The sequence below is a fragment of the Carex rostrata genome, chromosome 1 (assembly GCF_964058835.1).
Source record: "Carex rostrata chromosome 1, lpCarRost1.2, whole genome shotgun sequence".
NCBI lineage: Eukaryota > Viridiplantae > Streptophyta > Magnoliopsida > Poales > Cyperaceae > Carex > Carex rostrata.
The window spans coordinates 10,580,528-10,652,616 of NC_135918.1; the positions used below are offsets into that span (position 1 = coordinate 10,580,528).

Below are 72,089 nucleotides of genomic sequence, written 5' to 3' on the forward strand. Positions count from 1 at the left end.
TGAGAGACAGACTAAATTAAAATGTAAATAAGTAAATAAGTATAAATAAGAGGAGGATTAAAATGCCTGACAATTTTCATGCTTATCATACTTCACATTCTTTATTTATTTCTGATTTTTCACATTCATAGTCGTTGGATTAATACTTGTGGAAATCAATAAAATCAAATCATTAGTGCGTCTTCTCTGAAAGTGAACTAATTAATAGCTCGATTTCATCTATTTATCGAAGAAAAATAGTAATTAATATATTTTGTTTATTTCTAAAAATAAAAAAAGTTGGTCAATGACGCTGATGATGGATGTCATTTTTCGGTCGACCCAATAGAATTAGTCGAATTTTGTAATGTGTAGGTGAGTGGTAACGCATCTTTTTATTAGGTTGGGTAGAGGGGGGTTTACATGATTTATGAAGTTTCTTTAAATTTTCGAAACAAATGATTTATTCGAAGGTCAACCTCATCCGAGTCGGATGCTCTTATAAAATTTTGAAGGATTAACAAGTGGAAGATTTTCTAGACCATTTCTGTTTGGAATATTCATGCCTTTTTCATGGTCTTTTATGGCCGCTAGTTGGCGCAGGGATGGACTCAGAATTTTTTGTCAAAATAAGGTAAAAATATATTGAATTGGATTTAAATCCATTAACTAATTAGATATTTGATAAAAAAAACAATACTTTAACTTATACTTTCTAATACTTCGACTTATAATTTTTTATTCTCTAACTTATAATTTTAATTATCAGACATAATTCAAATGCTTCAGTGGTAAATTTATATGATATCAAATTATCAATAGCATATATAAAATATAGATCCTATCACTACTACGTACAAAAAACATTAACGATACACAACATATCATGCAGAGATGTAATAAAAATTCAAGGGAAAATTAACAATATATAAAGGAAGAAAGAACATTATAAAAGCACCATTGAATACATAAAATCACGCCGGAAAGGATCTAGACCAAGCATCGTGCATGCATCTGGTTTTGAACCAATGGTTTTCAATGAGAAATTAATTAATTAAGGATTCTCTGCTGATTCTAATACTGTAACCATCTTTACGATCGATAGGAGATACTGAACCAATGATTGAATTATTGTTGTAATCAGTAAACAATTAATTGCATATATTTATAGAATTGCGCCAGTACGTGTGAATTAATCAGACCAAAATCTACAACGTTAATTATTTTAGTGCGGCGTGGAGAACATCGGATGCTTTTTTCAAAACAACCTACTTTTTTAATAAAATGGTTGAAAGTAGAGCTTCTGCATGCTTTACGCAGACACTCCCTTCCTTTTTAACTTTTAATTAATTAATGACTTGATCATGAGGTGCATTTCTTCCTGCGAGCTCACGGGGATCAGGAAAGGCTAGTTCTTTTTCTTCCAATTATAATATATATAGCTATCGTTTGAATGGTGTTATCCTTCTCATGTTTCGGTTATGTAACTTCATATATAGTTTCAGTTTTCAAACCGAATATCTCTGTAGTTTAAGTTATTTGATAGCTTTGTATTCGTGAAATAATGGATTTAGAATGAGATTATATTTGATTAAAAATTTCCAGAAATTTGAAGCTAAAATAGTCATCATAAAATTATGTTGTCGGTCAATGGTCAAAGCAATATTTTATGATCCAATCAGAAAGTTTGAATAGTTTTTTTTTGGCGGAAAGAGGGTAATAATTTTTTTGGTCAAAACATGCTCGGAGTATTTTCCAATTGCAACTTTTGACTTTAAGCTAAAAAAATTAGGAGATGATATTATAAATTGAGTATTTAATTACATTTGAAATACTAAGGCAGATCGTTGTACCAAATATGTTTAAGGACGAGTTTTGATTGATGAGTATTATTACTTATATTTTCTTCTAGATTTGCTTTAACGAATTATATCTATATATATATATATATTATATATATATATATATAGAGGTTGGCTAAGATCAAAGTGGTAGTTCCTGAGCTTTGGTGCTACCAATTCATTTTTCAATTTTCAAAGTTCAAAACGTCGATCCGAACCGTTCAAGTTGCATGTTCTCCATATTAAATTGTGCTTAGAGACAAAATTTTACATTTTTCTGAATTTGTTTACTATTTATTAAGCCACTGGTGTGAATAATTACAATACAAGTAATAAATCCTAATTTACGCTCAATTCGGTTGCAAGTGTACAACCTTGTCGAGTAGTACTTAGGGATCGTCTCCACAGGGACAAGTTGGAATATCAAATCTAACCTAACAATTTAATTTAGTAAAAGAAAGTAAAAAATGTTTTTGTTTGTTCAAATGTTGGTTTGGTTTTGATTAAAATGAATTAAACTAAAGTCTTAAAGCAAAATCTGAATTTTTAACAAGTATGAGAAATTAGGGTTTCTTAGGGTTCCTATCCACTAGTGTTATGACTAATTGGTTTATTAAATTTGTTCTTTTAGTTATGAAGGCACAATTGGGTGTTGTAGGTACAAAGGGATATCTCTATATTAATACCATCTTTAAATTAGAATAAACGTCACCTCTCGGTACTTGGCTACTCTAATCTAAAGTCATTAAGTTCTTACTGTCCCAATTGATCTAGAAAACTATCTTTCACCTCTCGGTACTTGGCACAATTTTCTAAACTATTGGGTGAAGCCCATATAAGACAAGCGTCACCTCTCGGTACTTAGCCTATCAAATACTCTATTTCTTATGGTCTGGACCTTTTTTGAAAAGCATGGTAGTAGCTACCAGCATTATGGTCTGGACCTAATATTCAATTTCTCAATTGCAAATACCAAATCCTAGGGTTTCATGTGATTTCGATTAAGTCTTCACAATCAATTAAAATAAAGAATAGATCATAACAAAGAACAAGAATATATAAAATAAAACCAACTAAATCATAACAAAAGTTTCAAGTACAACCTTAATCAACCCTAGAAAAGCCTTTAGCCAGTCATGGCTAAAGCACAAATCAAAAGAATAAAAGAGTTCCAAATGAAAGAAAACAATAAAACCGGTTGATCAATGGTGTTCTCTTCTTCCTCCTTCTCTCTTCCTTGCTTTTCCTTGTTTTTCCTTGTTTAAAACTACAAATTCTGCCTAAAAAAACGTACTCAATCTGTTCTACAGGTCCTCTTTTTATCCCCCTCCAAAACCTAGAAATAACTAACCAAAAATAGCAAATTCGGGCTCTGAACCGACCTAATTGCGGGCCGCAATACATTCATTGCGGGCCGCAATGCATGGAGGCAGTTAATCAGACTGCGCAGAAGAATTTTGGAGAGGGCATTGCGGGCCGCAATAAAGGTCCTTGCGGGCCGCAATAAAGGTGCAGAAATGCTCTGACTTGCTTGGTTCTGGCTTGCTTGGTTGTAGGCCGCAAAGGATCCATTCCGGGCCGCAATGCATGTTGGCAGAAGCTCCAATCTTCGTGCTAACTCACCCGTTTTGCTTCGTTAAGCTCCAAACACTTGATTACCTGTAGAACAAACATAACTAGGGCAGTAACTTGAACTTTTGGACATTTCTAACCTAATTAAACCTAATTTAATCAAAACTTGGCTTAATTTACATAACAAACCCTAGGTTTCAATAGATACAACTTCAGCTTATCAAATTTCCCGAAGCTTGAACATTGCTTGACCTCAAGCAATATCTAAACTTGGACTACAATTCGATCAAAAAATTTGTATGATCTTGCCAAAATTTAAAAATCTCAACGTAAATTTTGTACAAATTTAAAGTGCAACCCTTGGTTAATCATGCTTCACCCCACAATTCAATTACTCTAACTTTTATTTCCTTAAAGGTTTAGAATTTGTAAATTTCGGATATCTAAATTTGTTACAAAAAATGCATTCTTATTTGCGAAAATTCTTTTAAAAATCCCCCAAGCTTGAATCAAACTTAGGTTAGAAAGTCGCAGACTTCGTGTGTTGATATATGCAAAATTTTATTTTTCTTTTGTTGGTTTTATTTTATGACACTATAAATCTTTATCCTTAGAACAAAACCGGCTAGTTATAGGTAGCTAATCTATACCCAACCGTTTTAATTCAAAAGTGCATTTGCATGCTCTTGGTTCAACCCTTCCATGACACGAACCTACATGGTTAGTGCAAACCCGGTCACTTTATCGGGCAAACTAGCGGAGCAAAGTGTCTATGACTCATTGCTATAAGTACGTCATGTCGCCGTAACATAAGCAAACGAAGTCTTTCTTTTCTAAAAATTTTCAATTTTACACAATTTTTCAACATTTTTACAAAATATCATGAATACACACATCCTTAGGCATTAAATCATACCTATGGATATCCCGATCTTTCTAAATTCGTTTTTCCCAAACAAGTTGCATTTTCAAAAAAATAAATTTAAATCCCTAAATTTCTAATTTCTTAAACTTTTATTTCCACAAAGTTTTTCGCCAAAGTATGTGGTTATTTCAAATTATTCCAATGGTATTACTAAAAACTTGTTAAAATTTCAAGGATTTTATTTTTTGCTAACTTTTAACACAAAAAAAAATTAAACATGATTTTATACTTTATGCATTTTCAAACAATTAAGTCCAATTATGCAAGACTCTATTTTTCATAACATCATAAAACATCTTGACAAATTCGCAATTTCAAGCAATTAAGTTTAAAATCACAAATCCTATTCATGGTCAAGTAAAAATTAAGGTTATAAATCCTAAAATTTTTGAAAAACATGCATGCAAAGATACAATTTTTTCCCATCCCCCAAGCTTAAATTAAGCATTGTCCCCAATACCTAAAAAATAAACAAAAGTAAATAGGAAGAAACATGGACTACTCTATTGGCGGAAGGTGGTGGTGGTGCGCCTTAATGCTTAGGTGGAGGATCAGGAGGGCGGCCTCCCCATTGCTCCATTTTGTGTCGATTTTCTCGAGATTTGTCGGTTTCAGATGTTTCCACCGGCTTCTTTTGCACATCCGACTCAAGTTTGTCATTCTCCGAGATTTCAGTAAAGTTGGGAAGGATCTCAATGGTTGAAACTTGGAGAATCAGGCTCAGAATATGCGTCAGGTCATCTGGGAAGGGTTCATTGCGGGTCGCAATACATTCATTGCGGACCGTAATGGGATCTGTCTGATTCACGCCCTCTGCCTGATGTTGTTGCGGACCGCAAAAGGCTTCATTTCGGGCCGCAATGAGGTCAACAGAGCTCGATTTTTTGGCTTTTTCGCACTCCTGATCCATCCAATACTCAACGGAACCTTTCTCCCAGTTGTTTATGAGCTCTTCATCTATCAACCTGTCAAGAATATCAACACTAAAAACACTTTGATCGTTAGATGGATATCTCATAGATCTTTTGATATCGAATGTCAATTTTTCTTCACCAATGTTCATTGTTATAATTCCATCATGAACATAAATCACAGTTTTTGATGTATTGAGAAATGGTCTACCTAACAAGAGTGGTGTATGAGTGTCCTCATCCATGTCAACCACAACAAAATATATTAGGACAAAGAATTTACCAATTTGAATTGGCAAGTCCTCTACCACTCCTAGAGGTAACTTGACCGATTGGTCTGCCAATTAGAGAGATATTCTGGTTGGCTTAAGTTCCCCAACACCTAACCTATCATAAACCGACTTAGGCATAAGACTTACGCTTGCCCCTAGATCACAGAGTGCACGTTTAAATTGGACATTTCCTATAGAACATGGTATGGAAAATTTACCCGGATCATCCAACTTTTTGGGCAATTCATTCATTACCATGGCACTACCGTTTGAGTCTAAGGATACCTTTTGTACTTCCTCAAGCTTACGCCTATTTGAAAGAATATCCTTGAAAAATTTGGTGTAAACCGGCATTTGGGTCATTACCTCAGTTAATGGTAGGTTCACATGCAGTTGTTTCAACAATTCAAGGAATTTAGCAAATTGTCTGTCAGTTCTCTCATTCTTAAGCCTGCCAGGAAAATGTGCGAATTTATGAGGAGGAATGTAAAGAGGTACCTGTGCACTTACCTTTGGTGGCTCATCTTGAGATAGATTTGCTTGTTTGGCAGGGTCGCTTGGTACAATTGGTGTAGCTTCCTTTGAGGCGGAATCCTCATGTGTGGAGATATGCTCATCACTGCTTCGTGTCTCTTCACCCTGTGGCTGCACATAGTCATCCGTCGGCATAGGGCGGAGCTCACATCAGGCAGGGAAAGGAAATGAAGTGGGAGAGGAAGAAACACAGGATTTAGGCAAATAAACCTCAGAATCGTTGCATAAAACGTTATAACGTTTTGGTAAATCGTTATAACGATTCAGCTGGTGAGAAACGCAGAAAATAGTGTATAAAACACATAATTTAGTGTATAAAACGTTACAACGTTTTCTGAAAACGTTATGACGTTTTAATTGAATCCAGCCTTCATAAAATTGTCATTTTTATCAAGTTTTACAGTGAAAAACGTTACATAACGTTTTACGATATATATATATATTTTTTTTTTGTAGAGATGTAACATGTAGCTAGCATTAACTTGTAGGTGCTTTCAAATTTGCCTTCAATCGGTAGTGTGTGTGTATATATATATATATGCTAGTATTATACCCGTGCGTTGCAACGGAGACATATTATAAGAAACAAATAATAGCTCGATTCGAATCTAATGATATCAAATAATAGCTCGATTCGAAATATATATATATATGATTCAAAAAGATATATATATATATATGATTCGTTTTTGTTTGATAATTAATTAATGTATCGTAACTTGCGCGTCCTATATATATATGCATCCACAATTTAATTACTGCCGTAAAATTAAATAGAAGGATCGAAAAGCTCGATCAATGAATAAAAAAAGAAAGGGACAAAAAGAAGATAATAACATATGATCCAATAATATTATAATTAAGTAAAAGAGAAGCATTAATTAAAGCTCTTTTGCTTGCTTCGTAATATAAAATTTGGAGCGGAGCTAGCGAAACGGAGAGTAGAGAAGAGAAAAGAAAGAGAAATTAACACTATTTTATTTTATACAAAAATACAATCTGGGGCTTGAATTGATTAATTTTAACTATATAAATTAATGCAATCAAACAGCTGAGAAATTGATAAGACTGGATTAAATGTTCCGAAATTCAAAATGAAATTAACTTGTTGAGCACGGGTATACATTTTGACTCTACTGCTCATGCCCTGTATGAATTAAAAACAGCTCTGTCAAAATGTGCCGATTTTTTTATTTATATCCAAAAATTAAATTAAATTTCAAAAAATAACCGAACCGGATGTCAAATTTGAAATCTACCCAAACCGGTTAACCGTTAACCGGACCAAATTTCCGGTTAACGGTTAACCGGACCTTTTCAAAATGGTTCGGTTAACCATTAACAGGACCCAAACCATGGGTCCGGTTAACGGTTAACCGGATTCGTTGGTTCGCTGAACCGTTAACCGAACCCAATTTTTTTTTTTTTTTTTTTTTTTTTTTTAAAACAGAAAATTTTAAATGCATATGTATATGTATTTTTTTATTTTATATGTATATGTATATGTGTATGTATATTTTTCTATAATTTTAAATTTCAGATTTGATTTACAAATTTTTTTTGTGTAAATTTGATAAATCTAAATACGAATTTTATTTTATATGTATATGTAGATTATATAGAATATATAGTGTTTAGGGTTTAGGGTTAGTGTATATAGATTATATAGAATATTAATAAAATAAATATTCCGACAGAATATATATAGTTTCTGCAACATCCAATTATTAAGGTCTAAAATAATAATAATAATAATAATAATAATAAGGTCTAAAATTATTTATATGAAAATATATATAATAAATTTCTGCAACAGAAAATTAATTAGGCCGAAAATTATATATGAATTCATATAAAATCATAGAAAATACCAACATAATACAATTTGTGCAACATATATACACATATAGTTTTTTGTACATGCAATCTCATCTTATCCTATCATATAACATATAGTCAAGATCCAATACAACACATATAACACATAGTTCGGTCCTTCCTCTTTATTAGCCATGCAATCAACTTTTGGCCAAAATTCGGCAAGTTCGGCCCATTTTGCCAAAACGCATGGCTGTCATTGAGGTTGGACCGAATTTTTGTTCATCTTAAGTTGTATTAGATCCAATATAGCAAAAATAGAGATGCGCATGTGAGGCCTCTTGGGAGGTTAAAGGTCTCCAACTTTTGCATCTCCCATAAATTTTAATAATAGAGAATAATTATGAATTGATTCAAGAATAATAATTCTCAAAATTTATACGAACCAAAGAATTAAATAAAATTAATAATTCTCCGATTAAAATTAGTAATTAATCCCAAAAAAAAATTTACTCTCGGATTAATCCAAAATTCGTCCAAAATGAATTTCTCAGTTTAAATTCGTCGTATAAGATCCGTAATCATGAACCATCAAAATGAATTTCTCAGTTTAAATTAGTAACTGTATATTTCAAAAAAAGTAAAAAAAAGTAAAAAAAAAGTAAAAAAAATTGGTAACTGTATATTATTTATGTATATGTATATGTATATGTGTATGTGTATGTGTATGTGTATGTGTATTTTTCTATAATTTTAAATTTCATATTTGATTTACAAAAAATTTTGGTGTAAATTTGATAAATCTAAATACGAATTTTCATGTATATTTTCAATAGAAAAAAAAATTGAAAATTTTCTGTTTTAAAAAAAAGTAAAAAAAAAAAAAAAAAAAAAAAAAAAAAAAAAAAAAAAAAAAATGGGTTCGGTTAACGGTTCAGCGAACCAACGAATCCGGTTAACCGTTAACCGAACACAAACCCTTGGTCCGCTAAACGGTTAACCGAACCAAGGGTTCGCTAAACGGTTAACCGAACCCTTGGTCCGCTAAACTGTTAACCGAACCTAGGGTCCGGTTAACCGTTTAGCGGTTTGGGTACTTTTAAAATTTGAAATGCGGTTCGGTTGATTTTTGAAATTCAATTTAATTTTTGGATAAAAATAAAAAAATCGGCAAAATGTGTATATGTTGAGCACAACAATGGGTTCATAATAAATTGTGAATATGCCCTGTATGAATTCAGATTTGTTGTTCTTTAAAAACAAAAATAAATGTTTTCTTGCTCTTTGAAAGCATGAATTAAGCATAACTTGTAAACATATGCGCTCACAAATTAAGCATGCATAAAATTGTCAATAAATTTATGTCGAAATATCATTGTTAAAGAATTTAAAATATAAATAAGATCTATTTAATTAGCATTGCACTTCTGCTTATATATCTTCTCATTATTTTAAAGCCATTAACGTACTACGTCATTGAGAGCCTGAAAAGTTGTATAAATTTGGTGCATGCATGATACAATAACTAATGGATGCTTTGCTCCAATTGTTACGTTACGAAATTTTTACAATTAAATTAAAATGATTTAAAAGAAAGAATCAAGTTAATTGTGTTAATAAAATGGAAGTTTAAACCTTAATTAAGGTTTCCCTAAATAAGTAAGTTAATTGTGAATTGAAATCGCGTCGAAATTTCGAGATTTCAGAACATTATAGGCTCAGTGCGGATGGGGTCCATCCGCAGTGCGGGTAAGGGTCCATCCGCAGTGCGGGTGGGGTGCATCCGCACTCATTAAAATTCTGTGTTGGTCCAAAAATCGGCTAAGTAGTGAGTGCGGATGGGGTCCATCCGCAGTGCGGGTAAGGGTCCATCCGCAGTGCGGGTGGGGTTCATCCGCACTAGGCTCGGATTTTCTTGATTTTGGTCTGAAAACTTTCTAAGTCCCGAGTGCGGGTCAAGCCACCCGCAGTGCGGATGGGGGCATCCGCACTCAGGGTGATTTTTGCCCTAAAACTCAAATCCAACCTTCTCTCTCTCTCTCACTTCATCATTTCCCCATTTTTAAGTTATTTTCGTCCAAGAGAGAAGGAAAAGAGCCCGTGAGTTTCCGTTTCTTTCAGACTCCCGATTGTTGCGAGAAATCGAGTCTGGAACCGAGAAAGCAGCCGAGGATCTCTCCGAACCCTTCTATTTGGTATTTCTTTCTCTCCTTTTTGCTTTCGAAACCTCGAATTTTCTCGATTTCTCAGATTCTCGTTTTAAACCCGAGATTTGTGTTCGAATTGCTCGAGGACTAGTTCCTCTACACTTCTTACTAGTTTGTTTGTCAATCTTTTTCCCGATTTCTTCCGATTTGTGAAATCTGATTTCTAGGGTTTCGTGCCAAAATTGAAAGTTGGCATAATCGTGATTTGATTTGTTTAACCCGACCAATTAGACTTGTAATCGGTAGGGTTGCCTCCTGATCGTGAATTTTTAGAACATTTAACGGCTGATTTGAGGTTTTGACCAAATTAGGGTTAACCAAACGGTGAATCGAATTGATCCGAGAACCAAAGTAGTGAAACGGTGATTGATGGTTACCAAAGTGAAATAGTATAAGGCTAGAGGGCCTAGATGGAATTGTGTACCGTTATGTGAGATTTTGGTAAGAAAGAAAGAACCGAAAAGAATCGATACCAAAACATAAGAATTGATTTAGGACTGTACAAACCCTAAGTAAACGTATGGACCACTGAATCCAAATTAAACCAAGTATACGTATAATATAGGTGTAGGCTCGGTCGAGCAAGAACTTGCGAGACAATATGAGACGTCCGATCCTTAAATTAAGCGGTACGCTCGTCATACTAAGGTGCGGGATTCTTGGACTTGTTTGATACTTTATTTTCAGGAATTAAACTGTGTATTCGTTTGTCATGTTGAATATCATTGATTGCATCACTGAATTGCGTAGAGCATTTGCATAGCCCAATTAAATTAAACTCCAATTGATCTGAATTGAATGATTTGCATGCTGGTATGGTTATAGGTTATGTTGATCTATTGTGATCTGATTTTGATTGAAAGTCACCACGAAATGTGTATGTGAATGTATGTGAACGGATTTACGAAGTTAAGCACTTGGATCCAATGAATTTGCCAAGTCGGGCTGTATGCTGACTTGGATTCCCAGGATCCTAAATGGCCTTAGGTGAACGGCCCTCGATATTCCCAGTACCGGTTGGGACGAGGGAGGGTGATTATGTTATGAGATGTGTGATTGGAAATCGTGGTTGACTTGTGTAACGTCTATGGCTCGGTAGCATTTTCCTACGTGTTAATGCATTTGAACGGTCGATTGAATATGACGAATATTGGAAACGATTCTAAAGTGGATTTTCTTTACATGATTTGAACCAGACCTTAATAAACTGTTAAGCCAAGCGGTTGCAGATGGGTGTCAGATAAAGGGTCCAGCGGTTGGCCATCTGTAGGTGTCAGTAACCCTACAGATGTGGGTTTGATAAAGGTTCAGCTCGAAAGAACATCTGTAATTGCTACAAGCCCTACTGAACTGAGTTAGGAATCGAGTTAAGCCAAAATATATGTTGTGTTTGAGATTCATCTTGGAAATTCCGTAAACTGTGTTTCAGGTTGATTAACTGTTGTCGAGTAGTGGCATTCTGTTATTTATGATTATATATATATATCTGTTTGAACTGTTATTGTTTGGGTTTCATTATTGAATATAGAGTTTGATTTCAAGTCCAATAATTCAAATGTGGCAAATTCGCACTGAGAATTTATTCTCACCCCCACCTTCCCCGTTATTTTACAGGTATTGGTGCGACTGATTCCGGAGAGGCACGAGAGTAGTAGGCCTTAGTAGCTTACCAGTATATGACCCTAGATATCTTTTGTTGTATAGATTTAGGGTAGGCCTCGTGGTTGGTATCCGGATGAGATACTTTTGTTGTATTATATGCTGACCAGACTGTGTACTCTGATATATATATATTAGAAACTTGTTTGAATTGCTTGTTGTTTGGTTTGAAATGTGAGTAGCCTTGTAAGCATACACGGCGTTGTATGCTTACGGCGGGGGACTGTTACGACCCGTGGCCGCGGGGTGTGACAGCTCTCTTCGGTGGTATCAGAGCATAGGTTTTAAGCCCTAACCAGACTGATAGGATACGTGAGTGGGGTACGTTATACTTGGGATCGTTAAGGCTAACGACTTGTTCATTCTATGAGATAAGTATATGCAAATTCAATAAATATTTCTTCTTATTTAAGAATTATGGAAGGACGTCGAGGTAGGGGACGACCTCGAATCAGGAATCGTGATCCTATTCAGGATCCACAGAACGAGCCAATCGTTCATATGAGTGAGGCCGGTTCTACAGGTATGTTGCGCACGCTTAATTGTAGAAAAGTTAGAGGGTTAATATCGTGCATTTCAGCGGTGGAAGTTAGACATCTGATCGATTCAGGGTGCAATGCGTTTCTGGCGGCAGTAGTGTACACCACTACGGAAGTTAGAGAGATAAATACGATTCCGGTGGTGTCAGAATTCGTGGATGTGTTCCCAGAAAAGATAGTCGGACTACCACCCGAGCGAGAAGTGGAATTTGGTATAGAGTTGATGCCGAGCACAACTCCAATTTCAAAGAGTCCGTATCGTATGGCTCCTGCAGAATTGAAGGAACTCAAGGCCCAATTAGAAGAGATGCTGGAAAGCGGGTTTATTAGACCGAGCACATCTCCATGGGGTGCTCCGGTGTTATTTGTAAAGAAGAAAGATGGTACCCTACGATTGTGCATCGACTACCGTGAACTGAACAAGGTAACTGTGAAGAATAGATACCCATTACCCCGAATTAACGACTTGTTTGATCAGCTGCAAGGATCTTCGATCTACTCCAAGATAGACTTGAGAACGGGGTACCACCAGCTGAGAATACGTCCGACTGATGTGGAAAAGACAGCCTTCCGAACGCGCTATGGACATTACGAATATCTGGTTATGCCGTTTGGGCTCTCGAATGCTCCAGCTGCATTTATGGATATGATGCAGCGCGTGTTTCATGATCTGCTGGATTCAACTGTGGTGGTGTTCATCGATGACATCCTGGTATACTCAAGGTCACGAGAGGAACATGAGGTACATCTGCGGATAGTGTTACAGAGATTGAGAGATCATCAACTATTCGCAAAGTTTTCGAAGTGTGAGTTCTGGCTTGAGAAAGTGGCCTTCCTTGGGCACGTGATATCAGGTGAAGGGTTGGCCGTGGATTCAGAAAAGATTCGGGCAGTGACCGATTGGAAGAGGCCAGAAACAGTTACGGAGATTCACAGTTTTCTGGGGCTAGCCGGATGTTATAGAAGGTTCGTACTTGGATTCTCACAGTTAGCTGCTCCCCTTACGAAGCTTTTGCATAAAGGTGTGAAGTTCGAGTGGGGTGCCACTCAAGATCAAAGCTTTGAGGAGTTGAAGAGTCGGTTGGTAACTGCACCGGTTCTTGCCATGCCCATCACCGACGAGGAGTATACCGTCTACACCGACGCATCCGGATCTGGTTTGGGATGTGTATTGATGCAGAAGGACCATGTTATAGCATATGCTTCTCGGCAGTTACGATCACACGAACAGAATTATCCGACCCATGATCTGGAGCTAGCTGCAGTGATCTTCGCTTTAAAGATTTGGCGGCATTACCTGTATGGAGTGAAGTGCCGTATCTTCACGGATCACCAAAGTTTGAAGTATATCTTCACTCAAAGGGAGTTGAATTTGAGGCAGAGGAGATGGTTGGAGCTGATGAAGGACTACGATCTGGATATCCAGTATCATGCCGGAAAGGCAAACGTGGTAGCAGATGCGCTAAGCAGGAAGAGTTAGATCAATCTGGCATCGATTATCACCAGCGAAACACACCTTCTCGAAGAAATGAGAAGAATGAATCTGCACGTGGGTGCATCCCATGAGTTTGCATTGGAAACCTCATCTCGATTGATTGGAGATAGCAATAGTGCAGGTACAGCTACAGTTGCCTCGATTATCTTGGTCGCGGTCGAGGTTCGACCAGAGTTACACGAACAGATTTGAGCAGCACAACAAGAGGACCCAAAGTGCCAGAAATTCCGACAACATTTCGAGTCAAAGGCAGACTCGCCATTTCAACTCCACGAAGATGGTATTCTGCGGTTCCATGACCGCATATGCGTTCCGAATGTCTCAGAACTGAAGAATCTGATTCTGTCAGAAGCACATGACTCGGGGTATACCATTCACCCTGGTGAAGTCAAGATGTATCAAGATCTAAAGCGATATTTCTGGTGGCCAAAAATGAAAAGGAACGTGCAAAACTATGTGGAGAAATGTCAGGTCTGTCAGCAAGTTAAGGCAGATAGACGGAAGAGGGCGGGCTTACTAAGACCTTTGGAGATACCCATGCGGAAATTCGAGTCTATCACTATGGACTTCGTGACTGGATTTCCGAGAACCGTTGGACGATATGATGCCATATGGGTGATAGTGGATCGGTTGACGAAGATTGCACACTTCATTCCACTCCGGATCGAGACATCCGGAAGAGAGCTAGCCGATTTGTTCCTGCAATACCAGTTTAAATACCACGGATGTTCGCGACACATTGTCTCCGACCGAGACACTCGATTTACATCTCACTTTTGGGGAAGCTTTCAAGAAGCCATGGGCACGAAACTGAGATTCAGTACAGCCCATCATCCGCAAACCGACGGTCAATCCGAACGAACCATACAAACATTGGAGGACATGCTTCGATCCTGTGCTTTGAGTTTCCGAGAATCTTGGATCAACCATTTGTACTTGGTAGAGTTTGCGTACAACAATAGCTACCATTCGAGTATTGGAATGTCACCACAAGAGGCACTTACGGGACAGCAGTGTCGCACACCGCTGTGGTGGGGACCCGCAGGTACGTATTCACCTACCGGGCCTCAAATGTTAGAAGAGATTGCCGAAAAGACAAAAGTCGTTTTGAGTCGGCTTAAGTCGGCCCAAGAGAGACAAAAGAAATATGCGGATGTGCATCGAAGACCGTTGGAGTTTCAAGAAGGGGATCATGTGTGGCTTCGAGTTTCACCCGTCAGGGGTGTACACCGATTTGGCGTATCAGGCAAGTTGAGTCCTAGATACATTGGACCGTTTCAGATTTTGAGGCGAATGGGACCGGTGGCATATGAGCTTGCATTGCCACCAGCATTGGACCGGGTTCATCCGGTGTTTCATGTGTCACAATTGCGCCGATACGTACGAGATCCATCTCATTGCATTAATCACTCGGACCTGCATGTCCAAGTTGACTTGTCCTATCAAGAAGAGCCAATGCAGATATTGGACCGAAAAGAACAGCAACTACGGAGCAAGACGATTAAGCTTGTCCTGGTCAAATGGGGACGCGATTCGACTAAGGAAGCAACATGGGAACATGAGGAAACCATTCGTGAGAAGTACCCGGAACTATTCAACGAATCAGGTACGCAATTTAGTTCCGAGGACTGAACTTTATTCTAAGGGGGGGAGAAATGTTACGTTACGAAATTTTTACAATTAAATTAAAATGATTTAAAAGAAAGAATCAAGTTAATTGTGTTAATAAAATGGAAGTTTAAACCTTAATTAAGGTTTCCCTAAATAAGTAAGTTAATTGTGAATTGAAATCGCGTCGAAATTTCGAGATTTCAGAACATTATAGGCTCAGTGCGGATGGGGTCCATCCGCAGTGCGGGTAAGGGTCCATCCGCAGTGCGAGTAAGGGTCCATCCGCAGTGCGGGTGGGGTGCATCCGCACTCATTAAAATTCTGTGTTGGTCCAAAAATCGGCTAAGTAGTGAGTGCGGATGGGGTCCATCCGCAGTGCGGGTAAGGGTCCATCCGCAGTGCGGGTAAGGGTCCATCCGCAGTGCGGGTAAGGGTCCATCCGCAGTGCGGGTAAGGGTCCATCCGCAGTGCGGGTGGGGTTCATCCGCACTAGGCTCGGATTTTCTTGATTTTGGTCTGAAAACTTTCTAAGTCCCGAGTGCGGGTCAAGCCACCCGCAGTGCGGATGGGGGCATCCGCACTCAGGGTGATTTTTGCCCTAAAACTCAAATCCAACTTTCTCTCTCTCTCTCACTTCATCATTTCCCCATTTTTAAGTTATTTTCATCCAAGAGAGAAGGAAAAGAGCCCGTGAGTTTCCGTTTTTTTCAGACTCCCGATTGTTGCGAGAAATCGAGTCTGGAACCGAGAAAGCAGCCGAGGATCTCTCCTAACCCTTCTATTTGGTATTTCTTTCTCTCCTTTTTGCTTTCGAAACCTCGAATTTTCTCGATTTCTCAGATTCTCGTTTTAAACCCGAGATTTGTGTTCGAATTGCTCGAGGACTAGTTCCTCTACACTTCTTACTAGTTTGTTTGTCAATCTTTTTCCCGATTTCTTCCGATTTGTGAAATCTGATTTCTAGGGTTTCGTGCCAAAATTGAAAGTTGGCATAATCGTGATTTGATTTGTTTAACCCGACCAATTAGACTTGTAATCGGTAGGGTTGCCTCCTGATCGTGAATTTTTAGAACATTTAACGGCTGATTTGAGGTTTTGACCAAATTAGGGTTAACCAAACGGTGAATCGAATTGATCCGAGAACCAAAGTAGTGAAACGGTGATTGATGGTTACCAAAGTGAAATAGTATAAGGCTAGAGGGCCTAGATGGAATTGTGTACCGTTATGTGAGATTTTGGTAAGAAAGAAAGAACCGAAAAGAATCGATACCAAAACATAAGAATTGATTTAGGACTGTACAAACCCTAAGTAAACGTATGGACCACTGAATCCAAATTAAACCAAGTATACGTATAATATAGGTGTAGGCTCGGTCGAGTAAGAACTTGCGAGACAATACGAGACGTCCGATCCTTAAATTAAGTGGTACGCTCGTCATACTAAGGTGCGGGATTCTTGGACTTGTTTGATACTTTATTTTCAGGAATTAAACTGTGTATTCGTTTGTCATGTTGAATATCATTGATTGCATCACTGAATTGCGTAGAGCATTTGCATAGCCCAATTAAATTAAACTCGAATTGATCTGAATTGAATGATTTGCATGCTGGTATGGTTATAGGTTATGTTGATCTATTGTGATCTGATTTTGATTGAAAGTCACCACGAACTGTGTATGTGAATGTATGTGAACGGATTTACGAAGTTAAGCACTTGGATCCAATGAATTTGCCAAGTCGGGCTGTATGCTGACTTGGATTCCCAGGATCCTAAATGGCCTTAGGTGAACGGCCCTCGATATTCCCAGTACCGGTTGGGACGAGGGAGGGTGATTATGTTATGAGATGTGTGATTGGAAATCGTGGTTGACTTGTGTAACGTCTATGGCTCGGTAGCATTTTCCTACGTGTTAATGCATTTGAACGGTCGATTGAATATGACGAATATTGGAAACGATTCTAAAGTGGATTTTCTTTACATGATTTGAACCAGACCTTAATAAACTGTTAAGCCAAGCGGTTGCAGATGGGTGTCAGATAAAGGGTCCAGCGGTTGGCCATCTGTAGGTGTCAGTAACCCTACAGATGTGGGTTTGATAAAGGTTCAGCTCGAAAGAACATCTGTAATTGCTACAAGCCCTACTGAACTGAGTTAGGAATCGAGTTAAGCCAAAATATATGTTGTGTTTGAGATTCATCTTGGAAATTCCGTAAACTGTGTTTCAGGTTGATTAACTGTTGTCGAGTAGTGGCATTCTGTTATTTATGATTATATATATATATCTGTTTGAACTGTTATTGTTTGGGTTTCATTATTGAATATAGAGTTTGATTTCAAGTCCAATAATTCAAATGTGGCAAATTCGCACTGAGAATTTATTCTCACCCCCACCTTCCCCGTTATTTTACAGGTATTGGTGCGACTGATTCCGGAGAGGCACGAGAGTAGTAGGCCTTAGTAGCTTACCAGTATATGACCCTAGATATCTTTTGTTGTATAGATTTAGGGTAGGCCTCGTGGTTGGTATCCGGATGAGATACTTTTGTTGTATTATATGCTGACCAGACTGTGTACTCTGATATATATATATTAGAAACTTGTTTGAATTGCTTGTTGTTTGGTTTGAAATGTGAGTAGCCTTGTAAGCATACACGGCGTTGTATGCTTACGGCGGGGGACTGTTACGACCCGTGGCCGCGGGGTGTGACACCAATTAGAAACAATAGTGGGCTGATATTTACAAACAACTTTAATTATTCTTTTACACAGTATTATTTAATATTTTAATTTAAGAACTACTCTATTCTCTATTCATATTTTTCAATACTTGCTTCGTTCTCATATTATTGTTGTCTTCCTCTAGTTCCTTTAATATTAACTTCAATACTTTAGCATAAATTGTTAATTTTTCATTTTCTAGCTCTTGCTTAGTTTTTGGAATTTGGGGTTATTGTTGCTGGGTTTGAATTCATGTTAACCAACTCATGCAAGCATTAAGATATGTTCGAATTTATGTTATTAAAACAATCAATAAAATACACTAATTTATTTAATTAAACAAAATATAATTTTACTTATTGAATGGAAATATTGTAACCGACGTGTTATTAAATGTGGTCACATTAAATTAAAATGTCCATGTTAAGCATTAAGATTTTTTTAATAAATTATATAATATTTACATGAAATGCATAATACTTCACATGGACGTTTTAATTTAATGTGGCCGCATTTAATAACACACCGGTTATAATATTTCCATTCAATAAATAAAATTTCGTTTAAATAAATTAGTGTATTTACTGATTGTTTTAATAACATAAATTTGAACATATATATCTTAATGCTTGGCTGAGTTGGTTAACATGAATTCGAACATAGTAAGAGGAACCTCATAAAAATTATTACATTCCTCTCTTCATGGAAGAAATTGTTTTGCAAGTATTTTTAGGTTCATAATTTTTACTGTCCAAAATTAGCAATTAACTTTGACGACTATAGAGACCGGTGCAGTATTTTGAAGCAACACAACAATATTGGTAAAGTAAATCCAACTGACCTATACTTATTTATTTCTTTCAAATTTTTTTATTTTAACCCGTACAAAGTAATTCATGAAGTTCCTTTTGTAAAAAAGTTGTTAAAATTTGTAGGATGTAAACCAAATTGTCTTGTTGGACTATAATTCTAATTTAATAACATTTCTTCATTCATTGTCCTTTATGTTTTTTTAGTGTTTCTACCTGTTTTATAATTAAAAAAATAGTTATATGTATATCCAATGATTTGTGTACATATACAGCGGAATACATCATCAGATGTTTGATTAAACTCAATTGTACTGGGCAGATTCATTTTGTTAATAAAATATATATATATATATATATATATATAGAGTACGGCTAACGCGCTTCCTCTAGCATATGGGCCGAAATGCTTCCGGTGGAAATTTGAAATTTCAAAATCCAAAAAGTCGATCTGAACCGTTCATCTTCTTCTCCATATTAATATCTTCTTGGAGACCAAATTTTACATTTTTCTGAAATTTTTTACTATTTATTAAGCCACTTTGAAAATCGCTGATCCAATGGTTTTACTGTTTTGTTAAGCCACCGTTGGATCAGCGATTTTCAAAGTGGCTTAATAAATAGTAAAAAATTTCAGAAAAATGTAAAATTTGGTCTCCAAGCAGATATTAATATGGAGAAGGAGATGAACGGTTCAGATCGACTTTTTAGATTTTGAAATTTCAAATTTCCACCGGAAGCATTTCGGCCCATATGCTAGAGGAAGCGCGTTAGCCGTACTATATATATATATATATATATATATATATATATATATATTTTATGACAGTAACATTCTGTTTGGGTGCATAGTTGCAAATATATTTCATTAAATTCTGAATGTAATTACAAAAATTCAAAAATTTGGATCTGATTTTGAAAAATATATCAGTATATTCAGATTACCAAATATTTTATCATTGAATAATAAATTGTTTTTAATGCTGAATGGCTTGACTTTTGTGGACTGGAGCTGCTGATGTGAATAAAGGTGCGTGAAGGTCTTACTTTTGTGGACTCAACTGAACTGGACTGGACTGGATTGGACTGGAGCTTATCAACTTTTCTTTGTTAAAGCCTGTTATTTCTCAGCATGCTCCCAAGTTCCAACCCATGAGTTTTGTACTCGAGGGCTGTAGATAACTAAGTCGTTTTTGTGACGATTCATCTATCAAACCAATCATTAAAAAAATATATATATCTACCTATCCATAATACACTTAAACTGTATAAAATTGAATGAGTTTGGTACATATTGAATTAGAGTTGGAGGGACAGCACATTTCTCGAAATTTTTATTAATAAAAAAAAATATATATATATATATATATATATCGACAATAGTAAAGGAAATGGAGGAATTTTGACATCTAGAAAAAACGTAATAGTTTATAACGTACAGAGGACCTTATAAACAATCACGGCCTGCTTAGCGAAATCTAATTACTTTCTAACTAAACAGTGAAAAAAAAAAGTCTCGACTTCATAGTCCATTACGGCCAGAGAATACCTGAACATCATAGTCCATCACGAACTGAGGGGTAAAAAAAAAAACCAAGCTCTCTGGCATATGAAATTTGATTTTCAAATTATATATTTCTCCTAAAATTGTGGGATAAAAGATGAAGAGGGAACTCCAACACATGATTATACGCTCTGAAGTTTGCTTTTCATTATAATTTAATTATGTAGGAGGAGAGAGTCTGTATATGTTGCTATAAATGTGTTTGCTTTAACTGTTATATATCATGATCGCCAAATCAAAATTAAATGGCTTCAAATATATATCCGGCTTATAAATATTACCGAAGGGTACTTTAGAGATAAAAATTTTAGCTTCTTTTTTATTGAAGATCAGAATTAAAACTTCAAAACTAAGACAATAAAAAAATATATGTTCATATATAACTCATATAGATTGAAGCTATAATTCACAATGTGAGAACTTGAGAAAGTGATGGGGAGCTTTGCACCGTGAAACAAATAGATTCCTCTTGTTCTAGCACGGTTCGTCATAGACCAAAACAACATGTTTTTTTTCCTGCCCCTCTGGCCATGATAGACTATGAAGTTCAGGTATTCTCTGGCCATGATAGAATATGAAGTTTAGGTATTTTCTGGCCGCGATGGACTATGAAGTCTAGAATTTTTTTTTTTTTTTTTGGCCATTGTATATAATCAGAGAATAATTAGATTTCGTTAAGCAGGCTGTAATTATTTATAACATCCTCTAGATATTAAAAACTATCACATTTTTCTTAAATGTCAAAATTTCATCATTTCTTTCTTCGTTGTCGATATTATAAACTATCACAATTTTTTCGAGCTATTTACAATTTTCGTTGATGTGATGATACGCTAGCTAATTACGGTATGTCATTAATACTTTGTACATCCCAAGCTAGTTACAAATTTGTCATTAAAAGATAACCGGCAGCCGGCCATTCCCAACCATTTCTTTCTTATAAATTATGCAAACTAAATTATGCGCCAATCAAATAAATAAAAGCTTATGATCTTCATGTTTCCAAATTATTCAAAATTGAATAAGTTTTATGAACTTTGTGAATTTAATTAATTTAATTACATATAAAATTAATCTCTCGGTAGTAGCAAGACTCTGCATAGAGACTTGAACAATTTACTCTCTCGGTACAATGGTACATGGCACGACCACATTATCAACTTTTTTTACTTAATTTTTTTTTTCAAAATATGTCTTTTATAATATTTATTTAAAAAAATTATGGTAGTTTTGCATATGATGCACTGTAAAAATATTGTTGTATAACGAACATTCGTACAAAAATCTTTTCACAGTTAAAAAGTTAAGATTGGTTTACATTTTTTTTTATAATAGTCGAAAAATCCGAGTTGATAATTTTTCATGCAACAAGTTATATATATCAGTGCAAGCAAATGTACTTAGAAATAGTTTGAAATATTTTGAGGATCGCTATTAGTGTTTGATGACTCCGTGAATGAAAGCGAGTAGTTCAATATTGAAAAAAATAAACAATAAATGTATCAAACATGTAACATTAGACCCATATATATATATATATGGAGGGAGAGATGTGCAAGGACCTTAAGAGACTCCACCAAAACACCGACGGACCTATTAGAGGAAGTGACACAACTTTGTCAAAAAATGCGACCGACAGCCTTTAGCTTACTTTAACAATTGCCTATTATGACGCCTTTAGCTTACTTTGCAGAATTTTGTTAACTTATTTTTCTTTGGACGAAGCAGTAAAAAGAGACTTGAAGGAGTGGAATATAGATAAGGAGTCGGCTTCGGACAGGAGCGCGTGGAAGCTAGCGATCCACGTACCAAAACCATGACCTAGTGCTGGTTAGGGATTATTTAGAGATAGTATTATAGGCCTTAGGTCATAGGAGTAAAAAGTTGGAGTCAAAGGGATTATTTAGGACTTTGACCTCTATGATTAGGTAGAATATAGTTAATATTAGTATTAGTATTATTAATATCACTTTCACTTTCTCTTTTATTTTTATTACTTTTATTTCATGACTACTTTATTATTACTTATCTTTATTGTTTGATGTGATTGTGTTTCATTTCTAGCCTACCCCAACTCGTTTGGGACTAAAGGCTTGGTTGTTGTTGTTGTTTATTTTTCTTTATTCTTTAATTAGTTTTCACTTTCATGCATTATTTCTCTTTCTAGCTCAATTGTTTTTGAGCAACTTGTTTTTTAATTTCTGCACGGCAGTTGCAATCGTATTGTAACCACGACTATCAATCAAATATGGGTGTGACCATTATTTTTCTTCAAAAAAAAAATTTAAATGTCTTATGTACTATAATCCATCAATTTAATTATAAATAACAGTTTATTGGTTGATGCCAACTGACAAGAGCAACTCTGATGACTTCATAAGTGGAAGGGAAATGCATCCTTCTTCTAGGGTTGCATTAAGTTAAATTTCCTTCTCTTATCCAAATACATTGACAGTGACTGTCAATGGGAATATGTTGTGGAGTTATTTTATGCTAGAAGAATAATAGTTAGTATCATCAAGGTGGATTATCTATTGCTGAAAATGTTCATATTAGCAACTCATGTGACATTTTCTTACTACGTACCTAAACTAAACAGTTTGTAACTATAGTTGTACGGTAAAGCAGCTGCCATTAATGTTGAGACCTTTTTATGAAAAAAAATGTCCAACACAATTAATTTTCAGCTTCATAATTTTGATGCTCAACAACTGTTGAGATCTTAATGTAGCACCCACTCTAATCCCAGTTTATAATCTCTCTCTTTCTCATTTCCTCAATCAAAATTAATTCACTTTTTGTGTACCTCACAATATTTGCTCAATTTGAGGAAGAACCATCCATCAACCCAATAAGAACCATGTCACGCGACCAACCAAAAGTACAATTACATCATAAATGAAATAAGATTTTCAAACTATGAGGATCAAATGCAAATGAAATCAATCATATAAAATTTCCATATGCTGAGAATGATGATCAACTTTATATGCCCTATGAAATATTATTCTAAATTATATAAAAAATCATATATAATTTTTTTTTAATTGAGGTCAATTAATTCCAATTAATTATGCATGCCTCGGCCCGAAAACACACATCCATATTTTAAGATAACCTAATGTTAGCGTTATAATTTTATGAAGCCCCGGGAATGTTATTTTCTATAACAAAAATTGTCATGCTTCAACTAAATCAAATATAAATTAAAATATTACGTGAAAATAAATAAGATTATAATTATTCTCATAACTCAATTAATGTTCATAAATCCTTGACGCGCACAAACATATGACAAATTAGACTGACTATAATATGTAAATTTGTCTTTAATTTAAATATGAGGTGTTGATTAAATTATGCATGTTTTTTTTATTTATTGTTAAACATCCAAAACAACTATTTCACCAGAAAGCAATAACAAATAATTGTAGAGAGCAGCTGCGGCTATTGTTGTGGTATTTTTTATTTATTTTCCTCTGGAGATTGGAGATTAGTCCGCAGTTTGAACCCTTCAAAAAAAATTTGGTCTAGACACCCAAATTTGGTTCAGTTTGAAACTGCGGGGTAAAAATTGAACTTTCAAGAAAATAGAGCCATTTGATTTGTGTTTTTAGAGATGATAAAAAAATAAAATTTGGTACAAGAGGTGGTCTAAATTTTTTTTAGGCTAAATTAGTTTTTCTCATGGATGGTTCATTAAAGTGTTATAAATGTTATTTTGACATTTATTTAAACGAGCTTGATGTTCAAAAACCTTATGTTCTATAAAAGTTACAGAAAACGAAGACTTCTTAATATTTATTCTTTACAATTATCATTTGTTGTTCTATTTGTACAAGATCAAGTTAACACTTTAAGACGAGGTTTTGTGATAATGGTATGAAACCAGTACCATCCTGCATTAGTTTCTACATCAACTCTAGAATTATTACAAAAAACAAAATTAAGCAACATAAGTAATAAAATAAGTCCAACAAAACGTATAATAAAAACTATGCATGAATTAAGGTCCTACTTGTACATCAATCAAGAAAAGCTAATCATTGAATCGAATCGTGAGCTACATATTCAGCAGGTTTTCGTCCGAGATTTTTATTTTTACCCAAAAAATAAATTATTTTATTATAAATAACCAAAATCACGACAAAATTTTATTTCTACCCAAACCGTAAATAATATTTACGGTTTGAATTCTTAATTCGAACCGTAAATAATATTTACGGTTCGAAGTCACAATTCAAATCGTAAATAATATTTACGGTTCGAATTAAGAATTCAAACCGTAAATATTATTTACAGTTCTAATTCAACAGCCGTATCAAAACCAAACGATCGGTCGATGATGCCTATGTCACAATATTTACTATGTGCTGTTAATTGTGTTAGAAAAATATTTAAACTTAGCAAAAATATGAATCAAGCATCTCACTTGATTGTATCCATGTTTCACGATTGCATCAACAATTTTCTGGAGATCAAACCCGCCTCGTGTGGTTGTGAGCATAGTGCCACCCTTCTTGTGCCAATCATGCACCGAACGTGGATCCAGTTTAATTGGATCTGCCGTGTAAAACCCCCTGTATCCCATTGGTATACCATAGATATCCTTCACACCATACAGCTCAGTCAGACCCACTACCAGCTCCCTTATCACCGTATTCAACCCGGGACACAGCCCGCCGCATGTGACAATTGCAGCACAAACCTTAGACGCATCAAAGTTGATGATACGGCGAGGTCCGGCTCGGAGGTAGACAAGAGGGGAAGCGGCTGTGACATCGTGAGTGGCATTGAATTAGAACCATAAATAATATTTACGGTTTGAATTCTTAATTTGAACCGTAAATATTATTTACGGTTTGAATTCTTAATTCGAACCGTAAATATTATTTACGGTTTGAATTGTGACTTCGAACCGTAAATATTATTTACGGTTCGAATTAAGAATTCAAACCGTAAATATTATTTACGGTTTGGGTAGAAATAAAATTTTGTCGTGATTTTGGTTATTTATAATAAAATAATTTATTTTTTGGGTAAAAATAAAAATCTCGGGGTTTTCGTCATCAGATTGACCCTATGCCATACATTAATTGCTAGTCTTCTACACCTAACGCTTAACATTTTTTTTGCATTTTCTTCATTTAACGGACTATACTAAATAATAAATAATAAAAATAAGTTGCAGTGCTTTATTGCATTACAAAAATACAAAAAACCAATGTAGAAAATTAAAAATTTATCTCATTCACATGGTACATCAACTTTAATCCTATCATCATGATTTTTTTAAATTATATTCAATTTTTCAAGGATATGATATTCTCTAATTAGCAACTATATATGTAGGTTAAGTCGTTTGGTTATTTTCTTTATTTAAAAAAAAAAAAAAACAGAGTACTAAATAATTATATTGTGCATTGATAAAGAGATTATAAATTTTTAAGTTCTTCTAGTTATTAATTGCTTTACTTTGAAAGAAATGTCTTAAACTTGCTCATTTAATTTTTATTATTATTATTATTTTATAATTAAGTAATTAAATAAAAATTAGGCTGTTTTGTTAGGATTTCAGCCTTGTATTATATATTATATTATTCTCTTGGTATAAAAAAAAAATATAATAACGAAACATGAGTATTGATTGGATTTGTGTTTTTATTTACTATTTTATTTTAAAGATAATTTTCACCGAGGCCTCACCATATATACTCTTTAAATATGTTACTATTATATAAGTGTCCAGATTACTGATAATTAGCAAATCTGATTTTTGTTATGTACTATTTTTTTTTTCAAGTAGAACAAAAAATAGTTTGGGTTTTCTTCTAAAAAAATTCTAAATCTAATAATTTGTATAGAGAAAAGTTATACTAACTCTAGTCTCCATAAAATGTATATTACAGTACAAAATTGTAATGATGAATTACGAGGTTTTCTTCGCGCATAATAAAATGCCTCAAATTAAAAGCTCTAGTCTAAATTAACTATATTTATAGATATTGTGTTTTTTTTTAATAATGAATTGAAATCAGAAATTTGCTTTATTAATAAGTATGTATTGGAAAGTGTTTGCTAGAGATTTTAATCATAGTTTGAAAAGTGCTTTGTAGACGCTATCTATTAGAATATATTTACAACTATATTTGATGACAATCATTAACAATAATTTTTTTTTACAACTTTGTTATTCGTGTAAAATAAATAATTTAGTAGATTTATTTAATCTATTAGTATTTTTAGTGCCTGTCATTAATAGTAAAATTTTATCCGATTTAATACATTATTTGTGAAAATTCTTATTGAAATTAAAAAATTTGAAAACATAATTGCAACGAAATTTATAAAAATTATAGAATTAGTATAATAAAAATGAACTAAAATAGATAGTTTGCTCTACACGCAAAGACCTGCTGCCGAATCAAATCAAATCAATATCATTTATAACAGATATTATTTTTTGAGATATCGCCACAAAGATTAATATTTTTTAGATCTTTTGAGGCCTTTTTCTTGAAATGGGAAGGTCTACACGCAAATGGCTTGCTCTACACGCAAAATTATGTCTGGCACTATACCAGTCCCGCCTCAGACCAATAAGGGGTCCGGATTTTCTACAGCAATATAATATTTGAGTTTTCATCCTCACCGTCGGATTTCCTTAATATTTGTGCCAAACACAGAGGTAACGGTCCAGATCCAAATAAAAGATTGGGTTATACTCCTGAATTTTCAAAGGGCCTCGGGTACCTACTTATAGGTCAGCTCCCGACTTTCTTCATTAATGAGATATTTACAGCTTCAAAAATCTCACCGAGTTCTACCTCTGAGGCTCTGAGTGACTAGCTAGCTGAGAGCTCTCCCTGGCTGGCTAGTTGTGGGCCGAAGTTTTTTTCTGAAACCACAAACCTTGCGAGAGAGCAGGCGTGCGAGAGAGCAGGCGTGCGAGAGAGAGAGAGAGAGACAAGCGAGAGCGATCGCGGGAGAGAGCAGGCGTGTGAGAGAGAGACAAGCGAGAGCGATCGCGGGAGAGAGCAGGCGTGCGAGAGAGAGAGAGAGACAAGCGATTGAGAGCGATCGCGGGAGAGGAGGCGAAGGAGAGGGAGTGTGAGGAGGAGAGAACGCATCTGATGTCGGGGAGGAGAGAACGCCAGAAGCGGCCGTCAGGAGGAGGAGCCGGCCTTTCAAACCCTCTCACACGACAGAATTGGTCGAAGTTCGAAAATCTCGAGTTTGAGGGGTGAGATAGCATCTCTTTCTCCCCTTGATTCTTTATTTTCGATTTAGGCTTCAATTTCATAATTTAGTAATCGTTATCTCAGGGTTTAGGGTTTAAGACGCAGAAATAAGGATTTCTGGGGAGAGAAGCTTCAGATCTCTAGTATCTGGTGCTGTTAGAGGATGGTGGAGCTGCTGAGGTAACAGGTTCACCCACTGAGAAAGCAATCCTTTCATGGGGCATCAAGGTATCTGGTTTTTCATCCTCTATCAAGATTTTTCCCCTCTTTTTGGTTTTTCTTGCATTTGACCAACTTCAGTTTTACTTTTTGGTTCCATTTTAGTTGGGAATGAAATTCAGTGAAGTAAGAAATAGATCTTCGGTTATTCATGTTTTTCCATTAAGCTTGGTGGTGTTGCTGTACAACTGGTAGGTGACTATATGAATAATTATCTTCCATGTAATATTAAATTTTGACTAGTTTCATGTGCTTATTATTTTATTTATTTATTAAGTGCAGCCTTATTTTGACTAGTTTCACTTGCAAGGTCTTGCTGTTTTCTGATTTTTACCTTTAGTTGGTAAATTTACATGAAGTAAAATCCTAATTAATTATATGTGCCAAAATGAGCTGAAGCTATGAGATGTAAATGGCATCTGATAATAGTCCATGTGTTGGATTCTTAACTCCCTCCCTCTTCCTGTATTTGTATGAACTTAATTGATTCCTTGATATTAGATGACAGTTGTGGAGGCCTATGTTAGAGGAACCAGGTTGGATGATGTCAGCAATTGTATCAAGCCTTATGATGGAGGGCATCTCACAAAACACTACTGGCAGTGTGTTCTTTTTTTTTTCAATATACCCTGTTATTGTTGTTCTGGTATAAAACAGATATAGTTTTTTGTCGATTTGCTTTTTTTTTATTACTTATTTTTGGAATTGTGACATGCTTATTCTTTCTCAATTGTGCAGTCAGCTGAGAGAACGTTGGATGCACCAGATATAGTAGATGACTACTACCTTAATCTGCTCGTCTGGAGTACCTGGCGATGGATCGACCACATTCTCAGTTTTTGCGGTACACTCTCTTCCTCTCTGTTGAAATTCTTGATTCATGGATCTTTTTTGTGTTCAATTATGTTTCTCTGAGATCGAATTTGTAATGATCAGCTGACATGATGGTACAGTTCAGTAGGTGAACCTGTTGCATCTCTCTTGATGGTACAGTTTATCCGATAAACCCAGTTCAATTTGTTTCACCTACTGAACTGAACCTGTTGCCTCTCATCTTGGTTCCTAAAAACCTATTGAATTGGCTCACCAAACTACATTCTCAGTTTTTTATTTTTAAATTAAATGAAAAATAGGGAGACAGGTTCATCCTAAATCTTGCTCATTGTCAACAACATTTCAACTTCAAATTTGGAGGCTAAGGCAAAGGACTTTAATGAAGTCTTGCATGGACAGTACTTCCCTTGGTTTGCACAATATATGGTCATGCAAACCATCATTACTATCTACTCTTCCTTGGGAGAAGGTGCTCTCTGTCACTCGTTAAATGAGGTTCTTGTTCTAAAACTTCTGGCTCTATTTATTTGGCATTTTTAGTTTCAATTTTGCTTATCCTCGCAACTATTGTGATGACTTTAAACCCTTTTTGAAACAAACATGCACTAACATAGATGCATTGCCTGTCTGATTAAAATATATTTTCAAGAAAAGACCCCAGAATTCTTAATACACTAGGTGAAAGAGGATAAACAACAAATATATATTCCCGCTTAATACATTAGGTGAAAGAGGATAAACAACAAATATAGATTCCCGCAAACACAGTTTGTGTTCATATTATAATTATTATATCCTTATTTCTGTATTTCAGACTGAGGCCACAACTGTGGTATGTGGGCCAAAGGAATTGAAAAAGCTGATAGACACAAGTGGCCAGCTTGACACGGTAAAACGCGTGATTTACATCAGTGAATCAGGTGGCTCAGCTGAGGTTTCATTGGCCAAGAACAACTCCTCGTGACAACTCTCTTCCTTCGAGGAAGTTCAGAAGTTAGGTCAAGAGAACCCTGTTGAACCTGTCATGCCCCTTGCTTCAGATGTTGTCGTAGAATAAGCTAAATAAACTTCTTTCTTCATTCATTAGGTGCACTTGATTGACGGACGAGCAAGTGCTAGCTCCAGCCTTGATTCAGCCAGGCAAAATCCAACTGCCACCTTTGTCAATGCATTTGTGAATGCTGGATTTGGCCAGGTCATATTTAATAAAAATATTTTCAAGTAAGGTATTGCTTTTAACTATAAATTGTTTTTGTTTAAATATTCCTTTTTTGGCACTCTTTGTACAGGATAGGTTGATGACTGCCCCAGCTAAGACTGCCAGTGGTGGGTCCACCGGAAGTTGGTTGTTCAAAAACAAGGAGCATGGCAAAGCCAGTGCAGCCGCAAGCTTGGTATGAACTTTGTGTCTTCTTCTAGGCATGATCAAAACATTCATTGATATCCAGTATGTCATTACTAGTATATTTATTGAATCTGCATACTCTTTGTTCATTTTTTGGGATGATCCATTTGTGGGATGTGGACTCGGGTCTTTCACAAATTGACAAGTTCCTACACAGCAATGATAATCATGTGGTGGCTGGAGCTCTCTTGGGTGTTAGAATAGTTTACTGTGGCATCAAGAATGATTGTGATCCTGTACTCGCTCTCTCTCTCTCTCTCTCTCTATCTATTTGAGAATGATTTAATATCGTTGCTTCTCAAATTGTCCCGGCATTGGCACTGCTTATTGGTTTTCTTGATAGAGAGGATACCACCATCAGAATTGTTGGGGCAATCCTAGGTCTTGGCATTACATATGCTGGTACTCACAAGGATGAGGTTAGTACTGAAGATATTTCTTATATTGAATTACACGGCAGTGACTACTATCCACCTTACATTTTAAGTTTTATATACAGCTTAAAGTTTGCCTGCCAAATATTTTGGGGGACCCAAAAACAACCCTCGAAGTGCTAGTTTTTGCAGCTGTGGGATTCTACCTCCAATAAGATGGTTAGTATGATTAATTTTATTACACTTAAACCATTATTTTATGTCAATAATACCAAAACAATTTCTAGCATCTTTTGCTCCTTTCAATGTGCTTCATACTAATTATTCGAACACATTCTCATCTGCAGGTCAGGACTTCAAGAAGGATCCATCAGTCCCGGGTCGGGTGCCTTGCTGGGAAAATAAACATTCTCACAACTGGTGGCATGGATGGTGCAATTTTGAACAATGACGTCAGCACTCGGGTTACACCGTCTGCTCTTTCCGTGCCCATTGCAAGTGGTATAAATGATAATCTTCTCCACATATGGCACCTCACTACATCCAACCCTAGTGACCAGTTTAGCAATCATACTGCTGAGTTGAAGGTGTTTGCTTGGTGTCCCTTCCAGAGCAACCTACTAGCATGAGGAAGAGGTAGTAAGTGAACTATTCTTCTAATTAATCTTGTGTTACGATAATCTATTTTCTGTTTGATTTGCTGCTAGTTTGGGTTGTGATCTGGTTCCTGGGGTACACCTAAGCTGTTTGTATTTTCAATTCTGTAGGTGCAGTAAGTTGGCACATGCACTAGCTATCCTGGGTGACATGCTGATTTTCCTTGACTTGTGCTCCAGTAGACAACTAAGCAGGAACTGGATGTAATTGAAACTCAATTAGGTAACCCTGCCCCATTTTTTAAACCTTATTTTGGTCAAAACTGACCTTAACCTATTTCATTTAACTATTTTGGTCACATTTTTGAAACCTTAAACTACTTCATTTAAATATGTTTCTACTTTGTTTCAATTGATTTTATTGGCAAGTACATTTAATCTCCAATTTTAATAATAAAGCGTTTAACCATATTATCATGAATTCTACTTTATTTCAGCAACTGGAACCTATGCATCCAAGGGGCATCATCAACATGGCAATTCATTTTACAGAGCTGATGATATTCATTGCAACAGTATGGCAAGGGCATTGTATGCTAACTATTGGTGCTGCAATTTTCGAAGGTTCTCTTCTCCCTCATTTTATTCTCCTTTTCCCTTGTGTATCTTTTTCTTGATATTCTAATATCACCACTAATTGTGACTTCATCTCTTGCTTGATATAGTAATTTAGGAAGTGATTCTATGCTGGAAATTTTGACCAAACTCGGACCGGTACACATTTTAATTTTTTTTTTTACAATTTTATGATGTATTGGAACAGTTGTGCAGTCTTTTTTGTTGGTACCTGAGGGGTACCATCTGTAACCATCGATTTGGTAGCCAATGTTTTCCTTGGTGTTTTCCTTGAAAACCAGGGACTAAAGTGTTTTGAGAAATTAGAGGGGCTTCTTGATTGAAAGTCACACACACTTGAACTTATCATTCTGTGTGTATAATTTAAGCTAAATGAATTTAAGAGACACATCGAAGTCATGGCCGAATCTAGTCTTAGATGTGTTGCTTTTGCGTATTGACCACTCAATGCGGAAGCGGTACCAAAGGAGGAAAATAGGGACAATTGGGTATTGTCAGAGGAAGAACTCATTCTCCATGGAATAGTGGGTGGGAATCAAGGTATTCTTGCAACTTCTAATGCTCCTTTCATTGTAATTTTATATATATCCTTGACCTTCGATTAATTTCCATTTTCCTTTTTTATTTTTTTTTAAAGGATCCGTGCCGTCCAGGGGTCAAGGATGCTGTGGAACTTTGTAGCAGTGCTGGTGTCAAGCTATTATTTAATGCCTAAATTCACTCTAATGATAAATATGAAAGGGATGAGTATTTAAATTCTTTTTTTTTCTCTGAAGCATTTAGGTACGTATGGTGACACGAGATATACAAATAGCGAAGGCACATCCCTCAGGTATATCATCTTGTTCCTTGTTCGTTAGTTGGGTTTAGTTTCTTGGATGTTTTTTTATTTTTCTTTTTTTTGCTAGGGCTATGATTAGACTGATATCCTTTTAGGGCCCTTTGTTACATAAAAGCCGGGTCTGTAATTTTGTTACCTACTGGGTGTCTGATTCAACAAATAATAGTACAATGTTTAGCTCGGTTAGGAGTTGTTGAGATTGCGTGTTGTACCCCACAATTCAGGTCTGTGTATGTTGTGAATTTTTTTTATATACCTTGTCCGTTCTTGTTCTGGTATATAGAAAACAGACTATTTTTTGTCAATTTGTTTCTTTTATTACTTAGTTCTGGAATTATCACATGCTTATTATAAATTTTTTTGAGATTTATTTGTTGCTGTGCCCCACAATTTATGTCCGTGTATGGTGTACATGAATTTTTTTTTTTGTTTAATATACCTTGTTATAATTGTTTCTGGTACAAGGCAGAAACAGTTTTTTGTCAATTTGTTTTTTTTTAATTACTTTTTTTGGAATTGTGACATGCTTATTCTTTCTCAATTGTTGGTCAGCTGAGAGAACATTGGATGCACCCGATATAGTAGATAACTACTACCTTAATTTGCTCGACTAGAGAAGTGTTAACGTGCTTTTAATTGCACTTAACAACACTGGGGAATGCTGTAAATGTGTCTACCTCTGAATTGGTGACAATTGATGACGACACTGGCCTTGTTACTAGTGTCAGCTGGGCTCCAAATGGGCAACACATTGCTATTGGTCTCAACTAATCTGATGTACAGCTGTGGGATTCTACCTCTAATAAGATGGTTAGTATGATTAATTTCATTACACTTAAATCATTATTTTATGTCAATAATACGAAAACAACATCTTTTGCTCCTTTCAATGTGCTTCATACTAATTATTCGAACACATTCTCATCTGCAGGTCAGGACTTCAAGAGGGATCCATCAGTCCCGGGTCGGGTGCCTTGCTGGGAAAATAAACATTCTCACAACTGGTGGCATGGATGGTGCAATTTTGAACAATGACGCCAGCACTCGGGTTATAGTTTTCCCCAAATTGGTCCCATCCCAGTGTAATTAATTCGGCAGGAAAAAAACACATCAGAGTACATTATTTATATCCATCCCATCTTGATTGATTACTCTCTCTCATCTCTTTATTGGTCATGAAATGAAATGGACCAAGTGCATTATCTTATATCATATAATACTAACAAATACGCTTCAACAGCAACTTAGCTACCAAGATCATATATAAAGGTATCTAGCATCTTAATTCTTTTTACCCTTTGTGGGACTAGTTATTTGTAGTCTGATCCGGAACTACAACTCTACAAATTTGTTTGAAAAACTTACGCATATATATTAATTTCTTTTATTGAAAGGGACTGACTAACTAACTTTAGTTCTGAAGTCAATGCACGGTTTTTTATTATAAAATCAATTTTATAAATATTGTTTAATTTTTTATTTATTTAAATTACATCGAATTTAGTTCCTTTTATATATTAGTACATCAAAATTATAAACATCACTTTAAGTATTTTCTTATTATAAAATATTACTTTTTACAAATTACATAGAAATTTAAATACTTTGAGATTCCACATTTTTTTTATTTCGGAACTCAATTTGATATCTCATGTCAGATTATATATATATTTTTTCTTATTTTAAATAGGTGAGAAATTTAAATAAAAATACATAATTTGAAATAAATAAAGATTTCCTACAACTAATTAATTCCACGATACAACCAAACACTCCTTTCAATATATTTCATAATCAATCCTATGCATATCCATGCTCATGGCTTCCCACCTTTTCAAAGTGGATTACCATCACCATTAAATCTCATCCCGTGTAATCATGTAACAAATGAATATGCCCTTAAAAGTGATCTATGGAGAGAATAGGATCTTGTCACCGTTCAAACTTATACACCATAATTTTTTAACCTGTTTGAGTTGATAGGATCTTGCCACCGTTCAAACTTATACACCGTTCAAACTTATGGTTGTAGCATGCGTGCCGTTCAAACTTGCACGTCTTATTTATTCTACTTTTGTTTATTTCGTATACATAACCGGTAGAATTTAACCAAAGCTGACTTGACCGTTACTTGTTTAAGCTGATAGGTCTATGTTATAGTTTTTTTAGGTGGTCAGATCTTACAACCTTCACCATTGGTTAGTACCGAAAATTGAGGTGTACTTTTGTTTATGTAGATGGAGCTTCTCTTGAATTGGGCTGCTTTTTTGGAACGGCACGCATGCTACAACCATGGCTTCCTTCCGGTTTCGCTTGTAAGATAAATTTCTTTCACTATATATCCCTTTTTTTGTTGCACGTCTTATTTCTTCTCCTTTTAGTTGTTTCATGTACATAACCGGTAGAAGTCAGCCAAAGCTGACTTGACCGTTACTTTTTTAGCTGATAGGTATATGTTATAGTTTTCTTTAGGTTGTCAGATCTCACAACATTCGCCATTGGTTAGTACCGATAATGGCGGTGTACTTTTTCTTATGTAGATGGAGCTTCTCTTGAAGTGGGCTGCATTCTTTGAACGGCACGCATGCTACAACCAAGGCTTTCCTGCGGTTTCGCTTGTAAGATAAGTTTCATTCACTATATATCCCTAGTTTTTTTGTTGCACGTCTTATTTCTTCTCCTTTTGGTTGTTTCGTGTACATAACCGGTAGAAGTCAGCAAAAGCTGACTTAACCGTTACTTTTTTAGCTGATAGGTCTATGTTATAGTTTTTTTTAAGTTGTCAGATCTCACAACCTTCGCCATTGGTTAGTACTGATAATTGAGGTGTACTTTTGTTTATGTAGATTGAGCTTCTCTTGAAGTGGGCTGCTTTTTTAGAACGGCACGCATGCTACAACAATGGCTTCCTTACCGTTTCGCTTGTAATATAAGTTTCCTTCACTATATATCCCTTTTTTTTGTTGCAAGTCTTATTTCTTCTCCTTTTGATTGTTTCGTCTACATAACCGGTAGAAGTCAGCCAAAGCTGAATTGACCGATACTTTTTTAGCTGATAGGTCTATGTTATAGTTTTTTTTAGGTTGTCAGATCTCACAACCTTCGCCATTGGTTAGTACCGATAATTGAGGTGTACTTTTGCTTACGTAGATGGAGCTTCTCTTGAAGTGGGCTGCTTTTTTGGAACGGCACGCATGCTACAATCATGACTTCCTTGCCGTTTCGCTTCCAAGATAAGTTTTCTTCACTATATATCCCTTTTTTTGTTGCACGTCTTATTTCTTCTCCTTTTGGTTGTTTCGTGTACATAACCGGTAGAAGTCAGCCAAAGCTGACTTGACCGTTACTTTTTTAGCTGATAGGTATATGTTATAGTTTTCTTTAGGTTGTCAGATCTCACAACATTCGCCATTGGTTAGTACCGATAATGGCGGTGTACTTTTGTTTATGTAGATGGAGCTTCTCTTGAAGTGGGCTGCATTCTTTGAACGGCACGCATGCTACAACCAAGGCTTCCCTGCGGTTTCGCTTGTAAGATAAGTTTCATTCACTATATATCCCTAGTTTTTTTGTTGCACGTCTTATTTCTTTTCCTTTTGGTTGTTTCGTGTATATAACCGGTAGAAGTCAGCCAAAGCTGACTTAACCGTTACTTTTTTAGCTGATAGGTCTATGTTATAGTTTTTTTTAAGTTGTCAGATCTCACAACCTTCGCCATTGGTTAGTACCGATAATTGAGGTGTACTTTTGTTTATGTAGATGGAGCTTCTCTTGAAGTGGGCTGCTTTTTTGAAACGGCACGCATGCTACAACCAAGGCTTTCATGCGGCGTCGCTTGTAAGATAAGTTTCCTTCACTATATATCCCTAGTTTTTTTGTTGCATGTCTTCTTTCTTCTCCTTTTGGTTGTTTCGTGTACATAACCGGTAGAAGTCAGCCAAAGCTGACTTGACCGTTAATTTTTTTAGCTGATAGGTCTATGTTATAGTTTTTTTTAGGTTGTCAGATCTCACAACCTTCGCCATTGGTTTGTACCGATAATTGAGGTGTACTTTTGTTTATGTAGATGGAGCTTCTCTTGAAGCGGGCTGCTTTTTCGGAACGGCACGCATTCTACAACCATGAATTCCTTCCGGTGTCGCTTGTAAGATAAGTTTCCTTCACTATATATCCCTTTTTTTGTTGCACGTGTTATTTCATCTCTTTTTGGTTGTTTCGTGTACATAACCGGTAGAAGTCAGCCAAAGCTGACTTGATCGTTAGTTTTTTAGCTGATAGGACTATGTTATAGTTTTTTTTAGGTTGTCGTATCTCACAACCTTCTCCATTGGTTAGTTCCGATAATTAAGGTGTACTTTTGTTTATGTAGATGGAGCTTCTCTTGAAGTGAGCTGCTTTCTGGAAACGGCACGCATTCTACAACTATGGATTCCTTGCGGTGTCGCTTGTAAGATAAGTTTCCTTCACTATATATCCTTTTTTTTGTTGTACGTCTTATTTCTTCTCCTTTTGGTTGTTACGTGTAAATAACCGGTAGAAGTTAGCCAAAGCTGACTTGGCCATTACTTTTTTAGCTGATTGGTCTATGTTATAGTTTTTTTTCAGGTTGTCAAATTTCACAACCTTCGCCATTGGTTAGTACCGATAATTGAGGTATACTTATGTTTATGTAGATTGAGTTTTTCTTGAAGTGGGCTGCTTTCTCGGAATGACACACATGCTACAACCATGGCTTACTTGCCGTTTCGCTTGTAAGATAAGTTTCCTTCACTATATATCCCTTTTTTTGTTGCACGTCTTATTTCTTCTCCTTTTAGTTGTTTCGTGTAAATAACCGGTAGAAGTCAGCCAAAGTTGACTTGACCGTTAGTTGTTTGAGCTGATAGGTCTCTGTTATAGTTTTTTTTAGGTTGTCAGATCTCACAACCTGCACCATTGGTTAGTACCAATAATTGAGGTGTAGTTTTGTTTATGTAGATGGAGCTTCTCCTGAAGTGATCTGCTTTCTTGGAACGGCACGAAGGCTACAACCAAGGCTTCCCTGCGGTTTCGCTTGTAAGATAAGTTTCCTTCATTATATATCCCTAGTTTTTTTGTTGCATGTCTTATTTCTTCTCCTTTTGGTTGTTTCGTGTACATAACCGGTATAAGTCAGCCAAAGCTGACTTGACTGTTACTTTTTTAGCTGATAGGTATATGTTATAGTTTTCTTTAGGTTGTCAGATCTCACAACATTCGCCATTGGTTAGTACCGATAATTGAGGTATACTTTTGTTTATGTAGATGGAGCTTCTCTTAAAGTGGGCTGCTTTTTTGGAACGGCACGAAAGCTACAACTAAGGCTTCCCTGCGGTTTCGCTTGTAAGATAAGTTTTCTTCACTATATATCCCTAGTTTTTTTGTTGCACGTCTTATTTCTTCTCCTTTTGGTTGTTTCGTGTACATAACCGGTATAAGTCAGCCAAAGCTGACTTGACCGTTACTTTTTTAGCTGATAGGTCTATGTTATAGTTTTTTTTAGGTTGTCAGATCTCACAACCTTCGCCATTGGTTAGTTCCGATATTTGAGGTGTACTGTTGTTTATGTAGATGAAGCTTCTCTTGATGTGGGTTGCTTTCTGCGAACGGCACGCATTTTATAACCATGGATTCCTTGCGGTGTCGCTTGTAAAATAAGTTTCCTTCACTATATATCCCTTTTTTTGTTGCACGTCTTATTTCTTCTCCTTTTGGTTGTTTCGTGTACATAACCGGTAGAAGTCAACCAAAGCTGACTTGACCGTTACTTTTTTAGCTGATAGATCTATGTTATAGTTTTTTTTAGGTTGTTAGATCTCACAACCTTCGCCATTGGTTAGTACCGATAATTGAGGTGTACTTTTGTTTATGTAGATGGATTTTCTCTTGAAGTGGGCTTCTATTTTGGAACGTCACGCATGCTACAACCATGGCTTCCTTGCCGTTTTGCTTGTAAGATAATTTTCCTTCACTATATATCCCTTTTTTTGTTGCATGTCTTATTTCTTCTCCTTTTGGTTGTTTCGTGTACATAACCGGTCGAAGTCAGCCAAAGCTGACTTCACCGTTACTTTTTTAGCTGATAGGTCTATGTTATAATTTTTTTAAGGTTGTCAGATCTCACAACCTTCGCCATTGGTTAGTACCGATAATTGAGCTGTACTTTTGTTTATGTAGATGAAGCTTCTCCTGAAGTGGGCTGCTTTTTTGGAACGTCACGCATGCTACAACCATGGCTTCCTTGCCGTTTCGCTTGTAAGATAAGTTTCCTTCACTATATATCCTTTTTTTTGTTGCACGTCTTATTTCTTCTCCTTTTGGTTGTTTCGTGTACATAACCGGTAGAAGTCAGCCAAAGCTGACTTGACCGTTACTTTTTTAGCTGATAGGTCTATATTATAGTTTTTTTTAGGTTGTCAAATCTCACAACCTTCGCCATTAGTTAGTTCTGATAATTGAGGTGTACTTTTGTTTATGTAGATGGAGCTTCTCTTGAAGTGGGCTGCTTTTTTGGAACGGCACGCATGCTACAACCATGGCTTCCTTGCGGTTTCGCTTGTAAGATAAGTTTCCTTCACTATATATCCCTTTTTTGGTTGCACGTCTTATTTCTTCTCCTTTTGGTTGTTTCGTGTACATAATCGGTAGAAGTTAGCCAAAGCTGACTTGACCGTTACTTTTTTAGCTGATAGGTCTATGTTATAGTTTTTTTTAAGTTGTCAGATCTCACAACCTTGCCATTGGATAGTACCGATAATTGAGGTGTATTTTTGTTTATGTAGATGGAGCTTCTCTTGAAGTGGGCTGCTTTCTTGGAACGGCACGCATGCTACAACCAAGGCTTCCTTGCGGTTTCGCTTATAAGATAAGTTTCCTTCACTATATATCCCTTGTTTTTTTGTTGCACGTCTTATTTCTTCTCCTTTTGGTTGTTTCGTGTACATAACCGGTAGAAGTCAGCCAAAGCTGACTTGACCGTTACTTTTTTAGCTGATAGGTCTATGCTATAGTTTTTTTTAGGTTGTCAGACCTCACAACCTGCACCATTGGTTAGTACCAATAATTGAGGTGTACTTTTGTTTATATCGATTGATCTTTTCTTGGAGTGGGCTGATTTCTTGGAACAGCACGCATGCTACAACGAAGGCTTCCTTGCGGTTTCGCTTGTGAGATAAGTTTCCTTCACTATATATCCTTAGTTTTTTTGTTGCATGTCTTCTTTCTTCTCCTTTTGGTTGTTTCGTGTACATAACCGGTAGAAGTCAGCCAAAGCTGACTTGACCGTTACTTGTTTGAGCTGATAGGTCTATGTTATAGTTTTTTTTAGGTTGTCAGATCTCACAACCTTCGCCATTGGTTAGTACCAATAATTGAGGTGTACTTTTGTTTATTTAGATGGAGCTTCTATTGAAGTGGGCTATTTTTTGGAACGGCACGCATGCTACAAGCTTGGCTTCCTTGCGGTTTCGCTTGTAAGATAAGTTTCCTTCACTATATATCTCTTTTTTTTGTTGCACGTCTTATGTCTTCTCCTTTTTGTTGTTTCGTGTACATAACCGGTAGAAGTCAGCCAAAGCTGACTGGACCGTTACTTTTTTAGCAGATTGGTCTATGTTATAGTTTTTTTTAGGTTGTCAGATCTCACAACCTTGCCATTGGTTAGTACCGATAATTGAGGTGTATTTTTGTTTATGTAGATGGAGCTTCTCCTGAAGTGGGCTGCTTTCTTGGAACGTCACGCATGCTACAACGAAGGCTTCCTTGCGGTTTCGCTTGTAAGATAAGTTTCCTTCACTATATTTCCCTAGTTTTTTCGTTGCACGTCTTATTTCTTCTCCTTTTGGTTGTTTCGTGTACATAACCGGTCGAAGTCAGCCAAAGCTGACTTCACCGTTACTTTTTTAGCTGATAGGTCTATGTTATAATTTTTTTAAGGTTGTCAGATCTCACAACCTTCGCCATTGGTTAGTACCGATAATTGAGGTGTACTTTTGTTTATGTAGATGAAGCTTCTCCTGAAGTGGGCTGCTTTTTTGGAACGTCACGCATGCTACAACCATGGCTTCCTTGCCGTTTCGCTTGTAAGATAAGTTTCCTTCACTATATATCCTTTTTTTTGTTGCACGTCTTATTTCTTCTCCTTTTGGTTGTTTCGTGTACATAACCGGTAGAAGTCAGCCAAAGCTGACTTGACCGTTACTTTTTTAGCTGATAGGTCTATATTATAGTTTTTTTTAGGTTGTCAAATCTCACAACCTTCGCCATTAGTTAGTTCTGATAATTGAGGTGTACTTTTGTTTATGTAGATGGAGCTTCTCTTGAAGTGGGCTGCTTTTTTGGAACGGCACGCATGCTACAACCATGGTTTCCTTGCGGTTTCGCTTGTAAGATAAGTTTCCTTCACTATATATCCCTTTTTTGGTTGCACGTCTTATTTCTTCTCCTTTTGGTTGTTTCGTGTACATAATCGGTAGAAGTTAGCCAAACCTGACTTGACCGTTACTTTTTTAGCTGATAGGTCTATGTTATAGTTTTTTTTAAGTTGTCAGATCTCACAACCTTGCCATTGGATAGTACCGATAATTGAGGTGTATTTTTGTTTATGTAGATGGAGCTTCTCTTGAAGTGGGCTGCTTTCTTGGAACGGCACGCATGCTACAACCAAGGCTTCCTTGCGGTTTCGCTTATAAGATAAGTTTCCTTCACTATATATCCCTTGTTTTTTTGTTGCACGTCTTATTTCTTCTCCTTTTGGTTGTTTCGTGTACATAACCGGTAGAAGTCAGCCAAAGCTGACTTGACCGTTACTTTTTTAGCTGATAGGTCTATGCTATAGTTTTTTTTAGGTTGTCAGACCTCACAACCTGCACCATTGGTTAGTACCAATAATTGAGGTGTACTTTTGTTTATATCGATTGATCTTTTCTTGGAGTGGGCTGATTTCTTGGAACAGCACGCATGCTACAACGAGGGCTTCCTTGCGGTTTCGCTTGTAAGATAAGTTTCATTCACTACATATCCCTTCTTCTTTTGTTGCACGGCTTATTTCTTCTCCTTTTGGTTGTTACGTGTAAATAACCGGTAGAAGTCAGCCAAAGCTGACTTGACCGTTACTTGTTTGAGATGATAGGTCTATGTTATAGTTTTGTTTATGTACCGATAATTGAGGTGTACTTTTGTCAGATCTCACAACCTTCGCCATTGGTTAGTACCGATAATTGAGGTGTACTTTTGTTTATGTAGATGGAGCTTCTCTTGAAGTGGGCTGCTTTCTCGGAACGACACGCATGCTGGAGCCATGGCTTCCTTGCGGTTTCACTTGTAAGATAAGTTTCCTTCCCTATATATCCCTTTTTTTTGTTGGACGTCTTATTTCTTCTCCTTTTGGTTGTTTTGTGTACAGAACCGGTAGAAGTCAGCCAAAGCTGACTTCACCGTTACTTGCTTGAGCTGATAGGTCTATCTTATAGTTTTTTTTAGGTTGTCAGATCTCATAACGTTCACCATTGGTTAGTACCGATAATTGAGGTGTACTTTTGTTTATGTAGATGGAGCTTCTCTTGAAGTGGGCTGCTTTTCTTGGAACGGCACGCATGCAACAACCATCGCTTTCTTGCGGTTTCGCTTGTAAGATAAGTTTCCTTCCCAATATATCTCTTCTTTTTTTGTTGCTCGGCTTTTTTCTTCTCCTTTTGGTTGTTTCGTGTACATAACCGGTAGAAGTCAGCCAAAGTTGATTTGGCCGTTACTTTTTTGAGCTCATAGGTCTATGTTATTGTTTTTTTTAGGTGGTCAGATATCACAACCTTCACCATTGGTTAGTACCGATAATTGAGGTGTACTTTTGTTTATGTAGATGGAGCTTTTCTTGAAGTGGGCTGCTTTCTTGGAACGGCACGCATGCAACAACCATGGCTTGCTTGCGGTTTCGCTTGTAAGATAAGTTTCCTTACCAATATATCTCTTTTTTTTGTTGGCTTTCTTGCAGTTTTGCTTGTAAGATGAGTTTCCTTCATAATATATCTTTTCTTTTTTTGTTGCATGGCTTATTTCTTCACCTTGTGGCTGTTTCGTGTACATAATCAGTACAAGTCAGTCAAAGCTGACTTGACCGTTACTTGTTTGAGCTGATTGGTCTTTGTTATAGTTTGGTTTTGGGTGTTCAGATCTTAGAACCTTCACTCTTGGTTAGTACTGATAATTGAGTTGTACTTTTGTTTATGTAGATGAAGCTTTACTTCAAGTGGGTTGCTTTCTTGGAACGGCACACATGCAACAACCATGGTTTTCTTGCGGTTTCGCTTGTAAGATAAGTTTCCTTCACAATATATTTTTTTTTGTTGCACGGCTTATTTGTTCTCCTTGTGGCTGTTTCGTGTACATAATCGGAAGAAGTCAGCCAAAGCTGACTTGTCCGTTACTTGTTTGAGCGGATAAGTCTATGTTATAGTTTGTTTTTAGTTGGTCAGATCTCACAACCTTTACTCTTGGTTAGTACCGATGATTGACTTGGCCGTTAATTATTGTAGCTGATAGGTCTATGGTATAGTTTTTTTTAAGTGGTCGGATCTCACAACCTTCACTCTTGGTTAGTACCGATAATTGAGTTGTACTTTTGTTTATGTAGATGAAGCTTTTCTTCAAGTGAGCTGCTTTCTTGGAACGACACGCATGCAACAACCATGGCTTCCTTCCGGTTTTGCTTGTAAGATAAGTTTCCTTCACAATATATATATATATATTTTTTTGTTGCACTGCTTATTTTATTCCCCTTGTGGCCGTTAATTATCGGTAGAAGTCAGCCAAAACTGACTTGGCCGTTAATTATTGTAGCTGATAGGTCTATGGTATAGTTTTTTTTTAAGTGGTCGGATCTCACAACCTTCACTCTTGGTTAGTACCGATAATTGAGTTGTACTTTTGTTTATGTAGATGAAGCTTTTCTTCAAGTGAGCTGCTTTCTTGGAACGAAACGCATGCAAGAACCATGTCTTCCTTGTGGTTTCGCTTGTAAGATAAGTTTCATTCACAATATATCCTCTTTTTTTGTTGCACGGCTTATTTCTTCTCCTTTTGGCTGTTTCGTGTACATAATCAGTAGAAGTCAGCTAAAGCTGACTTGGCTATTACTTGTTTGAGCTGATAGGTCTATTTTATAATTTTTTTAGGTGGTTAGATCTCACAACCTTCACTCTTGGTTAGTTCCGATAATTGAGTTATACTTTTGTTTATGTAGATGAAGCTTTTCTTGAAGTGGGCTGCTTTCTTGGAACGACACGCATGCAACAACCATGGTTTCCTTGCGGTTTCGCTTGTAAGATAAGTTTCCTTCACAATATATCATGTCTTTTTTTGTTGCACGGCTTATTTTTCCCCTTGTGTCTATTTCGTGTACCTGACCGGTAGAAGTCAGCCAAAGCTGACTTGCCGATTACTTGTTTGAGCTGACATTGATGATCAGAATGTCCACGACGACAAGTATGGTCTCGGTGCATTCTTTGAAATTTTAAATTTATTTTTAGTTTTGTCAAATAATACTAATTATCTTACTTTTAATGTTCCATGCAAGACGAGATGCATGTTTTGCTCTAGTGGGTCTAGCGGTTCTCAGTCGCATTCTTCACAGTCATATTCTTCTATGCTGCCAGCTCCGCATCTCACAGAAGAAGATATCGACAGGATATCTTCTCGGGTACTTGATCAGATGGAGGCTCGGGTGAAGGCCCGGGTGGAGGCTCGGTTGGAATCTCGGTTGGAGGGTCGGTTGAGAGCTTCTCGGGTACGAAATTTGATATTCAAGTATGTTTTAAGAGGAGGGATCAAATGCACCAAATTTTTATGCTCCAAATTTATTCCAAATCCTCAACCGCTTGTTTCATTTGAGATGAACGCCTCAGATTTTCTCCGCCTCAAATTCTTTGTTTCCGTAAACACGCGCTCAATCTTCTCCAGTGAACGAAAATACTGACCACCTCCCTCTCTCTCCATTTCATTCTTTATCCCCACTCCTCTCGACCAGACGACCACGACAGACGACACCGACCTTTCCCCTCATTTTCCTCGAGCTTCTTCTCTCTCCTCCGTCATTCCAACGCTTCAACTTCCCTTCCACTTTCTCTTCGTTATTTACAATTCCCTAATTTCATGCCCGTCACTTGACCTTCAAGAGCCTCCGCCTTGACCTCCGTGCCCTCTCTTCTCTCCATCTCTCCAATGACCCGGTGATACCATCGACTTTGAGGTGAGATTAGGATTAATCAATTTGGAGCCTTCTTATTTTCTTTATGGAATCTGGAAAAAAAAAGTTGAATTGTCAGACGGGAGGAGTACAATTGTATTAATTTAAAATAAAGTTATTTACATTCTTAGATCGTACCACTCAATTGAGATTCTTTAACGTGTACTTATGTTTTTTTGGTGAGAGTCATGTAAGCTTGAAAGAATCTCAATTGAGAAATTATTTGACTTCCTATTTAACTTCCATATCAATTGGTGTCGAAATGGATTTGGAGTTTATTTGTGATGCATGCCAATTTTTTTTTTTGTTTTATAACCTGACAGTAGCTGCTATGTGCATTTCAGTGACTATTCCTCTTCTTCTCAAAACCTCTCTAGTAAGGATCCTGTCCTGGAGCATCAGGTATGCAAAGAGTTTAGCTGATGGTGGCACCTTGGTACTCCAGATGTACATAAAAGGCCATCTCACTTTTCCCCCAATACATAATGCCATGCATATCGAACTAGCTGAGTATAGGCCTTCCTTGCTCCATATTTATAATATCTGAATTTACTACATATTTGTAATATTTGAACCCCTAAGAATAATTTGACTTCTTTGCATCCATGTTTTCATGTTTTGTTCTCTCTATTTCTCCAAATACATTGAATTACTCTTATCATGCTGACAGGGTTTTGTCAGGCTAACTGGACCGGAGCGTGGCATACGAGCAAATGAATTATTCAATTGGACTGATCTATATTAAACATAAATTCAGAAAGTGCCAACTTTTAGATTGGATGCAAGGTTGAGACTCACATTGAAGGCTTAGGATTTCTATATATATATATATTTTTTTTGGAGTTGAATAGAGGGCATCAAAACACTGACAAGTATAGGTCATACAAGCAGTGTTGTGGGTGAAAACTAGTAAATTAGGGACTTATATTTTTTATTGTAAATTACTTTTTAGTTATGTTTAGATTCAGATAATTATCTTTTGTAAGCATGATGATTGAATAAAGATTTTGAAATTGAAATTATCTCTTTTTGTTATTGCATTCTTTGTAATCTACGTTCACTGAGTCAGCTTTCGGTGCATCGATTGTGTCTGCTATAAGCCTATAACTAAAGGATAATATGGCATTAAAAAAACCAGCAGGGGTAAAATTGGAAAATAGTTACAGAAAAAGATTGAAACTAGTATAGGCCATCCGAAACTAAGAAAATAACTGTCAAATTCAGCAAAAATAAATAAATAAAGGTTTGAATTCAATTAACAAAGATTATGCTGGTACATATCAGCTTTGAATTCATTTAATAAATAATATATTCTTTATTTTCAGCCAAAAACTAAAAGCTGAGAACATTACTGACAAATTTGAATAAAACTGAAAGTATACCACAACTCATACATGTTTAGAAATGTCAAATAATAGCAAAAATATCTAATAAAAGTTTCAAAATAACCGCAAGTTATACATATTCCAAAATAACCACAAGTCATACATATTCAAAAATGATTACACATTCTCTAGTCTTCTGTATGTGCATCCTCCATAACACCTGCTTGTTTTCTTCGCTTGCAAGTTGAAGAGTAGTGGTCATATTGACCACAATTTTTGCATTGTCGCTTCGACTTTTTTGAGTTTTTCATACGGACTTCCAAACCACTTCTGAAGCGCCCATTCTTCGACACACTAACATCTTCCTTTTTACGACCCTTTGTTTTTGCAATGCAAGGATTAGCAATCGAGGGATGTTCAACCATATTTTCAACACGATCAATGGTAATTGTTGCACTTTCCTTCCCTTCTTTGTTTTCCTCTAACTCTAAGTTGGAAACCCTTTTAAGTGCCCCCTCTAACGCCTCCATTATAATGTCATGAGCATCGGTGCTCACGTGCAAATGTGTTCTCAACCGACTCATCAAATCATTAAATTTTAAATCACTAACCATTGAAGACTTGTCTCCATCCTTTTTAAAAAGAGGAATGGATATGCCCTCCCTCACCTTCTTTGTCCATCGTGGTAAGATATATTTCGAAGGAATATTTTCAACATCCTTTTCACTGAAATTTTTTAATACATGACAGCACAATATACCTTTGAATTCAAACAAGTGACACTCACAAGAGACCTCCCACATCTCAACATCCAAAGTAACAATAAATGCATCCTTAGTATTATGAAAACTTGATACCTTATACTTGCTTGAGGATCCACTTTTCTCCAACTTCTTTTTCTTCAACTTTGGACATTCCATGAGCTAATCTTGAAAATAATTGAAGATCTTTCGTGTGTACACATCAGCAGCTTGTTCTTCAAGTGGAGATTTCAACTTCAAAATTGGAGTTTTGTATATTGAAGTAAACCGCTCTGCATGCTCCGCCCTATATTGATGCTCAAGAGCATGCTCATACTTGACCACAAATTCTCTCAAAGTGGTGCCTTTGTTAAGAAATGAATCAAAAAAAGAGTGTATGCTCTCACATCTTTGTGTGGTATTCATACCGGCGTAAAATATGGTACGGTTGTAAATGGGAATCCATGATTGTCGAATATCAAATAAATTATTCAACCACTCATCATCCATAAGCTTATAATCTTTCATAATCCTCTTCCATTCATTATCAAATTGCTCAGTAGTGATTGAATAGTACAAACAGTTCTTCATTTCTCGAGAAAATGGTGAGTTATCATTGTAAAGGAAACCATATTTTTCTGGAAATTTATTCATGATGTGCCAAAGGCAAAATCTGTGAGAAACGGTCGGAGAAACCTTTCTTATTGCATTTTCAATAGCACGGTCTTGATCCGTGAGGATTGATATCGGTAACTTACCACCCACCGCATTAAGCCAAGTCTCAAATAACCACACAAATGTTTCTTCTTGCTCATTTTGCAACAAGGCGAAACCAAACATGATGGATTGGGAATGGTTATTGACTCCAACAAAGTTTCCCAAAGGCAAGCTATACTTATTAGTTTTATAAGTTGTATCAAAGACCAACACATAGCCAAACCGCTCATAGTATTGACGAGCGGTCGAATCTATCCAAAAGAAATTTATCATCCTATCCTCTTCATCAATTTGGATTTCATAAAAGAAATTTGGATCTTGTAATTTCTTCTCAACACAATATTGCACCACAGCATGTGCATCTCCGTTGTCCAAATTCTTCCTCCTAAGGTCTCTTCTATGATTCCAACAATCTCTTTGTGAAACATTTATGCTTGCATCACAATTAACAATATCCGGCACTTTGCCAATAGGAAGATCTGTTTCGCTAAACTTCTCCACTAGACTTTTTGCCACAGACGGCATCCCTCCCGGTTGTTTTAAGTATATTCGACTATTGGGACTCATCAAAAGATGGTTGTGTTCCTTTCTACTCTTTCATACCTTCCATATTTCATTCTTATTTGATACACTTATATATACTGGGCAACCACTTCTACGAGTTAATGTTTTTCTACTCTTCTTTTCTTGATCCAAAACAACAACATCATTTGATTTCTCTTCACAAAATCCAGCACAAGAGCACACATACTGTCGGTAACAAATTTTATCCGAATGTGCAAATTTGGTGGTCCTCCTTACCCGTACTATATATCCCTCCGAAATAGCATAATTGTAATAAAAATTCTCAAACTCTTCAAGTGACGCAAACGCCATGCCTTTCCATGGGGCACGATCATTAGCACTCTTCTTATTTGTATCATCTTCGCGAATAAAATCTGTCTCCATTTCCATCTCATCACCCATAGAAGCATCATCCTATTATAAAACAATGTTCAATGAGAATTTGTATAAATACATTTCTGAATTCAAATTTTATTATAATAAGTATGCAAATTCTTGAACATTATTTTGCATAGTTATATTAATTATTTTGTATAAATACAATGCTTCCAATCTGCATACATAATGAGTACGTAATTTGGTTTTTGGTTGAACCCCAAATTGACTTGACTAGATTTTGATTAGCAAAAAAATAAATTGAAATTTTATTTATTGGTGGTGTCTAGGTTCTCAAAGACAATTCTATTTCAAAATTTTCATGTGCACGTTGCACACAGAAAGTAAGTTGAAAGAAATTTTTCAAGTGCTCTCATAGGGAATTTCATTTGTTGATAAAATTAAGCATCTTGGCATTTAAAAAAAGATAAAATTAAGCATCTTGATTGATATTTAAATTTTGTTATCTTGCAATTTGAAGAAATTTAATTGAATTTTTTTTAAAAAAAAAGTAGATTATGTCAGAGAATGAAGATGGTGGCGATGAAGGCTCGACGGAGATCGGAAGCATGACTGGTTCGGTGGTGGGCATGGCCGAGGGAGCAACTGCAGTGGAAATTTCATTCACTGGAGAAAGAGGACAAGGAGAAACCATGGCAACTTTAGTCCACGGGAAGAAATCAGAAGGATCTCTTTGAAATGGAGAAAACAATAGATTATGATTTCTTGCCTGTTTTGTTCACTGGAGAGAAATGGAAAAACTTTACCGCGCATTTATGGAAACAAAGAATTTGAGGCGGAGAAAATCTGAGGCGTTCAGCTCAAATGAAACAAGCGGTTGACGATTTGGAATAAATTTGGAGCATAAAAATTTGGTGCATTTGATCCCTCCTCATGTTTTAATTGTGAACTATAAATTCTAATTATCTAAACTACTTTCTTACAACCTCACAGGACGGAGGTTCGAGCTTACACCAGGCCTCGCCGCCTGCTCCTCAGGATGACGAAGATGATGACGAGGGGCAGTTCTCAGATGTCGGCGGAGATGGTACTGCTTAGGTGGCTAGGTATTTATATATGGTTCGGATGTTTGTTTTGACATTCCTGGTTTAGATGTTACTTGACATTTAGATTATCTGTTACTTGATGTTATTCTACATTTATGTTTATGTTTGATGATATAGTATACAGTTTTCTGATATTTATGTTTATATCTGTTTTGTATGTATCGATATCTTGTATTATGTGTATGTATTGATGTTATGTTGTATTATGTGTATGCATGTATCGATGTCTTGTATCTGTATTATGTTGTATGTTGGTACGTGTCGTACCAATTATTATATGGTGCAAATTTACATAATAAAAAAAATTCTGAAAACCTGACAGAAAACTTTCTGCGACCGATTTTAAGTATCAGCGATCGTTTTTTTGGTCTCAGAAAAAAACTATTAGAGACCATTATTTTACTATTAGCGACCGTTATTTTGGTCGCTGATAATTTTTTTCTGACGTTAGCAAAAAATCAGCGACCAAAAAAATTGGTCGCATATACATTATCAGCGACCGGTGACGTCATCAGACGAGTATTTGCGACAATGCTTACAGTGACCGGGTTATTAGTGACCGGAATTGATCGTCAGCGACCGTTGTAACTATCTGCGACCGGCACTTAGACTTTCTGCGACCAAAAAATCGGTCACAGATAGTAGGATCTGTTGTAGTGTAGGTCATACTCGATAGTCTTTTAATTTGTGGAAAAATTAATTACACCCAGTTTGCCACCTTTAATTTGTTGATATTATATATTGTTAGGTTGTAATTAAAATGACCACCAATGGCATATATATATATAGTGAATGTGGGTACAATTAATTAATTAATTATATTTCCATTTAATAATTAAATTTCTGTTTAAATAAATTAATGCATGCATCTAATGACCGCTTAGTGAATTTGAACATATCTTATCTTAGTGCATGTAGAACAATTGGAGTATACGTACGTAGTACGTAGTACTCGCTTTTTAGGTTTATCGTTTTTACTTTGCTTCGTTGCACAAATTAAATCAGTAAGCAACGTTTTTACTATTGGAGGAAATTAATTAAACAACGTTGGTAAAAATAAATCCCATTGTAGAATATTTTTTATTTTAACTTTGTTCCAAGTAATGCACGAACCTTCTTTGATCTAAATATGTTTTGTACTTATTTTGTTGAATTCACATCCTCTCAGTTAGATATCTCAAAAGTTTAAATAAGTTGTACGTGCACCAATCTCAACTGTTCAAATAAGTTGTGCACAATAATACTCCTAAATTTGCGCTATCCCCGAGTAGGCACCGTACACTATATGTTATCTAGTAAGCTTTGGCTCATTAAATAATACATTTGTTCTTAAAATTGAATAACATGACATATATATATTCATTTTTTTTTTACTTTTTATAGACAGCTGATGTGAATCAAGGCATGGTGTTATGATATCTAATGAAATTTTTTAAGCCCATCGATTTCAAATTTCAAAATTTTTCAAATATCAAACCTTTTCAAATTTCAATTTTTTAAATTTCAAATTTGTTTCCAAATTTCATTTTTTTTTCAAATTCCAATTTTTTCCAAATTTCAATTTTTTGTTTCAAATTTCAATTTTTTTCAAATATTTGAAATTTAAAAAACTTGAAATTTGAAAAAAGTTTGATGTTTGATATTTGAAATTTGAAATCGGTGAAAAAAATGTCTATTGTGTTCTATGTTTGATATGAATGTTATTTAGTTTAGTTTATTACCTTATTTATTAATTTATTTAACTTTTCACATATCCATAGTTCTATTGTATTCTATTAGTTATATTTTCGTTGTTATTGTCTTTATTTTATTTAACTTGTATACTTATGCTACTTTAGATGATATTATTGTTAACTTATTTATTTAATATTTGTATAATATGAAGACCTCACTTTTGGATAGTAACGTAAATGATGTTTATGTATTGCAACAGAATTAAATATTCGACACAATTTTTTGTTAATAATTAAATAAAAATATGAGCCGACTCGCGAGCCGAGTCGAGTCGAGCCAAGCCGAGTTGAGCCTTTTCCTTTCAAATTAAAGCGAGCCGAATGATATTGATTTTCTTATTGAGCCGAGCCGAGTTTGAGCCGAACCTTAATCATTAGCAACCCTAGAGAGAGAGAGAGGTGATTCTACGTTGGTCGAGAGAGAGAGAGAGGTGATTCTACGTTGGTCAATGGTCAAGCTTCAATATATTACAGAGGAAACAAGCCGAGGAGAGAAAAAAAGAAAATTCTCCAAGAGAGGAATGTAATTATAAATTATTACTTTTCTTGGATGCAAAGTCTATGTCAGTCAATAATAAAAGTGGATATTCAAATTTCCTTTTCCAAAATCAACGTGACATCACATCACCTGGTAGGCTAAGGCTAGTAGTACATACCATATGGTCCCGACATTTTTAAAAATACAAATATTTTAATAATAATAACTAGGTTTGAGCTAATTAAATAAAAATACCAAAACCGTTGAAAATTTTCACGGCTTGGAATTTTAATTCCAAACTGTGGATATTTTTCATGGTATGGGTTTTTTTTTTCAAAATTTTTTTTTTAATTTTTTTTAATTTTTTGTATTGAAATATTAGAAATTTTAAATATATTTCTTTGAAAATAGATGGAATACAATATAATTTGATTTATTAGAAAGACTGTAACAAATAACCCGATCAACATTTTTCAGGCCGGATTTTTCGCGGCTGTAAGAAAAATTAATATATTTCTTTATGTGTTATAGAAAATATTGTGATTCTTCTAGTACATTTAATTTCTAAAAAGTTGTATCTATTTTGAGAATTCTTTTTGAATAACAATCATTCAATAACTTAAAGTTTTTATTTTTTTTCAAAAATAAATACAACTTTTTAGAAGCTAAATGTACTAGAAGGATCACAATATTTTCTATATTACCTAGAAGTGACTTTTGAACCGGGATGAATAACTCAGAATCCAAGCATTTTTATTTTTTTTCAATAACACATAAAGAAATATATTAATTTTTCTTACAGCTGCGAAAAATCTGGCTTGAAAAATGTTGATCGGGTTTTTTGTTATAGTCTTTCTAATAAATTGAATTATATTGTATTCCATCTATTTTCAAAGAAATATGTTTAACATTTCTAATATTTCAATACAACAGTATTCCATCTATTTTTAAAGAAATATGTTTAACATTTCTAATATTTCAATACAAAAACTAAATTTTTTTAAAAAATTTATGTTTTGCAAAAAAAAAAAAACCCAAACCGTGGAAAATATTTACAGCTTGGAATTTTAATTCCAAGCCGTGGAAATTTTCCACGGTTTGGATATTTTTATTAAATTGGCTCAAATTTGGTTATTATTATTAAAAGATTTAACTAATTGGGTATTTTTAAAAATGCCGGCATATGGTCCATTCCATACTCCATAAGTCCATATCCATACTGCTTGGAATTATTATTTTTTTCCCTTTTCCCTTTCTCGTAATTGATTCTTTGTGATTATAGCCTACCAGAAAGAAAAGCAACTGTGCACATGTATCTAATCAAAAAGTTCGCATGTAGAAGAAATAAGTCTATCATTCTAATTCGGAATTTAGATATAATAATAATGTAATTCAGAAATAATTTGTTAATTCTGTAGTATGATAGTATATTAAAATATTAATTATATTATTAAACAAACAAAATGTTTGTAATTTCATGGATAGTAATATAATAGTTTAGAATTTGCGATGCACAGATTGTATTTTGATTTTTACTACTAATTTTTATTTTCCTGTGTGAGTTAGCACGGTACTGAGGTCTATGAAGCGAGTGACGGATTATAAAATAAAAAAATGTATTGTTTGTACAACTTGTCTGAAATAATTCAAAAAATATTATTCAAGATAATAATACAAATTAGATATTATTCAAAAATAATATTTCAGTGAATATTTTTGTTGATGCCGTTTAATGATCTATGTTGTTAAATTATTTTAAAAAATATTTTTGAAAGTTGTTGATTACATTAAAACACACAATATAATATACATAAATAGAGGCAACAATTCTTCTAATATTTTTTCTTTTCAACTAAACAATTCTTCTAATATTTTTTTTCAACTAAACAATTCTTCTAATATTTTTTTCAACTAAAATTAGGTGAAGATGGTTAAACGGAGCAAATTATCCATATCTATCCTTAATAATTTCCTACCCGAACCCATTTTGGTAGAACTACTTTTCTATCCAAAGTCAATTGCAAACCCAAATTGACAGCCCAAGTTTCTCTCTTGCACATTCGCTATATACGTGTTACTTCCGTACTAACTTATATATAAAGCGTATAGCGATATTTAACACAATAGTTGTGGGACAAACAATTGTGTGGAATCAGATGCTGACGCTAGGAGCAGTCAATTTTGTTTATTAAATTTAATTAACTATTTTTGAATTATCTTTTTGACTTTTTCACATATCAAGGAATTCTTCGATCTTAAATCATATATTATTAATTGTGTATTGCTTTCTACTCTCTACATATGTTACACAGTAAATAAATCTACATGTCTAACTGGATGATGAATATATATATAACATTGCCATAAAAATAAATCTACATTGCCATAAAACACATGTGAATTAGAGCATTTAATTAATTAATTTTGTTCATTTGTTTTGTGTCCTTCCACTCATGTCAGTTAACCCTTTTAAAATCTTTGTTTTTTTTTATTATTTCAAATACTTATAGTGTGTGCTTATCACTTTAGTTTTGAGGAATGAATCCTTATTCTATGTTTTAGGAATATATTTTTTCTTTGAATTTGTTTTTATGCATAGCTTGTGATCACTAATTTAAATATGAATATTCAACCAATTTTCTAAGGAATTTGCTATAATTAACTCTGAGAAATTAAATGAAATTCACCTTTTTCAAAAACCTTGAAACATATATATGGTCCTTACCTCCTAAATTTTTAAAAAAAATATTTTATGAGACTCACTTTTTTCTATTGGATTTAGATTCCTATTCAGAATTTCAGATCCTTCCATATCTCTTTCGATTCAATCATTCAATACCCAAAAAAAATGGTAAGGTCGAGATTCGAATTTGAATGCGAACCACAATTATCGTTGGTAATGAACTGATTAGACATTTAGACTAAACAATTCCCTCAAATTTCGTGTTGGAAAATCAAGATCTTTAGCGTAAATAGTTAATTGTTTTTATAGGATTAGATTCTGAAATCACAAAATACAAAATTCCACAGTTTATTTGAAGTTCCATAGTTTCCATTCATCACCTTTTTGCATGCTTAGTTAGCAGCAAACTATGCTAGTGCCTAGCTAGCAGTAGACTAGTAATTTTTTTTGTTTTTTAGCACGCTTATGTACTTCTTGAAATTTTAAAAATATATATGACAAATGGGATGTGTCAAAATTGCAACTGAATCTTTTCTTCTTCTCAGTTTAATATCTAATTAACAAAAAAATACTCTAATAATTCAACTTATTATATAAAACTCAAACGCTTCTGGACAACTTGCTAAAAATATATATATGATTCAAATAAGACAAAATATTATGAATTTGTTTTATCTCTCATCAGTCAATTTTTTTATTTAATTTAATTAACTATTTTCGAACTATACTTTTTCACATATCAAGGAATATCTTAAAGTTAGATATTATTAATTGTGTGTTGCTTTCTATCTTAAAGTTAGATATTTTTAATTAATGCTTATGTCAAAATGAGACATGTAATCTAAATTGGCCGCTTTCCATTTTATTTTTTATGAATGTTAAATTTATATTTTTGAACTTCAAGTTTGTTATTCACTTATTTGATGTTTATGGTAAGTAATACATTAATTAAAAAACATGTCGTTTAATTTTTATTGGTTCTTAATCAATTTTTTTCGGTGGTTATCTAACTTCTATTGGAACAAAAGACAGTGATATCTGAAATCTGTAATATTTAATCTCTGAAACGAAAGATTGGAGGCCGTACGGTGCAATTAATAGGATCACCGGAATAGATGTTGTTCGAATATCACAAATTCCCTTTTTTAGAAATCTTTTTGTTGCGTTAGCCATGTGGCTCATTGTGCAATATATCTTTTTATTAAAAGCAGGCTTGAATCTTGATAACTTCTTAAATTCACCTCCTCCACATTTTTCATTAACCTTTTCAATTCACACCTACATATTGTGCCATACACCCTCCATTATTTTTTTAGCATTCAAACAACTATTAGAGGATCTGAGCCACTTATCAAAATCATATTTCAATCTCTGCCATTAATTATTAATTTCAATTTTATGCATCTATGTAGGAATCTCAAAATTTAGCAAATTGAATGGATCATGCAAATTGACAAATTTAGGCTAAGAGAAAGAAGGAAGAGTATGGGAAGGTGAAAAAGGCCGAGATGAGCATTTAAATTATTAAACAAAATTTGTCAATGAAAGTGATCGGGATCTCGATGAGCCCCAAAATGAACAGTTGCTACAATTAATCTGCCAAGGCAATTAGACGTGATCTATCTTTTACCTACCTCAATTTTACATAATTGAGACAATTTAACGTATATGTATAAAAATGAGAATAATTAATGACAGTACTTGTGAATGGAGTTTTTATATAAATAATATGATGAAGGACATTTCTGTTATCTCTTACTTTCTAATATGCAAATAATTAAGGTACCTTTTGGTTTATTATGACAAGAATGAGACACTTTTCACGAGGATAAAAAAGTGACTTTTCGTGATGGAGTACCATCATTGTTCAACTTTTTCTTTTTGCGACGGTACTTTTCGCGAGAGAGTACCGTCATAAATGTGTTTTTTCCCTCGTGAAAAGTATCTACTCTGTTGTAGAAAATAAGGTATGATTTTGTTATCTTTCACTTAATTAATATTTCTCGCATAAGTTACTATCCTTACCTTATCAAACTTTGGTTATTATTAGGGGTGTTCATCGGTTCGGTTCGAACTGAACTAGGCAAACCAAAGTTATAATTCGGTTTTAAAAATATAACAGAACCGAAACGAATTAGCATTGCAACCGAACTGAACCGAACCAAAGTTTTATTTCGGTTTGTTCGATTCAAACCAAAATATATTAATTTGTTTATTTAAAACAATTGATTTAAAATAAACCGAAGTATATTAAGAAATAAACCAGAGTGTTAAGAAATAAATTAAGATATTAAGAAATAAACTGAAGTATTTAAAGCAATTGATTAAGAAACAAATCAGAGTATTAAGAAATAAACCGAGGCAGTCCGGATCAAATTCATAATATATAAAAGTTCAGTCAATTCGGTTATTCCAAGTTACTTTGCGATTATCATTTATGACGATTTTATGTGGCTGAAACATAATATATATCGTGTCAAAAAAGAATTTAGGATTTACACTACTCATTTTCCATGCAAATTTGTAGTGGCTTCTGAAGATTATTTGACACGTATGTCAGGTATGATACTTTATGTTAGTAAGAAAATTAAATCTATTATAGCAAAGTTTAGAGCCGAATTTTTTAATTAATATCTCAAATAAATTAAATAAAAAATTACAAAAGTTTCCAATCTATACAAGATACTACTCATCATCAGTTGGATAGTTTTGAAGATAGTACTCCTCTAACACAATCGAGGAAAGGAGAATAAGAGTTTCAAGGTATCGATGTCTTATATTAGATATACTTGTTAATCAACATGAATTAGATATACTTGTTAGCGATCTATGCGTTATCACAGGCAATGAAATTAAGTCTCCTTTTACAGAACCGTGTTTTACACATGGATTGAAAAAAAGAGAGTATATTTTGCTTCTCGCTTACTCGATGTTGTTTGAGCTGATAAGTCCATGTTGTATATTTCATCGAGAATGCATTTGTTTTATGCGCTAACGAGAAGTAATTAACCAAGATAATTTAAACAATTCAGGACGATTGGAATTGAACACGTTGTATAATATTAAAAAAAAATGAAAAGAGCCACGAAGGAATGATCAATAAATTTCAAGTCACATAGAAGATGGAACGAAATTCAATCATAGTGAAATTTGAAGTCTTCAATCATGCATAGTGGTATATATATCGGCATCATGTAAGAAGGAGGGCGTTTGATTTTTTTGTTTCCCCTATGATTCAAGACACTGAGGATATGCAAAACATGACCGACTCAAGCGACCAAAAAGGAAGGTAGGTAGTACTCGATCAGGAAGTGTGTGAGGAAATTGAGAATACCTACAGCTCAAGCCTCAAAACAAATCAATATTGAAACAAGTGTACATAACATAGTCACTATAGCAGAAAAGTCCATCAGAGACCGATTTTCCAGTCGCTGATAGTCACGTCGCCGGTCGCAGATAGTTATTCCGGTCGCAGAAATCTGATTCCGGTCGCTGATACCCCGGTTGCTGAAAGCATTATCGCAGATACTCAATCGATGACGTCATCGGTCGCTGATACTTTTTCTTTGACCAATTTTTTTTGGTCGCTGTTGTTTTTTGCTGACGTCACGAAGAGATATCTGCGACCAAAAAACAGTCGCTGATACTATTATGTCAGTTTTTTTGGTTATTTACTTTCTTTTAGTTTTTTGGATTTTTTTTCATTTTATTTTTCTCAAAACATACACAATAGATCGATTCAATTGTAACATCAAATATCATACAAAATTACGGTTTTTATTTGAGATACAACGGTAATAATATCAACACAACAATTCTAATTTTGCCATAGTATCAATTACAATATCCTCAAAATTCTCAAGTCATGAAATATAAAAAACCAACACATATTCCTCAAAATTCTCAATTTCAATTTTCCCAAATTAAGCTAGCCTATTGTTATTTTGCATAATATCAAACACCCCCGTTTAACAAAATAACACATATAACGTAATTAATAAAGTTCTAACCCAGCTATTTATGTCCAACTCAGTCATCACCATCATCCTAAAAAAGGCCAAGAAACCAAAAAATAATACCAAAAGTATTATATGCTCATCACAAGTTCTATAAGGGATTCAATAAATCATTGAATATTCTTTACTATCTAGTGAAATTAATAATGCACTTGTTATCATCTCAAAATAACTAAAAAAGATGACAAAATACATGCATCTAAAAAAAATACATACATCCTAAATTGTGACATATACTAATCTTATATATAGGTTGTGCAAGAAAGGTGAAATTGAGAAGGCACCAGATTTTTTATGTGAAATGATGTCTAAAGGGCATGAGCCTCATGTCATGACCTATAAAACTCTTTTAGATGGGCTGTGCAAAAATAGTGAAATTGAGAAGGCAATGAATTTTCTACACGACATGAAATTTAAAGGGCTTGAGCTTAATGTCATGACCTATTATACTCTTATAGATGGAATATGCAAGAAAAGTCAAATTGATAAGCCTTTGAGTTTTCTACATGACATGATTTGTAAAGGGTTTGAGCCTAATTTCATAAACCTATAACACTCTTATAAATGAGCTAGTATCTCCAGTTGACAAGATAATAGGGCATTTACAACCCTGATACAACACTCCAATTGAAGATGTTTGGAGAACTCTAATAGTGTCTCTATATGGCAACATAAAAGACTATTTACTACCCATAAACAACACTCCAATTGAAGGTGTTTGGAGCACTCTAATAGTGTCTCTATGTGGCACGATAATAGGGCATTAACAACCCTTTTACAACTCTCCAATTGAAGGTGTTTGGAGCACTCTAGTAATGTCTACAGATGGAAAGATAATTGGGAATTTACAACCCTAATACAACACTCCAATTGATGGTGTTTGGAGAACTCTAATAGTGCTTCTATATGGCAACATAATCAAGCATTTACTACCCTTAAACAACACTCCAATTGAAGGTGTTTGGAGCACTCTAATAGTGTCTCTATGTGGCACGATAATAGGGCACTTACAACCCTAATACAACACTCCAATTGAAGGTGCTTGGTGAACTCTATGAGTATTTCTAGAATGCAAATTAATAGGGTATTTGCAACCCTAATACAACACTCCAATTGAAGGAGTTTTGATAACTCTAATAGTGTCTCTATATGGCAACATAATAGGGCATTTACAACCCTTATACAACACTCTAATCGAAGGTGTTTGGAGTACTCTAGTAGTGTCTACAGATTGGAAGATAATAGGGCATTTACAATCCTAATACAAAACTCCAATTGAAGGAGTTTGCATAGCTCTAATAGTGTCTTTATATGACAAGATAATAGAGCATTTACAACCCTAATACAACACTCCAATTGAAGGAGTTCGGAGAACTATAATAGTGTCTCTATATGATAAGATAATAGAGCATTTAAAACCCTAATACAACACTCCAATTGAACATTTTCGGAGAACTCTAATAATGTCTCCAGATGACAAGATAATAGGGCATTTACAACCCTGGCACAACACTCCAATTGAAGATTTTTTGGAGAACTCTAATAGTGTCTCTATATGACAACATAATTGTAACATTGCGTAAAATATAGATTATTTTTCTATTGAAATCTGAGTCTCAAGAATGCAGATTTTATTACTATTTGTTATATTTGATAAATTGTGGACTAAACTGAAAAGTCTCAATATCTAATTAATATAATTCTTAGTTTCTATGTTTGATAATTGTCACTGAGTAAATGGAAATAGAGAGGCTCCAGTAAGAAAATATGTTCAACCTATTTTAGTCACAATTAAATATTGCACCTCTTGGTTAATGATAACTGAAAATTAGTAATGCATCTTTTCGTCAGAATTGTTATCCAATAACCGTTTCAAATTAAATTATATATTCTCTGTCCATTAATTTAGAAATAAATATAGACCAATAATCTCTCTCTCTCTCTCTAAAAAGAAAACTGCACCCCTGCCCTTCTCTCCATCAACCGTAATTCCCCTCTATCCTCTCTTTACTTCACAACTATCAAAGAGACACCAAATCGCACCAAATGGAAAAATGAAAGTAGTCTTTTGATGCTGGAGAATTTATGCACTTAAGGTAATTAACTCGAATCATATTATTTCATTATAAATTGATGGTTGAATAAATTGAATTAATCGATATGATAAATGAATCCATGTCGATGTTAAGTCAATTTTGTTCCTAGATAATTTAAACTATTGAGGAGTAGTCTTTTAATTATATTAAAAACTTAAAACTATCTTTTGATATTATTGAAAAATACAATACTTTATTGAATGAATTTCATTAATAATTTAAGATACGTTGATTCGATCTATTTTGTAAGAATAAAATTGTGTTCTTAAATTGTATGTTGGTAAGAATTTCTCTGACTATTATAATATGAAAGGTTATTTATTATTATAAAATCTGAAAAATCTAATCTATTATAAATTGTTTTCTTAAGAATAAAAATATCTGGGAACTTCCTTATTTAATAATAAGTATTTCTTTTAGTTTGTTTGTTTTTTTTAAATCGAGAACTTCAGTTTGCTAATAAGAATTCTTCAATTATATTAAAAAGATTTAATATAATTAAGTAACACAAGTATTTTACTATCGATTAATTAAAGTTAGTAATTGAAAAACTTAGGTTCAAATATAGAGATTATGGATTTTGATGAACGTGAGGAGTACGCTCCAAAAACCTATGAAATTTCAGGTACGGGTTTCCTGGACATTGTCAAATTGTTACTTATCGTTTTGTTTGCATTTATTTATTTATGGAATTATGCATGTTGAATCGAACGATCCTTTTTTTTTGTTTAGAATACTAGGATAAGATTATTCGATTGATCAACGGATTTTTAAGATGTGTAGTGTAGAGTATGATATTTGTGTGATTAAACGAAATAAACGTGGAAAGTAACGGATAAGTTAAAGGAAAAGGGGCCAATATGCGTTGAACGCCTGTTGGAATGTATACATTGGGTCTAGTGTCCGACTGGACCTCTCGTTAACGTGGCGTTAGTTGGACTTTCTGTCACGGGTCAATATCTTGCGGTGGTTTGAGTCCCCGTTGAGTGAGATAGTTGAACTAGTGGTGGTTCGAGTCCCCCTAGTGAGACGCCAATAGCTGGGGTGGTTCGAGTCCCCTTGGTGAGGCAAAGAAGATCTAGCGGTGGTTCGAGTCCCCGTCTAGTGACATGGCCAAGATCTAGTGGGGTTTGAGTCCCCCTGGTGAGGCAGTTAAAAACTTGAAAGATAACTTAAGAAGTGTGTGTGTGTGTGTGCCCCCGCGTGTGTTTATTTCAAATATTTATTAGTAAGATCGCATGTAAGGATATAATTTTAATATCATGTTTGTGTTAATAAGTGAATTTGACAAATTCCGGGACTGGAACTGAATCCCGTACTGAGAGACTGTTCGATCTCTCACCCGTTCCACTTTTATGTGGGTTCCAGGAAATCATGAGGCCGACATGGAGCACGAATAGGAGGGATGCGGATCAGGAGGCAAACGAGCAGATGGCTCAAATATCTTTTTATTTTCTTTTAGTTAAACTTTAATTCTCTCTATTTAAAAGTGGATACATTGACTGACATGGCAATTATCGGTTTGTTTGCCATGTTTGTCTTGATCTCATGTTGAATATGTGTTATGTACTCAAATTAATTGTGGTATTTGAAGATTGTTTGACTTTTAAATGTTGCATGAGTATTTATTATTGATAATGTATGTGATGTGCTTACGCCTTACGTGTAAATACGTGGCGGGTTGTCCCGGGGTGTGACAATAATAGACCATTTACTACCCTTAAACAATACTCCAATTGAAGGTGTTTGGAGAACTCTAATAGAGTCTCTCTATGACACTATAATAGGGCATTTACAACCCTTTTACAACTCTCCAATTCAAGGTATGTGGAGCACTCTAGTATGTCTACAGATGGGAAGATAATCAGACATTTACAACCCTAATACAACACTCCAATTGAAAGAGTTTCGAGAACTCCAATAGTGTCTTTGTATGGCAACATAATAGACCATTTACTACCCTTAAACAACACTCCAATTGATGGAGTTTGGACAACTCATTAGTTTTTTCTATATGGCAAGATAATAGGATATTTACAACCCTAATACAGCACTCCAATTGAAGGTGTTTGGAGAACTCTAATAGTGTCTCCAGTTGACAAGATAATAGGGCATTTACAACCCTGATACAACACTCCAATTGAAGATGTTTGGAGATCTCTAATAGTGTCTCCATGTGGCGCGATAATAGGGCACTTACAACCCCAATACAACACTCCAATTGAAGGTGCTCGGAAAACGTTAGGAGTGTTTCTAGATTGCAAGTTAATAGGGTATTTGCAACCCTAATACAACACTCTAATAGATGGAGTTTGGAGAACTCTAATAGTGTCTCTATATGGCAAGATAATAGGGTATTTACAACCCTAATACAACACTCCAATTGAAGGTGTTTGGAGAAGTCTAATAGTGTCTCCAGTTGACAAGATAATTGGGCATTTACAACCCTGATACAACACTCCAATTAAAGATGCTAGGCGAACTCTAATAGTGTCTCTATATGGTAACATAATAGAGCATTTACTACACTTAAATAAGACTCCAATTGAAGGTGTTTCGAGAACTCTAATAGTGTCTCTATGTGACACGATAATAGGGCATTTACAACCTTTTTACAACTCCCCAATTCAAGGTGTTTGGAGCACTCTAGTAATGTCTACAGATGGGAAGATATTCGGGAATTCACAACCCTAATAAAACACTTCAATGGAAGGTGTTTGAAGAACTCTAATAGTGTCTCTAGTTGACAAGATAATAGGGTAATTTACAACCCTGATACAATACTCTAGTTGAAGATGTTTGGAGAACTCTAATAGTGTCTCTATATGGCAACATAATGAGGCATTTACTACCCAAAAATAACACTCTATTTGAACGTGTTGGGAGCACTCTAATACTGTCTCTATGTGGCACGAGAATAGGGCACTTACAACCCTAATACAACACTCCAATTGAAGGTGCTCGGAGAACTCTAGGAGTGTTTCTAGATTGCAAGTTAATAGGGTATTTGCAACCCTAATACAACACTCCAATTAATGGAGTTTGGAGAACACTAATAGTGTCTCTATATGGCAAGATAATAGGATATTTACAACCCTTATACAACACTCCAATCGAAGGTGTTTGGAGCACTCTAGTAGTGTCTACAGATTGGAAGATATCAGAGTTCATTTCAAATTTCTCACTTATCAAAAAAGTTTTTGATTATGGCGCTACCCAAAATCCCCTATATCCATTAAAACTTTCTTTTTTTAGTTTTTCAGGATCTAAAACTAAAAAAACATGTTATAAAAGTATATTTTCAATTCTTCAAAATCTTACTATTTTGAATATTTCATTTCTATATGTTTTTTTAGTTTTAGATCCTAAAAAACTAAAAAAAGAAAGTATATACTCTTGAAAAAGAAGTGGATATAAGCATTGTTGTTGACGAAATTGATATTTTTTTAAAGAATTTGAAAATTCTTCCATTTAAATTTCTACTTGAACCAAAAGAAATAAGCCTTTTCTGGGTTTATCAAATGATACACAGTGCAATATACGCCATAATGTAAACTACGACTGTGGCGTTCCTACTAATAGGTTAAGAATATACATTTTCAAACGATATTTTTCTTCCAATTTCTTTCGCTTGTGTTCTCTCTGAATTATACTTTTTTTTGCCATATTACTCCTTTTTTTATGGTAAAAATTAATTGTTATTCTATGTCCTATAGAATGATCTAAGGGTTTGAGTTTTTCATCTGGAAAATGAAAATGAGGAGTTTCGAACCCTTTATTTTTAGCCAACTAAGATCATGGCGTGTACTAGGGGCTATAACTCCAAAATGTTCTTTGAAAAAAGAGAGAGAAACATTAAAAGATTGGAGACCCTCTTTCAAATATCTATCAAAATGGTATGTATATTTTGATCCATTTCGAAAGAAATCTCAAGAGGGTCCATAAAAATAGGTACAATTGGGAAGCGATATTTCTTTTTTAGGTACAAAATCTTTTAGGTAAAATTAGGTAAAAATAGAAACGAGATTGTTATCCTTACCAACTTGATTTTGTTGCACCCGGTAATAAACATGCATGAACCATTTGTCGAAGTATGTGCCCGGATAGTCCAAAATTTCGATAGTGAGCTCTAGGTCTTCCAGTAACAAGACAACGTCTATGAAGACGTGTAGGTGCACTATTACGTGGTAGAGATTGCAATTTTCTCTGAATTTCTCTTATTTCTCTTTGACTCAGGGATGAGTCTTTGCTTTTCTTTTTTAAGGATTGACGAATCAAATGATATTTTTCTTCCAATTTCTTTCGCTTGTGTTCTCTTTGAACCAAACTTTTCTTGGCCATAAGTTACCTCTATTTTTAATAATGATACAGTTAAAAGCCGAATATAATAATATAAGAAGATAGATATCTACCTCTCCATCTCTTCATCGAAAAGAATGAGATTGTTGATAATAGATAATAGAGTAAATAAAAAGACAATAAAAAAAGAAATTAACCAAATTTTCCTGATGTTGAGGCTATCAAGAAAGCTGCATAAGTAAATATATAACCTACGGAAAAGTGGGCTAATCCAACCAATCTTGCTTGCACAATGGAAAGAGCAACCGGTTTATCTCTCCAGCGAATCAAATTAGCCAAAGGTGTGCGTTCATGAGCCCACACTAAAGTTTCAATCAATTCCTGCCAATATCCACGCCAAGAAATTAAGAACATAAACCCTGTAGCCCAAACAAGATGTCCAAATAAGAACATCCATGCCCATACCGATAAACTATTCATACCAAAAGGATTATATCCATTGATAAGTTGTGAAGAGTTTAACCATAGATAATCTCTTAACCATCCCATCAAATAAGTGGAGGACTCATTAAATTGTGAAACGTTACCTTGCCATAAAGTAATATGTTTCCAATGCCAATAAAAAGTAACCCATCCAATAGTATTTAACATCCAGAAAATTGCCAAATAAAATGCGTCCCAAGCGGAAATATCACAAGTACCGCCACGTCCTGGTCCGTCACAAGGAAAACTATAACCAAAATCCTTTTTATCCGGCATTAATTTAGAACCACGTGCATCTAAAGCACCCTTTACTAAAATCAATGTAGTTGTATGTAAACCTAGAGCAATAGCATGATGAACCAAGAAATCTCCAGGGCCAATTGTTAAGAAAAGAGAATTCCTATTCTCATTAACAGCATTCAACCATCCGGGTAACCATATGTTTCGACCTGAATTGAAGGCTGGGCCTCTCGTTGAAGATAAGAGTACATCAAATCCGTATGAAGTCTTACCATGAGCAGATTGTATCCATTGAGCAAATATGGGTTCGATTAAGATTTGTTTTTCCGAAGTACCAAAAGCAAGCATGACATCGTTATGAACATAAAGGCCCAAGGTATGGAACCCCAGAAAAAGGCTTGCCTAGCTTAAATGCGATATGATCGCTTCTTTATGGTCTAACATTCTTGCCAATACATTATTTTCATTCTGGGCTGGATTGTAATCTCTAATGAAAAATATAGCTCCATGAGCAAAGGCTCCTGTCATGATGAACCCTGCAATATATTGGTGATGAGTATATAAGGCAGCTTGAGTAGTAAAGTCTTGTGCGATGAATGCATAAGCAGGTAAAGAGTACATATGTTGAGCTACTAATGAAGTAATAACCCCTAAAGAAGCTAGAGCAAGACCTAATTGAAAATGAATGGAGTTATTGATTGTATCATAAAGACCTTTATGCCCACGTCCTAATCGACCCCCTGGAGGAATATGTGCTTCTAAAAGATCTTTGATACTATGTCCAATTCCGAAATTAGTTCTATACATATGACCAGCAATTAGAAAAATAAAGGCAATAGCTAAATGATGATGAGCGATATCAGTCAACCATAAACTTTGTGTTTGTGGATGAAATCCCCCAAGAAGGGTTAGAATGGCAGTTCCCGCTCCTTGGAAAGTGCTAAATAAATGATTACTCGAATCAGGATCTTGAGCATAAAGATTCCATTGACCCGTAAGAAGTGGTCCCAACCCTTGGGGATGCGGTGATACATCTAAGAAATTACTCCACCTGACATATTCTCCTCTAGATCCAGGAATAGCGACATGGACTAAATGCCCTGTCCAAGCCAAAGAACTTACTCCGAAAAGTCCTGACAAATGATGATTGAGACGAGATTCGGCATTCTTGAACCACGAAAGGCTTGGTTTCCATTTGGGTTGTAGATGTAACCAACCTGCAACTAAGGATATTGCAGAAAGAAGTAATAGAAAAAGAGCTCCAGTATAAAGATCTTCATTGCTACGTAATCCGATTGTATACTACCACTGATAAAGACCAGAATAAGCAATATTGACTGGGCCAGTAGCACCTCCCCGAGTAAAGGCTTCTACAGCTGGTTGGCCAAAATGCGGATCCCAAATTGCATGAGCAACAGGTCTTATATGCAAAGGATCCTTTATCCATAACTCAAAATTTCCTTGCCAAGCTACATGAAAAAGATTTCCAGATGTCCACAGAAATATTATAGCTAACTGACCAAAGTGAGAAGCAAAAATATTCTGATAAAGAAGTTCTTCAGTAATATCATCATGAATCTCGAAGTCATGTGCAATAGCAATACCAAACCAAATACGACGAGTAGTGGGGTCCTGAGCTAAACCTTGGCTAAACCTCGGAAATCTTAATGCCATAATGCTTTTCAAATCCTCCTAGCCATTATCCTACTGCAATAATTCTTGCTAAGAAGAATGCCCATGTTGTGGCAATTCCACCCAGAAGGTAATGGGTTACTCCTACAGCACGTCCTTGTATAATGCTCAAAGCTCTAGGCTGAGTAGCAGGAGCAACTTTTAATTTGTTATGAGCCCAAACAATGGATTCAATAAGTTCTTGCCAATAACCACGGCCACTAAATAGAAACATTAAACTGAAAGCCCAGACAAAATGAGCACCTAAGAAAAAAAGACCATATGTAGATAATGAAGAACCATAAGATTGAATTACTTGAGAAGCCTGTGCCCATAGGAAATCTCTAAGCCACCCATTAATCGTAATGGAACTTTGTGCAAAATTCCCTCCTGTGATATGAGTAATTATCCCTTGGTCGCTTATGGTACCCCAAACATCCAACTGCATTTTCCAACTGAAATGAAAAATTACTACTGAAATTGAATTGTACATCCAAAAAAGACCTAAGAAAACATGATCCCAGGCGGATACTTGACATGTTCCTCCTCGTCCAGGTCCATCACAAGGAAAACGAAAACCAAGATTTGCTTTATCATGTATCAAACGGGAACTGCGAGCAAATAGAACACCCTTCAGTAATATCAATACAGTTACATGAATCGTAAATGCATGAATATGATGGACTAGAAAATCCGCGGTTCCTAATGGAATAGGTAACAAAGCTACTTTGCCACCTACTGCTACTAAATCACTACCTCCCCAAGTTAAGCTGGTACTCGTTGTTGCACCAGGAGCTGTTAGACTAGGTGCTAAAGCATGAGTATTTTGTACCCATTGAGCAAAGATAGGTTGTAATTGGATAGCAGTATCTGAAAATATGTCTTGAGGACGTCCTAAAGCACTCATGGTATCATTATGGATGTACAAGCCAAAACTGTGAAAACCTAAAAATATACATACCCAGTTAAGATGTGATATGATTGCATCGCGGTGCCTAAGGATACGATCTAAAAGATCATTGTATCGAGTAGTTGGATCATAGTCTCTTACTAGAAAAATGGCTGCATGTGCAGCAGCACCAACTATCAAAAATCCGCCAATCCACATAATCTTGTTTTGCAAATTGATAAATTTCTAATGAGATTTTTCTTAGAGAATCTATTTATTAATTTGAAATCAAAATATTTCAATACGCATTTCCCTCTTGACACTTCCCTCTTGGCAGTGATATGTTTTTTATATTTAAATCCTAGAAAATAAGCATAATTCATCTACGAAAGAATTTAAAAATAGAAATCTATATGAAAAAAGAAAGAAACATTGACTGAACCTAAGAATGAACTCATTGAAATTGAATGAATAAAGGATTGAATAAGATTCAATCGCTTAGATCGTTAACTAAATAAAAAGTTATTTCCTTTTTATTTTTTATTGAATTAATTGATCAGCTTGTTATCGAATATTGCTTTTTGCTTTGGTACTATAAAAAAAACTGCAAAATACTTCATTTTTTTATAATTATGAATCCTACTAATTCTAATCCTGTGGTTTCCACACAAAATATAGGGCATATTGTTCAAATTATTGGCCCAGTACTCGATATTGTCTTTCCTCCGGGCAAAATGCCTAATATTTATAATGCTCTGGTAGTTAAAGGTCCATATACGCAGCAGATTAATGTTACTTGTGAGGTGCAACAATTATTAGGAAATAATCGAGTTAGAGCTGTAGCTATGAGTGCTACAGATGGTTTAACGAGAGGAATGGAAGTGATTGACACAGGGGCTGCTCTAAGTGTTCCAGTTGGTGAAGCAACCCTCGGACGAATTTTCAACGTTCTTGGAGAGCCTGTTGATAATTTAGGCCCTTTAGACATTAGTAAAACATCTCCTATTCATAGATCTGCACCCGCCTTTGTAGAATTAGATACAAGATTATCAATCTTTGAAACAGGTATTAAAGTAGTAGATCTTTTAGCTCCTTACCGCCGTGGAGGAAAAATAGGATTATTCGGGGGAGCTGGAGTAGGTAAAACAGTACTGATCATGGAATTGATCAACAACATTGCTAAAGCTCACGGAGGTGTATCCGTATTTGGTGGAGTAGGGGAACGTACTCGTGAGGGAAATGATCTTTATATTGAAATGAAAGAATCCGGAGTGATTAATGAAAAAAATCTTTCCGAATCAAAAGTAGCTCTAGTCTATGGTCAAATGAATGAACCCCCGGGAGCTCGTATGAGAGTTGGTTTAACTGCCCTAACTATGGCAGAATATTTTCGAGATGTTAATAAACAAGATGTGCTTCTATTCATTGACAATATCTTTCGTTTCGTCCAAGCAGGATCAGAGGTATCCTCTTTATTAGGTAGAATGCCTTCCGCAGTTGGTTATCAACCCACCCTTAGCACAGAAATGGGTTCTTTGCAAGAAAGAATTACTTCTACGAAAAAGGGAGCTATAACTTCAATCCAAGCAGTTTACGTGCCTGCGGATGACTTGACTGACCCTACTCCTGCTACAACATTTGCACATTTAGATGCTACTACCGTACTATCAAGACCATTAGCTGCCAAAGGTATTTATCCAGCAGTGAATCCCTTAGATTCAACGTCAACTATGTTACAACCAAAGATTGTTGGCAAAGAACATTATGAAACTGCGCAAAGAGTTAAGCAAACTTCACAACGTTACAAAGAACTTCAGGACATTATAGCAATTCTCGGATTGGATGAATTATCCGAGGAGGATCGTTTAACTGTAGCAAGAGCACGAAAAATTGAGCGTTTCTTATCACAACCCTTCTTCGTGGCAGAAGTCTTTACTGGTTCTCCAGGAAAATATGTTGGTCTTGCAGAAACTATTAGGGGATTTCAACTAATCCTTTCTGGAGAATTAGACGCTTTGCCCGAGCAAGCTTTTTATTTGGTGGGTAACATCGATGAAGCTACCGCGAAAGCTATCAATTTAGAAGTGAAGTAGAGAGCATTTTGAAGAAATGACCTTAAAACTTTGTGTACTGACTCCTAATCGAATTATTTTGGATTCAGAAGTAAAAAAAATCATTTTATCTACAAATAGTGGTCAAATTGTTGTATTACCAAATCACACTCCTATTGCCACAGCTTTGGATATAGGTCTTTTGAGAATACACATCAACGACCAATGGTTAAGGGTGGCTCTAATGGGTGGTTTTGCCAGAATTGGAAATAATGAAAACATCATTTTAGAAAATGATGCAGAGATAAGTATCGACATTGATCCGCAAGAAGCTCAAGAAGCTCTTGAAATAGCTGAAGCTAACTTGAGGAAAGCTACGGGTAAGAGACAACTGATTGAAGCGAATCTAGCTCTTAGACGAGCTAGGACACGAATAGAGGCTGTTAATGTTATCTCTTAACATTTTATTTCAAAATTAGTCAATACATCAAATAAATCCAAATAAGTTTTTTAAAAGTTTTTTTGATACTATCTTCTTTAACTTTAAATTGAAAAAAAATCACTTTGAATCAGATACAAGGAAAAGATCCATTAAGTAGAAAAACTTATTAGATACCAGGGTTAGTATCTAATAAGTTCTACCTACTATTGGATTTGAACCAATGACTCCTGCCGTATGAAAGCAATACTCTAACCACTGAGTTAAGTAGGTAGTTCAAAACAAAAAAGAAAATTCTATCACTTTTCTAATTCTAATTATAGATAGATTATTCTTTCTAAGCAATACCAATCGATTAACAGTAAATAGATCAGAGATTTATCATATGGATAAGGATATGGATTAGGCTTGACAAAAAATCTTTTTTGTATTAAGATTTTTTGTACAAGGGCTATAGCTCAGTTGGTAGAGCGCCTCGTTTACACGTGCGCCAATGTTTTTCAAAGAAGCATGTAATGAACATGATTAGTCTTATTCAAAAATCAATGTCTTACTCCATATATTGAAAATAAGGGAGAACAATAGCCTGACAAATAGTCGGTTTAGTATGATTTTGATGTGATTTTCGATACAAAATCTAATAAAACCACTCATTGATTTGTTAATTGATAAGGTTAATAGCTAAATCTATTCAATGCTAGGCATAATGAGTATAAGGATCTCAAAAAAACTCTTTTCGTCCTATGAACTTTAAGGTGTATAAAGTCTCATATTCAACTCTTACATACAGCGGAACGATAGAGATTCTATTTATTTCAAATTAGGTGAAATAGGCCAAAGGAAGACCTAAGTCAAGGTAATCCTTCTTTGAAAAACTTTGGTATTGCTCTTAGATCAGGACATAATGAATCAGAGTGCATGGAACCATCTTTTTATCGTCATTTTTCTCATAATGAAATAATATGGTGGATTAACTGATTTTCTTTTAGTTAATGAAAGAGCCCAATGCAACAAACTGCATGTTGGGTCTTTGAAATAGTTCAAATCATTTCGATAAGAAATTCAGTTTGATCTCTTTTACCGAGAAGGTCTACGGTTCGAGTCCGTATAGCCCTAATCCATTTCATTTTTCAAGACTTTTTTTTTTGAAAGAGTTTTCAAAATATCTTAAAAGATATTAAGATAAGAATAGTATCCCGAATAAACTAATTATTTAATAGAGTTTCTTCAATTCTATGTAAATTTTGATATTCTTACATTGTCTTTTACTATAAGTAAAAGTAAAGTAATTAAGTAAAGTTAAGTAAATTAATTTTTGAATTAAGATATTTTTATATTTATTCTATCTTTTATTCTATCTTATGGA

At 35.0% G+C, this 72,089-nt stretch overlaps 2 long non-coding RNA genes and 1 pseudogene across 2 annotated transcripts; 2 read left to right on the top strand and 1 right to left on the bottom strand.

Annotated features, from left to right (window-relative positions):
- The first annotated feature begins 29,191 nt into the window (after positions 1–29,191).
- LOC144566119 (uncharacterized) lies at positions 29,192–30,641 on the top strand. Its single transcript, XR_013515141.1, has 3 exons — positions 29,192–29,244; positions 29,564–29,944; positions 30,039–30,641. It is a non-coding gene; the product is annotated as an uncharacterized LOC144566119 (long non-coding RNA).
- A 70-nt stretch (positions 30,642–30,711) lies between these two features.
- On the top strand, positions 30,712–32,776 carry LOC144566122 (uncharacterized). The gene is made up of 6 exons (XR_013515142.1): positions 30,712–30,747; positions 30,876–31,164; positions 31,296–31,407; positions 31,677–31,748; positions 31,850–32,300; positions 32,398–32,776. It is a non-coding gene; the product is annotated as an uncharacterized LOC144566122 (long non-coding RNA).
- Positions 32,777–46,211: 13,435 nt separating this feature from the next.
- On the bottom strand, positions 46,212–48,192 carry LOC144566127 (protein FAR1-RELATED SEQUENCE 5-like; annotated as a pseudogene).
- Positions 48,193–72,089: the final 23,897 nt, after the last annotated feature.